This window comes from Planococcus citri, chromosome 2 (genome assembly GCF_950023065.1).
Source record: "Planococcus citri chromosome 2, ihPlaCitr1.1, whole genome shotgun sequence".
NCBI classification, from domain to species: Eukaryota; Metazoa; Arthropoda; class Insecta; order Hemiptera; family Pseudococcidae; genus Planococcus; species Planococcus citri.
The window spans coordinates 76,486,289-76,557,429 of record NC_088678.1 but is presented as its reverse complement, the minus strand read 5'-3'; the positions used below and the strand labels follow the sequence as shown (position 1 = coordinate 76,557,429).

At 35.0% G+C, this 71,141-nt stretch overlaps 6 protein-coding genes and 1 long non-coding RNA gene across 8 annotated transcripts; 2 read left to right on the top strand and 5 right to left on the bottom strand.

Annotated features, from left to right (window-relative positions):
* Positions 1 to 12,961: 12,961 nt before the first annotated feature.
* Positions 12,962 to 16,282, top strand: LOC135837793 (E3 SUMO-protein ligase ZBED1-like). The gene is made up of 5 exons (XM_065353181.1): positions 12,962 to 13,250; positions 13,348 to 13,868; positions 13,981 to 14,756; positions 14,912 to 15,104; positions 15,185 to 16,282. Exons 1-5 carry the CDS (start codon positions 13,138 to 13,140, stop codon positions 15,850 to 15,852), a joined length of 2,271 nt encoding a protein of 756 aa, XP_065209253.1. The 5' UTR covers positions 12,962 to 13,137; the 3' UTR covers positions 15,853 to 16,282.
* Positions 16,283 to 25,025: 8,743 nt separating this feature from the next.
* LOC135834189 (fibroblast growth factor receptor 2-like) lies at positions 25,026 to 32,959 on the top strand. The gene is made up of 8 exons (XM_065348028.1): positions 25,026 to 25,673; positions 25,738 to 25,843; positions 25,926 to 26,160; positions 31,626 to 31,891; positions 31,973 to 32,166; positions 32,409 to 32,549; positions 32,642 to 32,741; positions 32,840 to 32,959. The coding sequence occupies exons 1-8, from the start codon at positions 25,549 to 25,551 to the stop codon at positions 32,957 to 32,959; spliced, it is 1,287 nt and encodes a 428-aa protein (XP_065204100.1). The 5' UTR covers positions 25,026 to 25,548.
* Positions 32,960 to 35,202: 2,243 nt separating this feature from the next.
* LOC135837792 (G-protein coupled receptor dmsr-1-like) lies at positions 35,203 to 41,076 on the bottom strand. 2 transcript variants are annotated; one of them, XM_065353179.1, is made up of 3 exons: positions 40,765 to 41,076; positions 39,357 to 40,076; positions 35,203 to 35,976 (listed from the first exon to the last, which is right to left on the bottom strand). In XM_065353179.1, exons 2-3 carry the CDS (start codon positions 40,055 to 40,057, stop codon positions 35,532 to 35,534), a joined length of 1,146 nt encoding a protein of 381 aa, XP_065209251.1. In that variant the 5' UTR covers positions 40,058 to 40,076; positions 40,765 to 41,076; the 3' UTR covers positions 35,203 to 35,531. The 2 variants fall into 2 exon arrangements, with proteins under 2 accessions (XP_065209251.1, XP_065209250.1); XM_065353178.1 differs by having other exon boundaries at positions 39,357 to 40,080; positions 40,765 to 41,075.
* Positions 41,077 to 44,771: 3,695 nt separating this feature from the next.
* LOC135837791 (sex peptide receptor-like) lies at positions 44,772 to 48,437 on the bottom strand. Its single transcript, XM_065353177.1, has 3 exons — positions 48,068 to 48,437; positions 45,678 to 46,417; positions 44,772 to 45,590 (listed from the first exon to the last, which is right to left on the bottom strand). Exons 1-3 carry the CDS (start codon positions 48,203 to 48,205, stop codon positions 45,122 to 45,124), a joined length of 1,347 nt encoding a protein of 448 aa, XP_065209249.1. The 5' UTR covers positions 48,206 to 48,437; the 3' UTR covers positions 44,772 to 45,121.
* A 5,675-nt stretch (positions 48,438 to 54,112) lies between these two features.
* LOC135834188 (uncharacterized) lies at positions 54,113 to 54,823 on the bottom strand. Its single transcript, XM_065348027.1, has one exon. The coding sequence runs from the start codon at positions 54,821 to 54,823 to the stop codon at positions 54,113 to 54,115; it is 711 nt and encodes a 236-aa protein (XP_065204099.1).
* A 7,791-nt stretch (positions 54,824 to 62,614) lies between these two features.
* Positions 62,615 to 64,915, bottom strand: LOC135837789 (uncharacterized). The gene is made up of 3 exons (XR_010557253.1): positions 64,689 to 64,915; positions 63,317 to 64,054; positions 62,615 to 63,184 (listed from the first exon to the last, which is right to left on the bottom strand). It is a non-coding gene; the product is annotated as an uncharacterized LOC135837789 (long non-coding RNA).
* Positions 64,916 to 68,270: 3,355 nt separating this feature from the next.
* LOC135834536 (sex peptide receptor-like) lies at positions 68,271 to 70,107 on the bottom strand. Its single transcript, XM_065348462.1, has 3 exons — positions 69,890 to 70,107; positions 68,966 to 69,622; positions 68,271 to 68,853 (listed from the first exon to the last, which is right to left on the bottom strand). Exons 1-3 carry the CDS (start codon positions 69,961 to 69,963, stop codon positions 68,523 to 68,525), a joined length of 1,062 nt encoding a protein of 353 aa, XP_065204534.1. The 5' UTR covers positions 69,964 to 70,107; the 3' UTR covers positions 68,271 to 68,522.
* Positions 70,108 to 71,141: the final 1,034 nt, after the last annotated feature.

Below are 71,141 nucleotides of genomic sequence, written 5' to 3'. Positions count from 1 at the left end.
AAAAAAGTTCACAACATAGTACATACAATATTAACCCTAACTAAAAAACCGAGAAAGAATTGAAATCAACTTCAAAGAACATTAAGAACATTAAAAAATACCTAATGAAATTTCAACAAAATTTGGAATTATGCGTTTTTCTATCCTTCTGCTTTTTAGAATAATTATCTACTGTGCAAGTTTATTTATTTTTGTTGCGATTGGTTTGTTTTATAGTTCCCACTTTACAACTGGTAACTACAGTCTTCTATTCACAGCTGTCTTTGCTTATATGTACTTACGTTTAGAGTAGAGCTTTGAAGTTCATCCCAATATCAATCGCACTACTTACGTGATAAAAGGCACGTTGTAAATTCGCGTAAAAATTTGATTCGAATCATGAATGAATTTAATTTAGTTTTTGGAAACCAATCTTTGACATACCGCGTTTAAAATGAAGCAAATTCGATTTTGCAAATGGAACATTATACGTTATAGTCTCCAACCTACATTTTTAGAATTCCTTGGTGAGTTTTTATGCATTTTTTGTTGGTTTTCAGCATCAAACTGGTACAATGTACATGTCACAAGTGAATCCGCCCAATATTGATAATCACTGTCCAGTTTTCAAGGGATCACCACTGAAAAACATGAAGACATATGGTCGTTGTATTGATAAAGAAGTCCGCTGTCTTATGCATCAATTGCGTGATTACTCAGTATTTATTAATTCATTGCTCCAAAGATTAGAATGCATCAAAATTGCGTTTTAAATCACTTTTTTCGGGCTTGTTAGCCGAAAAAAAATCCGTTCAAAGTTATGATTAAAAATTTTACAATAATAAGTTTATGGTTGTGGTTACTTATTTTTTAAGTTTACTTACAATTAAGAAAATTTCTAAAATGATATCAAATACATTCAACTTAGTAAAGATTAAAACACTAGTAAAATTTAATTTCAAAATTTAACGATATTTTCAAGAAACAATTTTTATGGTATTACGTATTGTCATTATAATATCCAGCTCTGATAGTTTAATTAGTACTATGCAGTTACCTACCTGTTACCTAATGAATACCTACTTTTTGGCTTAAAAATTACCACGTGATATTGTACGCGTATAACTCAATTCTAGTCCACAATTTTTCAATCCCATGGTGCCGAATAGTATTTTTATTCTTATACATATCTACCTAGTTCAAAAATTTGTTCCCAAATTTCGGTGCCAAATTACTACCTGTATTAGATTCGTTATTGTAGGTAGCTAGGTACTCGTACTTGTACCTTACATATTTTTATTTTTTACATAGTTTTAAGTGCAACTCTTGCGATAGCTGCTCGACTAACCAAAATTAAAAATTTAGTTTAAACTTTTTTGTACAACCCTTACTCATACTAACATTTAGTTAAAGGTGGTGGACATGGCTTACAAAATTGAATAAATAATATTGAATAAAATTTGTTCCAAAATTCAAGTGCGAAATTATAAATTTGTTATGCCTTGATGTTACTTTGTATTTTTATTTATCATAGCTTAAATTTGTTCCTTTCAGGTGCTGACTGCTGAGTTTCAAACGAGCTGAGTCGTTTCAAAAGGGGGGGGAGGCACACCTTCTACAGTCGTTTCTCAGTCGGCATTATTTCGGCGAAATTTCACCCTAGTCGGCTAAGTTTTGGAGGAGTAATTGTTGAGTTCTGCCGATTTTTTCCAACAAAGCTGTGTAATACTTAATTCAAAACTGTAAATGAAATTCCGACTAAATTTTAAAAATAAGTTACCGACTGGAAAATGTTAAGAATTTCTCACAAAATTTTCACCCTCGCCTCGCTTAGGCAGGACCAGATACGTATTTATTTTGTTTTCTTTTTCAAATAATTTCTCTAAAGATGTTCGTTTTTTTCAAAGTAGGTATTATAATATAGGCACGTGGAGAAATACATATGTACCATAAGTAAACAGGTTTGTTTAAAATTCCAACGTCATACGAGACATTTTTGATTTTTTTTTTTTATGAATCACCTGTAATAATCTGTATATTTATTCAAAAGTTTTTCAGAAGCGTCTCAGATAGCCAATTTGACGTTTTATTGTGAAAAAAGTTTTCAGTCGGTATTTTTACCATCTATGTACATGCTACATGCACTCCCTCTTATGAATCAGTTCGATCATCTCTGTTTATTTTTGGTGTCTTGGGTTTTTTCACCTAATCATGGAATATGGAGCTATAAGTAAAATCAATTATATAATAGTGTAAAGATGAGTACCTATACTTGAGAATGTGATTCGAAATTTGAATTCCTGCATAATTAGTGGTTAACGATTCATTGTAGATTCAGAGCGAAAAGTGTTGTCGCGCGAGCTGTAGACTACTACATACCTATATTACGTAAAATGAGATCTCCGAATGAAAATCACATTGAAAATCATTATAAAAAAAATATTCATAGAGGAACACGTTTTTTATTTGATGACATGAGAATATGACGCAATTTGTGGGGAAAAAAATCAAACACACGTTCGTATTTATTGTAGGTAAAAATGTTCAGTTTTCTTTTGCCGAAAATTTTGCAAATCTGGCAATTTTTCAAAAATTAGACCGGTTTAACATAGTATGTTTATTGCTTTGCCTTTTGCATTTATAATTTTGAAAAAAAATCATTTCCCATATAATAGAAATTTTAATGCTGAAATTTTAGCAATTTTGAAGATTTTGAACAAGATTCCGCGCTTTTTCATGACAATTACGAATTGTGAATCAGTCGAAAATTGAAAAAAAAAAAACAATTTCAAAAATTGATAGGTAACTACCTACAATTACAAAGTTATGCTTAAATTTCAGAGATCTGAACTGGAAAAAAAAATCGGAGAAAAATTTCACTCTCAAGGAAGAAGTAGGTATCTTTACTGACAGAGAAATTTTACATCTGGACAGAGAAAAATAGAAAGAGCATTTAAAAATACATCACCAGGTAAATTTAAGTAGAAGAGCCAGGGTCGTTGTGATCCGGATCATGATCCGGATCACATTTGAGTGATCCGTATCCGTGATCCGGATCATTTTCTGCAGTAGGAATCGTGATCCGTGATCCGGATCATTATACCACAACGATTCGTGATCTATGATCCGATTCAAAATTTTCCGCAGATCATTTTTTCACGGATCATTTTTTTCACCAGTAATGCTGCATTGCTGCATGTTTTTCCTTTGAAAATTCGATTTTATTAAAAATTAATGGAGTTGAACTCAATTTAATGATAACGAATAATTGGGTTTTCGCTAGGATGCTTAGTTTTTGATTTTTTAACAAAAAACTAAAACTTTTTGAAATTATTTTTTGAAAAATTTGCAAACTGTGTTTCATAAAAATCGATCTGGAGGCGAAAGGAAGCGTCCTATGAAAAAATTACGTATGACCAAAATTGTTGAGAATTAAATTTCCAATCGACATAATGTCATTAGTTTTTTTCTAGGATGCTTAGTTTTTGATCTATTGACAAAAAACTATAACTTTTTGAAATGTGAAAATTTCATCTTTCAATTTCTGAAATTTGCAAAATGAGGCTGACTTTTTCCACCCCTGTATAATGTGTTATTGCAATTTTTTGAAAATAAAATGGAGACTACTTTGTTTTTCACATTTTTGTTCAATCTTTAATTTTAAAAAAACAATTTAGTACCTTATAAGTACCTATAATACAATTTCCTTGAAATGATCCGAAAAATGATCCGTAAAACTTGATCCGGATCATTTTTTTCTGGAGTTATTCGTGATTCGTGATCCGGATCACAATTTCCCGGGAGATCTTTGATTCGTGATCCGTGAATCGGGTCAAATTTTCGTGATCCGTGAATCGGGTCAAATTTTCGTGATCCGCAACAACCCTGAGAAGAGCTCAGTATCATTACCCCATTTGTAACCTATTAAGTACGTAATCGATTTGTGGTGTCTTTGGGTAGTACTGGAGCTACCAAAGCTTTCTGAGATTCTCCAGTTTTGGAGAAATTGCCTAAAATGGATCAAAATGAAATTCATTGCCGATGAGTTTGGACTTAATAATTAATGCCTTTGTGACTTTTTCGATCAATTTGGTGGCGAAATAGAAAAACATTGTTTCTGCCCATTCAGGTCCATGTGAGCATTTCAATCGTTTTGTTTTTTTTTTTTCGAGAAATGAAAACTGCAAACATCTGCAGTTTATTTCTGAAAATCTCAAAAGGCCATGTAAATGTTCGAATTCACTTTACGTGTAAAAGAAGCATGGAAATGGGAGGAAATCGGATTTGAAGAAGTAGGTATTCTTACATAGATACTTGTACACGAAACAAAGGCTATAGGTGGTAGTCCAAGAGCTATACCCACTGCGATTGCCCTGAAATAACTGAAAGCTGGGACCGGTCTCAAAAGTTAGTATACATACCCCTATTTTAAAAGCACTTGGTCTGCCAATCCGCAGCTGCTGCTTTAAAGCTCAGCGAAAGCTCAAAAGTTCACAATTTTTCTGAACTTTTGCCCGAGAAAACTGGTGGCTCAAATTGGTGCCAAATTATAGCATTTTTCGCGCTAAATCCGAATATGTAGGTCTGCCGGCCCTAAAGTGCTGCCAAAGCCCCGCCAGACTGGTTCAAAGGGGGGTCAAATTTCGAAAATTTCATCTTTTTGGGCTAAATTCGCATAAAAAGCTATAAAATCGTTTCAAAAATGATTTTCAAGCAGTATAACTAAATGCTCTGAGGGTAAGATGATTTTTAGGTGCCAAAAATTTTCAAAATTTTCATTTTTTGGGGGGTGGGGCATAAGGGGGGTATCGAAAAAATTCATCAAATATGGCCTTGTGATACATCAAAATGTATGTTTTTTGTGCCGTAGAATTCGATTATGGCAATATTTTTCACATCACTCGGTCCCCCGACCCGCAGCCGCTTCTTTAAAGTTCAGTGAAAGTTCAAAAGTTCACAATTTTTCTGAACTTTTGCTCGAGAAAACTGATGGCTCAAATTGGTGCCAAATTATAGCATTTTTCACACTGAATACGAATATATAGGTCTGCCGACCCCAAAGTGCTGCCAAAGCCCCGCCAGACTGGTTTAAAGGGGGGTCAAATTTAGCTTCATAAGGAGAAATTTAAAAAAAAAAAACTGAACTATAGCAGCAGCAGCAGCTTACCACCATGCCAGCGAAGTTTGCCTCCTCTGAAATAAGTCACCATACATGAAGTTGAAGATGAAGAAGAAGAATCCGATGAACACGACACCAGCAGTGACGATTCTGATTTTGACTATTAAGCGTTATTTTATTTTTATTTTTTTATATGATTTTCTTTATTTAACTTTAATTTTCAAATGATGTCCATGTCCTTTAATTAATTTTAATACAAATGATATGTTTTTTGTATAACAGTAATTTGCACGCATATTTCACGATGTATAGGTACTAGACCCCCTCCCCTCCCCCATAAACTTCCAATGGGAAAAATATTGCCATAATCGAATTCTACGACCCAAAAAACATATATTTTGATGTATCACAAGGCCATATTTGGTGAATTTTTCGACACCCCCCGTATGCTCCACCCCCCCCCCAATGAAAATTTTGAAAAATTACGGCTCTTAAAAATCATCTTACTCTTAAAGCATTTAGTTAAACTGCTTGAAAATCATTTTTAAACCGATTTCATGGCTTTTTATGCGAATTTAGCCCAAAAAGATGAAGCTAAATTTGACCCCCCTTTAAACCAGTCTGGCGGGGCTTTGGCAGCACTTTGGGGTCGGCAGACCTATATATTCGTATTCAGCGTGAAAAATGCTATAATTTGGCACCAATTTGAGCCATCAGTTTTCTCGTGCAAAAGTTCAGAAAAATTGTGAACTTTTGAACTTTCACTGAACTTTAAAGAAGCGGCTGCGGGTCGGGGGACCGAGTGATGTGAAAAATATTGCCATAATCGAATTCTACGGCACAAAAAACATACATTTTGATGTATCACAAGGCCATATTTGATGAATTTTTTCGATACCCCCCTTATGCCCCACCCCCCAAAAAATGAAAATTTTGAAAATTTTTGGCACCTAAAAATCATCTTACCCTCAGAGCATTTAGTTATACTGCTTGAAAATCATTTTTGAAACGATTTTATAGCTTTTTATGCGAATTTAGCCCAAAAAGATGAAATTTTCGAAATTTGACCCCCCTTTGAACCAGTCTGGCGGGGCTTTGGCAGCACTTTAGGGCCGGCAGACCTACATATTCGGATTTAGCGCGAAAAATGCTATAATTTGGCACCAATTTGAGCCATCAGTTTTCTCGGGCAAAAGTTCAGAAAAATTGTGAACTTTTGAGCTTTCGCTGAGCTTTAAAGCAGCAGCTGCGGATTGGCAGACCAAGTGCTTTTAAAATAGGGGTATGTATACTAACTTTTGAGACCGGTCCCAGCTTTCAGTTATTTCAGGGCAATCGCAGTGGGTATAGCTCTTCTACTATGGATAAGTATGGCGAATTTGCCCTCGAGAGTTTCAGGGTTGATATTTGCATGGAAGGTGGGTACTGGGTACCCTTGAGCACCTTCCGTCACGAAAGTTTCAGACAAACAGACCCCCCCCCCCGTTTTTGAGAAACCGCCCCTTTTCTGAAATTACAATAGCAATTTTTTTCTCAGCCCCGTGTGAACCGATTTTTTTAATTTTTTGGTATGTTGTGAATCTGTAAGAGGTATCCCCTCAAAAATTTTATCCCCCTCCCAATATATTTCCCCCTCAAAATGGCGTTTTTTTAGCTTTGTTTGCCTGTTTTAGCGATGACCATGATTCGGCACAAAAATGCGAACAGCATTTCTATACCTATATTTTTTTCCAAAAAAAATTTTTGGTGGGTCGTGCTGAAAAATTGAAAAGACTTACAGAGGGAGTAAAAATGGTCTGGTGTAAATGATTGTTTTTGGTAGGTACTCGTAAACGAGGTGTCGTTTCCATATGAATTGAACCCCCCGAACACGAATGTGACGTCCAATTTTATGCTACCCTCCACCACACCCCTCCGGTGCCTCTGCCCCCATCTCAATTTTTACTGTATTAAAAGTTGAGCTATTTTCATAATATTGGTGTCGTTTTCATATGAATCAAACACCCCGAACACGATATGACGTCCAATTCAGCTCTACCCTCATCAACCCCCTCCAATGCCTCTGCCCCCACTTCAATTGATACTATTTTAAAAGTTTTGATATTTTCATAATGCTGGTGTCGTTTCCATATGAATCGAACCCTCCGAACACGAATAAGACATCCAATTTTACCCTACCCTCAACCACACCCCTCCGGTGCCTCTGCCCCCACCTAAACAATAAGATTTTTAGCTAACTCATCCGATCAATCTTCGACCAATAATTACTTCAAATCAAATCAATTACTATTAAAAGTATGTTTCGCGAAGGTTGAAAACTCGACGACATACAAAAATTACTACAATGAAGTAAAAAAATGACCATCGCAAGGTTCAAACTTTAGCATTCAAGTTTCGAGGTTTCCATTCGTACCAAAACGTCACCATATGAACATAGTTTTACGCGTTTTAAATAGTAAAAATTGAGGAGCTGGTTGTAGCCCGGAAACAGATAGATCCGGGTAGACCTAAATTATTGGACTTCATATTCGTGTTATAGGGGTGTTTGATTTATATGAAAACGACACCAATACAATGAAAATAGCTCAAACTTTGATACAGTAAAAATTGAGGTGGTGCAGAGGCACCGAAGGGGTGTGGATGAGGGTAGAGCTAAATTGGACAAAGTATCGTTTTCGGGGTGTTTGATTCATACGAAAACGACACCAATATTATGAAAATAGCTCAACTTTTAATACAGTAAAAATTGAGGTGGGAGCACAGGCACCGGAGGGGTGTGGATGAGGGTAGCATAAAATTGGACGTCACATTCGTGCTCGCGGGATTCGATTCATATGGAAACGACAACTCGTTTACGAGTACCAAAAACATAATTTACACCAGAATCCATTTTTACCCCCCTGTAAAGTTTTTTTTTGTTGAAAAAAATATATGTTTTATATGGGTAAAAAACACTTAAAAATGCTATTCGCATTTTTGTGCCGAATCACGGTCATCGCTAAAACAGGGAAACAAAGCTAAAAAAACGCCATTTTAAGGGGAAAATATATAGGGGGAGGAGGATAAAATTTTTCGAGGGGATACCTCTTACAGATGTTCACAACATACCAAAAAATTAAAAAAATCGGTTCACATGGGGCTGAGAAAAAAATTGCTATTATAATTTCAGAAAGGGGGGGGTCTCAAAAACGAAGGGTCTGGGGGTCTGAAATATTCGTGACGAAAAGTGCTCAAGGGTACCCACCTTCCATGCAAATATCAACCCTGAAGCTCTCGCGGGCAAATTCGCCATACTTATCCACCTATTGCCTTTAATTTTTTTTTAAAGTTAGGTATACAAAGGTCCGATTAATCGATTATGGATAATTGTAAATCGGATACGTCGTAATCATTGCACTTCTGCAGAGGTGCAATGATTACGATGTATGGATAAAACCAGAGCTCTGGTTTTATCTATCATACCAATATGACGAAAGTTGAAAGTTTTCTTGCATCGTCCAATAAACATATCACATGCTTCTCGGAATACAACAAAGTCATCTACTTCTACACGTGCAGAACGAGTTGATTCATCGTGAAATCTCATTTTTCATAGTATTAAACTAAATCGATTGGCACTCAGCATCGCCGAAAAAATTGCTGGTCCAACGTTGTGAATCCATAACACTCCGATACTTCTACAATCGAATTTTTCAGGACTCCTTCAAAAAGAAGTCCCATGAACGCTCGCAGTTCTTCCCTTGTATGACTCTGACCTCGTAGGCTTGCATAGTCGGGCCAGAGCCTCGCTCTTTATATTTGTTTCGGTTATATGCTGTGGAATAAGATTGACGATCTCGTTCGACATAAATTGGGCAAAAATCGTTAATGGATCCATGATTTCTTGCAAATTTTTCGAGAAATGGTAATTGGTCAATTGCATTTTTTTTTTTTTTTGGTCCAATGGACAATTGATTTACCTGGTTCCAATACAATTTTGAAAAACATGGTGAAAGCTTCAAAATAAAAAAAAATTAAAATTAAAATTTCAATAAACTGATGTAAAGACGACATAAGTTGGATAAATTTATTGAAAATTTTCAAAATCTGTTGAAATTTGAGCAGAACATTCGTGAAATATCATGAAAGCATGTTGGAAACACCATCACCATAACAGTACCTACTTTCAAAAAACATTTAAATTATTGAAAATTACCAAAAAATGACAAAACTTAGCAGTAATACTGTCTTATTATATGTACCTACCTACGGGTAATTTATCAAATCATGTGATTTGAAAATATCGAAAATGACAAAAATTCTGTAACTGCAAAATTTTGCGGGGTTTCGTAAAACAGCGTTAAAATTTCCTGAAATCGGATCCTCGACAAAATTACGTGGAAATTGCGCAGGTAGGTGCATATATGCATCAGCATCATCAATTCACTTTGATTTCATTTTATCGAAGTGGAATAAAATTTCCCAAGAAATGCATGAACACGAGTAAGAACAAAGAAGGGCGTTGAAATGACTGAAAATTTCCAAAAATTGAATTCACAATCTAATAATTTTTACGATGCGGGCAGTGGCGATAACGTTTACTCTCCCCTACAATGACACATTGTCAACCAGTCAATCTGTGATATACTGGTCAACCTGCTATATAGTATTCGTCATCGCTGATATAATTATCACCATCGTGATGTACTCTTAAATTACTTAAAATCTAATTCGCGAAATACATACCTAGGCACTCAATGAGTAATAATAAAAATGCTGGCGACCTTGCGGTTTTTTTTTTTTTTTTTTTTAATAATCCGGAAAGTAAGACCTCTTATTCTCACGGGAGATGAAAACTGAGTACACTACAGAAAAAAATATCAAAATTGCGAAATGACGAATTTAAATTAGGTAATCGAATATTGCACCCAGTGAAACGTAGGTAGGTATACAGTAACCCGACCTGCAGTGTGGATTTGCGAATTATTGTACGTTGTCTGGCGGCGGACGGACGTTATGCGCTGCACAGCTGCGGTTCGTCACTGGATCTGTACCAAATTTGGACCAGTACTGGCCAAGGAGTTGAACTATCGATTTCTGCAAAGATATTGGTATTCAACCCTCCCAGGGGGTGAGGGGGGGTGCTTGATTTTTAAAGTAGCATTCAACTGAATCGTATACCTTTAAAAAACCAGTATGGACGTGTGATATATATCGAATGGTATGTTTTCGAGGACGCTGAATACTAATATGAACTCATTTTCTGGGCTCAACCCCTCAAAGCCTCTCTGTGCCCCAAAACGAGGTTCGAAATTTTGAAAAAACGTGAAAAGTCGTGTGATATATATCGAATGGTATGTTTTCGAGGACACTGAACCCGAATATGAACTTTTTTCTGCTTAAGATTCCTCAAACTCTAAATAGGATAAAATTTTGAAAAGTCGCCGATAATCGTGTAATATAAATATCAAATAGTATGTTTTCAAGATCGCTGAACAAAAAAAAAGGCGGACAAAAGCCCTTTCCTCACTTTAGTACATAGATAGAATTTTATCATTTTTTAAAAACAAATTGTAATAAAAAAATTCAAGGCTTCCTATACAGTCAAGTACGCATACAGATTTGTTACGTTTTCTGCGTGGAAAAAAAATCAAGGGTCCACCCCCCTCGAGGGGGAACCATGTGCTGTAGCTTATTCTACGAGAAATTTTATGTACAATAACAGGACCTCCGTTCACGAGGTACCGGGTTCAAACCCAGCTACAGAGGCAAGCTTGTGCGTGTAATTAAAAATCTTTCGTGCAATTATAATTATCAACATTACACGCCAAGTACTGGGGGACTACCAGTTATTAGCCGAGCTAACAGATAATGCACGCCATCTGTTAGCAGAATCAAAAAGCTGAAACTGGTTCGAGCATCTATAGAGGTCAACACTGAGGAGCTCAGGGTCTCTAAACTACCCGGCTAGCTCCAAGGTGCTTGTGTAGATGTCACTAGTAAGCAACGGGAAACTACTAGTGGAAGCTCAAAAATAAAATTCCCATGAGATACGTCATCAACGCGATAGAGGCAACACCAACATAAAGGATGTTAGCCCAAATACCCAATTCGGCATAAGGGTACGCGTTGATTTGTACGCGATACCACCACGAGCGGTTATACGACTCGATGATGATGATGAACAATGAACTTATGTAATTTTCCCATAGCAATGAAACCAACATCATCAAAATAACTTTTATTTCGAAAATCGTGAAAATTGAGGGGGGCTGAAGGGCTCTGGAGAGGGGTAGGTGAGTGTAGCAGAAAATATGAGGTCATATTCGTGCTCAGCGGTATCGAATCATATGAAAACGATATCCTACTCATTGATAGTTATTTTTTTCAAAATTGCAATTTCACCCCCACCCCCCTACGATACATTATTCCAAGTTTTCACCAGGGTGCACCAAAGCAAAAATTTCTAATATAGTATATGATGTTTGGGGGCCAAAAATACATCCAAAAAACGTGTTTACAAAATTGTACTTCGCAATCTTGATTGATAATAGGCATAAAAAAATGAAAAAACGCCATTTTGAGGGGTAAATATGAGGGGAGGGGGTTGAAAATTTTTGTGGGGATACCTATCAAGAATATACATAACCTCCAGAAAAATTTTCGAAATCGGTTGAAATGGGGCTGAGAAAAGTGTTACTGAAATTTCAAAAAAGGGGGTTCCGCAAAAAGGGGAGGTGGTGTGGATCTGAAATTTTTCACGGGGTAGTTTCTCGATGGTACCCACTTTCAATGCTGATATCAACCCGAACGCTCTCGGGGCACATTTCACCCCTCTTATGCGCCGATAGCCCTTTTGTGTTTTTTAGAAAACCCCTCACATTTGAATGATTCCTGCTCCACCCCTCTTGGGGGTAGAAGGAAAGTTGATATATCATTGGATCGGAAATTTGACGTAGATTCTTTTATCTAACCACATATTTTTCGCTAAAATGCAATGCGGGGGAGAAAATTGCAAAAAACTGGTTTTGGGGGGCTTAGATCCACAATAGGGGAGAACGCTCACCAGGGTCGACTGGGGACTCATCGGATTCGTGTTCAGCACAAAAAAATGGACCAGTATACCAAAATTCAGCTTTCTACCTCACTTTCCCCAATGACCCTTTTTTTTCATATAATTTTCCTGGACTATATATGGCGGGATTACACTCTTTTTATATTTTTTTCAGTTTTTTTAAAAATATTTTTTTTCAGATTATCTCCATTTTCATAATAGTTGAATGTTTCCAAAGTGGGTGGGCGGGGGGAGAAATTCTTTTTCAAAGATTTTTTTGTGGATGTTTGTAAGTATCAGCACAATAGCGATTTTTTATTTTTATGACATGGAACCAGTTCTAATGGGGTTCTCTTAGGACCTAGAATTGACCTCAGCAGTTTGATGGGTCAAAGTAGAAAATTACAGAGAGGTCACTTCTTTGGAGGGGCATAATATGGACCCAAATGATCAAAAAGGGTTCAAATTCATACCATTGGTCAGCACCTCCATCATGATCAATATATCCAAATTTCCTCTTCCTAGGTCATCCCCATCCCATTTAAAGTAGTGTTGCGCGATTAATAATCGATTAATCGAAACGGACGATTAATCGGCAAAAATAATCGAAAATAATCGATTATTCGATTATTTAGAAAATCGTCTGATTAATCGATTATTTCAAAAATAATCGATTAATCATTTTTTCACTTTTTTCTGCAAATTTTACTATAATTTTCAGGTACTTTGACATTTTTATGAAACAAAATATTGAAATGAATTCCCGTTCATACCGTGCATTTTAAATATTGCGGTAGCACCTACCTACAGTCCGCCAAAAATAAAACGTACCTCGTACCTCGTGTCTCGCTCTGCGCTCTCGTTCATCGTTCTCCATGGTGTTGAATAAATTCAATAATTTCGAATTTTTTTTAGCTAAATAATGTCAATATTTATTATTTTAACTTTATAATTCGTAATTTAATTTCGTGTTTAACGTACTCGACATTTGACTTTGTAATTGAGTATGTTTTCTGCCAAAAATAAAATAAAACGAACAAGATTGTACGATGACGATAAAAGCTCTCAGAAATCTCAAAAATCTGCTTCCTCCAACTCTACTCTGTCTTCTTTAAAGAGGTATGTAAATAGTAAATACATCGCAAGTAGAAGTACAATAATATGCATTAATCATTAAATTTGAACTTTAATCACACCACTGAATATGTTTGTGCAGATCGAAATTTCGTAGAATTTTCTGTTTATCCGGCGAGGAGGAGAATGATGCAGAAGTAGTTGATGATGTTCAAATTGTTGGACCTCAAAATGCAGGAAATGGTGAATCACTTGAATCGTCTGGCAATGAAAATTTAAAAGAAACAGGCTCTTCAGAACTTCAAAATACCTCATCTCAGTTGTGTCCTCAACCAACTGAATCGTTATCAAAGTCTTCAAAGAAATCAATAGCTGAAGCATTTTTCGATGACTATGATTTAACACACAAAAAGTGCAAGGACTGCGGAAAAAAAATAAAAAAATGTGGAAATACGACGAATTTTATCAGCCACGCAAAGAGCCAGCACCCAGTTCGTTATTATGCAGTTTCGATTAAGTTTGGTGTGGTTCCAGTGGTTGAATCTGATTCAACATCAACACGAGAAAACGAAGAGAATCCGGTTGCAATTGCAACAAACAATTCGGTTGTTGATGACGCAGAAAATTTTTATCAGACTAAAACAACTAATAAGAAAAGTTTGAGTAAGTTCACTGTGATATACGGTTACTTGGTTAGAAATTTAATTGGATGCGAACGAGAACGATGTAATTAATTATGTATCTTATAGTTATACTCTTTTTTTTTTTTTAAAAGGTTGGAGCAGTGTTGTGCAGCCAACAATTCGCGCAATCGTAAACAGAGCTATACCTTATCCCAAAGACTCCGAAAAACGACGCGAACTTGACAAGCTGTTGGCAATATTTATCACTAAAACCTACCAACCACTTCGTATTGTTGAGATGCCGGAATTTCGAAATTTTGTACTGAAGCTTAATGCACGGTATACATTAATGAGTCGTAAAACATTAACTGAATCACTTCTACCATCGTTTTACATTGCTGCAAAGAACAAACTCATGGATATGTTGAGTAAGGCTGACTCCATCGCGGTTACAACAGATTGTTGGACTTCATGTTCGAACGAAAGTTTCCTGGGAATCACAGTCCACTTCTGGGAAAAGAATCCTGATCATGAGCTTCCAACACTCCAATCTAGAGTGCTCGAAGTCGTGCCGATTCCGGTAGATGAAACTGCCGAAAGTTTGTCCAAATTACTTAAAGAAACGTTTGTAGCTTGGAATATCGAATCAAAAATTACGGCAATTGTGACGGATCATGCGCCGAATATGAAAGCTGCGGTCAATATACTAAAAATTCGGCACCTGGGATGTCTCGCGCACTCTTTAAATACAATCGTTAAAAATTGTATCACCCAGTGTACTGATAACGAAATAAAATCGGCAATACAAAAAGCTAAAGATATAGTCACCTACTTCCATCATAGCGCGAAAGGCACCAGGATATTGAAAGCAGTAAATGAGCTTAATTTGGAAGATGGCGAGTTGATGCCCTCGAAATTGAAGCAGTATGTAAGTATTTTAAAATCTCAGCTCTCGTTGAAATAGTGCTTCATAAATACCTCGGCTCGAACATATTTCTTTTACCACCTAACTGTGTATTTTGTTAGAATTTCCTCTAAATAATTATCTAATATAGTTTTTGTGTATATGTTGGTATCATATAGGTTGAAACACGTTGGAATACCTTATACGATATGATCACGAGCGTTATTGATAACATGGAAGGTATCAACAAAGTACTAATTCAAATCGACCTGAAAAACGTAGAGAAAATTCTGAATGATACTGAAATTGCTATTTTGAAAGATATTCGCGATATGATTAAGCCGTTTAAAACCGCTACTGAAAGTATCTCCGGTGAGTATTTCCTTCTTTTTTCAACCATACGTACTTGATAAAAAAAAATCGGCACTATAATATCTTGAATTTACTTTTAGGTGATAAATACATCACGATATCGTCGGTTATTCCTTGCATTAAGGGACTACGCATGAAGTTGGCCAAAATACAGACTCATAGCGAAGCAACGAAGAATTTATTATCTACTTTCATTTCGAAAACGGCGGAGAAATTATCGGAGTATGAGACCAGAACTATTACACGCATCGCGACTCTGCTTGACCCCAAGTACAAAAAAAGTGGTTTTTGTAAGCCAAGCAATATTGATGAAGCTGTAAAAGCTGCGAAGTCGTTCATCGGTGACGTTATAAAAGAAAAAGAAGCGTCTGTCTCAGCTCAAGTTGCGCCAACATCAACTAAACCAGCCAACGATGAAGATGATTTATATTCATTTCTAGATACTGATAACGATGAAATCCAGCGTACTCCAACAGTTGATGCAACAACCTTGCTAGATAGTTTCTTTTTGCTGGAAAAATTGGATAAGAAGTCGTCAGTAGAAACGTGCATCTCTAATTTGAAGCATAAACATCCAGAATTATACCAAGTGTTTATGTTATTTTCGATGATTCCCGGGTCTAGCGTTCCATGCGAACGTTTATTTTCTAATACCGGCTATACTATGTCCGATCGGAGGAATAGATTGGCATCCTTCACTTTGAATATGCTCGTTTTTTTAAACAAAAATTGTGATTTAATATGTTAAATCTTTTTTTGAATATTTTGACTAGTTTATAAGTTTACTTTAATGCGAACGTTTATTTTAATGCGAACGTTTATTTATAGATTAGTGTTGTTTACTTTGAATATGCTCTTATGCTCGTTTTTTTGAACAAGAATCGATATTTGGTCTTATTACGTATATTCGACTCGTTCACTTTAATAAAAAAAAAAATTGATTTGCATTTTTTTTTTGCTCTCCGATTGCTTGTTCTTGTGTTATCCATTACTCCGAATCCGAAAACTTACTTCAGTTACTTCTAGAGGTTGAATTTTTTCATTTTCCCATGAATTTACCGAATTTAGCGACTTATAGAAAATAATCGATTAATCGATTATTAATCGATTATTTTTGTCCATTTTTGACGATTAATCGATTGGGAAAATAATCGTAATCGAAATCATCGATTATCAAAATAATCGATTATTCCCAACACTAATTTAAAGTGCGAAAGCTCACATTTTACCTCTACTTTTGACTCCCTCACCCCTAAAACTGATCTAGGGGTCCAAATTTTCAGCATACAATGGGAGGGTGCCGCATGAGTACTTATTGCAGGTTTAAACCTTCCAACCCTACTTGACTTCTCCCTAAGGTCGAAGAAGTGGATTTTTGGTCTATTTTGTGTGTTTTTTGACTTTTAGGAAAGCCTATAGCCCCTCCAAATTGACAAGGAGGGTCCAAATTTTCATAGTACAATAGGAGGATGTACTCGAAGTGCCTTTTTCATGTTTCAATCCACCAACCCCATTTGACCCCCCTACAGGATCGAAAAAGTGGATTTTTGGGCTATTTTACATGTTTTTCAACTTTTTACCAACTTTTAGGAAAGCCTACAGCCCCTCTACCTTGACCGGGAGGGTCCAAATTTTAACAGTACATTGGGAGGATGTAGTCTAAGTGCCTTTTTCAGGTTTCAACCTTCCAACCATATTTATGTGTTTTTTGACGTTTAGGAAAGCGTACAGGCCCTCCAAATTGACCTAGAGGGTCCAAATGTTCACAGTATAATGGGAGGATGTAGCCTAAGTGCCTCTTGGCTTATAATCATCAATTTTGAAAACACTACAGCAATTTCATGTTTGAACATTGTTATTCTACCAAAAATTGCCTAACATAATCCTAAAATCCGCAAAAAAGTTTGAACATTCAAAAAAGTAGTTCTTAATACTTAGCTTCACACATAGAAACTAAATGTTCGTCAAATATACTCTTTGGATCGATGTACTTGAATTAATTAAAAACCCTTGCACAAATTTGACAAAAATGTACCCCGGTCCATAACTGGTAGTTTACCTAATCATAAAAGTGGATTTTTGGTCTATTTCATGTTCTCGACGTTTAGGGAAGCCTACAGCCCCTCCAAATTGACCAGGAGGGTCCAAATTTTCACAGTATAATGGGTGGATGTACCCGAAGTGCCTTTTGCAGGTTTCAACCTTCCAACCCTATTTGACCCTTTACATTTGTTAGCATATGTTTTTGAAAGGATATGGGTGCAGGGGGACGGAATCTTCCCGCCCCCGCGAATACGATAAGAAAATATCGGAAGGAGCGAGTTGGGCGAAGCCCAAGGGAGTGCAGGGGGACGGAGTCCCTCCGCGAATATAATATTGGAAGGTGCGAATTGGGCAAAGCTCAAGAGGGTGTAGGGGGCAAAGTCTCCCCCCCCCCAACACAGAAGAAGCACATGAGCCAAGGGAGGGTTCGAGTAGTTCAAGAAGAGAAGTGCAGGACATGAAAAAAATACTTGCAGGAGGTAGTTGGGCGGAGCCCAAGGGGGTGCAAGGGGGACGAAGTTCCCCCCCCCCCAAATACAGGCGAATTACATGAGCGAAGCGAGGGTGCCAGTAGTTCAAGAGCCCTTAAAGTTTCTGGCACAAAAATTTGTCTCTTACGTAGCGGCAGACTGCTACGACTTTTTTTTTACCTACTGTGAGCGCCAAAACGCACATAGGATTTTTGGCGTCGAATAATTGAAGGCATATGAATAAGGATGACTTTCACTTAAGAATTCGAGGTTATCCAAATTTATGAGAGGAGGTGAAGACGTAGTGTTTTACGTCAATGTCAAAATCATTTTGTTTTACAGATCAACTTTCACCGGGTACTTTATTCGTAGGTGGTGGAAATTACACGTAGAGATAACGAGAACGACAGAAAATTCTTGCGGAAATGCCAATTTATTCGATGCATTTCTGCAAAGGATGACCAAATAAGGTACTACACAAATTTCCATCGGATCTGTTTTCATCATATTTATCACTTGATAGGGCGTTGATACAATGTATTTACGTAGATAATAAAACTCGCGATTAAAATGAGGTGCAAATGGATAGGTACCAGGTATACGAATACATAAATCACATTCGCGATGTGAAAAGTCGATTTGGAAGTTTGTTAAATTAATTAAGTTAACCGCACATATACGAGTATTTTTATACTCATGTGACTTCTTCTCAATTTTGCATAGACCAAAAATGAGATCATCAGTATTTATATATTCTAACGGTGAGTATCACAAACATTTCTAATAATAGGTAGAGTATTACTATTTCGAGAACGTAGGGGAAAAAGAAGAGAAGTTAGCTAGGTAAAGTAAATAACATCTTTAATGGTTAAAAGAAAAATCAGCCCACATCACGTGATATAGTACATATAAGGTATCCAGAGATGTAGAGATGGAAAATTTAACCTGTCGACGAGTCATCTAGTTTAGATAACCAGTTGATAGATAGGGGGTTTGGATTTTCTAGAAAGATATACCTATGTTAATCTGTTCCATGCTTGCTGACTAGTGAAAGTGTATTTTTTTTTATTCGCGTAGATTTTTATTATTTCTCCGTAATGTGAGTGTGGATTTTCTAACAAATTTTATTTTTCCGGAGATGTTAAATTTTTTTAAACGTCATTTCGTAGATATTCGATCATAATGGCATATTAATTCTATGTGGTATCCCCTGTTCGAGGGCTTGGTGTGAGCCAAATAGGTTAATTTCGTGAGCTAGATAGGAGGTATATACTTAATTTTTTTTATCGTGTTCTAATAATTATTATTTTTCAGTTTCTTTCAAAACTGATTTTCTTTTTACTATTAGATAATAGTTGGGATGCATTTTTCCAAGTGGACAGGTGTACCTACCATGGTAGACAGGTACCTGTCTGAAATTTATTTCTTATCACTCCAACTCATACCTCTGGCTATCCGGAGTTGAAACCATATTTTGGTCTTTTTGGCTTGGACTAGATTTGGATACAAGGATACTACTACATATAAATATCAAAATTGTATTATAACTCATCAAATCGTCATTTTTTTTTTTTTTTTTTTTTTAAGAAAAAAACTAAAAATTGTTAATAATTTGGGTGGGTACCTATTTTTTTTTGATTTAAAAAAAAAAATTGAAAAATTGAAAAAGAACAGAATTTTGGAGACATTTTAGGTGAAGTTTGACTTCTCCAAGTTGACATGTCTGTTAACATGCAATTATATTTCAATTTTTCATTTCATCCTTTTGTGGATATCTTTTTACAGTGACCATTGCTTTCGGATTAGCAGTCATCATGGCAACTTTCTCTCATCAGACGATTGCTTTAAATTCATCAGGTAAAAACAACGTTTTTGGAAACAAAGACTTCAATTTTATCTAAAGGTGTACCTACTACAATAATTTTCTAGCCAACTGCAAAGAACTTACGAGAACTTGCAAAGAATCCGCATTTTTAACTTGTGGCATCGCAAAAAACAGAAATAGGTTGCATTGGTATCGTTTATCACCCGAAAAAATGATGACAGTGTTGGATAATTCATCTTACTTGTCCGATTATGAAGTATCAGTAAGCGTTTTTTGCTTATACATATGTACCTACCTATAGTACTTACCTTCGCCAGAAGTAAAGCACTAATTTCATTATTTTCATTAATTTACACATTTAGAAAACAAACGAAACATGGAGCCTGCAGTATCTATCCTTATATGATAGTGGATTATATTCTTGCTTAGATCGATCAAAACCGAGAAGGAAGCAAGTGATTTGCTGCATCAGGTTAAACGTCAGTTGCAATGGTAGGCCTATTTCAATATTTTCAACACACTTTTAGGGCATTTATTAGGTATACATGGGGAAATAAATTGCTTCTAAGTGATTAATAGGGTATCTATCCTGTCTAATTGGCCAAATCACCAAAAAAAATCATTTAGGAAAATGAAAGTTTTGAAAAAGCTCAAACCCTCTACAAATTGTAATTTTTTTTCAAAAATAATTCAACATCACAAGTAAAAAACATTCGTCAAATGTACTTCTTGAAAATGATTTTTAAAAAATTATTAAGAAGAAAAATTGTAATTTTGATAGTAAAGAAGGCCATACTTGGGGCAATTCTCAAGTTGAGCAACAATAAAAACGGTAAAAGAAATACATTATTTTTGTTTTTCGTGCATTTTTGAGAAATTCTCATCTCAAAATTGAGTCGTGATTTAGGGGATTCCTGGAAAAGGTGTTATACCTACGACCTATCAAAGTAGGCCAAAATTTCAATCAGGATTTTTTTGAGCGATTTTGAAAAATTTTGAGTCTAAAATTAAGTGTGCTGTGAATGTCAATGCAGTGGAGAGCAATCCGATGAAGGTAATACTTTGATCACCATTTTTTTTTTAAAATTAAGAAATACCTATTGCAAATTGTCTCATTTTTACTGGACAACTCAATCTCAAGCCTCTGAGTTTTAGGTATTGAAAACAATCATGACATAAAACAGCATTTGCAACACATTGAGAATGGCGAAGCGTCACCATACGTATTAATTGACAAAACCGTTTTATTTATTCTTCGAGAAACAAATATGTGGATTGCTTTAAGAAGTTTTATTAGAGGTAGATACACCTTTACATACTTACATATACCTTCACTCGTAGATATGGAGGAAATTTTGTACATTTTGTAACAAATTTGAACTACGTGAATTTTGTTTTCAAACAGGATATCCCAAACCAAATTATTCGACCTACAAAACAAATCATGGAGATTCATTTGAAGAATACCTTCTTCAACAAAATGATGAAAGCATTTTGTTTATACCACCGCGCGAATTGAAAATACCGACAACTATTACGTTTCACACATGCAATACGAATGGCTGTAATGATGATATTTTCCACTCTGTTCATCATACTGGTAATGCAGCCTAAGCCAGATTATAGAATCTTGATTTCTTTAAAAGTTTACTTCTTCGTCGTGATTTTAATGCAAAGGTATGTAATTTATAGGACATAATACAGTTGTGATAGAAGAAGTTAGAGGTGGATCTGTGATATTATGCTGCGATGCTGAGCTTAATTCTGCCTGGAGTGTGCGATGGTTCATATTAAAAAAGAATGAACCGAAACCTGAGCTTCTGGTAAGATATCTAGGCATTTAAATACCTATACCTATACCTATGTAAAAGAATTATATAGACGAAGGATAGGCATCTGTATGCTGTGTGCAGTTTAATCTTGTGGTGATTTGAAACATTTTCTGGAAGTCTTCAGCAATGTTCGGCTGGACTTATATAATGAACAGAGAAGCTCAGCCTCAACCGCTTCAATGGTTGTACGTAAGGTTGAAAATAAATACGTAATAAAATCATGAACGTCATAAAATAATTTTAATTAAGAAAAAAAGTTTGAATTTGAATAATATTTACCTAATAATTACATTCATTTAAAAATTGTTGCATAAAAAATGAATTACCTATAACAATTTTCATTTATTCAAGCGCATGTCTACGTCCTACTACCTAATAATAATTAATCTTCGAAAACATACCATTCAATATGCCACTCGATTTTTCAGAATTTTTCAAAATTTTGACCTTTTTTGGGGCTCAGAGGAGCTTTGAGGGGCTGGTCCCAGAAAATAAGTTCATTTTCGTATTCAGCAAATTTGAAAAAAAAATTTCGATGTATCACACGACTTTTCACAATTTTTCAAAAATTATGACCCGTTTTTGGGGCAGTCAGGAGCTTTGTGGGGTTGGGACCCCAAAAATAAGTTCATATTCGTACTCAGCGACTTCGAAAACATACCATTCAATATGCCACTCGACTTTTTACTATTTTTCAAAATTTGGGCCTTTTTTTGGGGCAGTCAGGAACTTTGCGGAGTAGGGCCCAAAAAATAAGGCTATATTCGTACTCAGCGACTTTGAAAACATATCACTCGACTTTTCGCGATTTTTCAAAATGTTGACCCTCTTTTTGGAGCACAAGGGGGCTTTGAGGGGTTGGACCCCAAAAATAAGCTCATATTTGTACTCAGCGACTTCGAAAACGTACCATTCGATGTATCACTCGAATTTTCACAATTTTTCAAAATTCTGACCCCTTTTTGGGACACGGAGGGGCTTTGAGGGGGTGAGTTCAGAAAATAAGTTCATATTTGTATTCAGCGAGCTCGAAAACATACTCCTTGATGTATCGCACTTGCAGATTCGTTTTTCGAATACATGATTCAGTTGTGAGTGGAAGGAGAGAGTTGGGCTTCCTTCCACCGTTTCCTTCTTATGTTAGTGGGGGGACTCGGCCCCCCTGCATCCCCTTGGGCTTCGCCCAACTCTCTCTGCCCACTGTTTCCTTCTTGTATTCGCGGGAGGGACTCCGTCCCGTCCCCCCTGCACCCTTCTTGGGCTTCGCCCAAATCTCTTCTTCCTCCTTTGAAAAATATGGTAACAAACCTGTCTTGACCCTGAAACGGATCAAATGGGGTTGGAAGGTTGAAACTGGCAAAAGGCACTTCGGGTACATCCTCCCATTGTACTGTGAAAATTTGAATCCTGTAGGTCAATTGGGAGGGGCTGTAGGCTTTCCTAAACGTCAAAAAACATAAAAAAGACCGAAAATCCACTTTTTGACCCTGGAGAGGGGTCAAATAGGGTTGGAAGGGTGAAACATGCAAAAGGCACTTCGGGAATATCCTCCAATTGTAATTGTACAGTGAAAATTTGGACCCTCTAGGTCAATTTGGAGGGGCTGTAGGCTTTCTTAAACATCGATCAAAAGCCGAAAAACTTGTAAAATAGCCCAAAAATTCACTTTTTTGACCCTGGAGAAGGGTCAAATGGGGTTGGAAGGTTGAAACATGCAAATGGCACTTCGGGTACATCCTCCCACTGTACTGTGAAAATTTGGACTATCTAGGTCAATTTGGAGGGGCTGTAGGCAGTGTAGGCTCTCCTAAATGTCAAAAAACATGTAAAATAGCCCAAAAATCCACTTTTTGACCCTGCAGAGAGGTCAAATAGGGTTGGAAAGTTGAAACCTTCAAAAATCACTCAAGAGGCATTTTCTCATCGTACGCTGAGAATTTGGACCCTCCAGGTCAATTTTAGGGATGAGGGGGCCAAAAATAGTGGTGAAAAAGTGATTTTTCCCATTTTAAATAGGGTGGGGATGACCTAGGAAGCTGAAATTCGGATATATTGATCACAATGGAGGTACTGACCAATGGTGTGATTTTGGACTCTTTTTGTTCATTTGGGGCCATATTATGCCCCTCCAGAGAAATGACCTTTTTGTAATTTTCAACTTTGACCCTCCCCACTCCAAGAGTCAAATATACTTTTTGAGAAAACCCCATTTCCCAAATTTGACTGTATATGTATTTGATCAATTAGAACAGGTTCCAGGTCATAAAATGTTGGCTGAAACTTATAAACCTATATCTACCTATCTACCTATATATATATATAAAATCTGACACACGGGGAATCGTCTAGTTTGAGCTCAAAACGTCAAGAACTATCAAAATTTTCGACCCCTCACCTTTTTATCCAAAGTCGGGCCTACCGCAATAGCCAGCATTTTTTACAAAAATTTGGCTAAAAAAATCATGCTAAAACCATTGAGAAATTTGCTGTGGACACAAAATTTACCACTTTTTGAGAATTACCCTCCTACACTTTGCAATTGTGTTGAATGTAGGCCTAGGCCATTTTGTAAGTCGAGTCGGACTCTATATTGCGGACTTCCGACTTTTACCTTTCAAAAAAACTTTGCGGATCGCCGCAAGATTATACTGCACGCTAATGCCTGTGTGGTAGTATGGTCAATTGGTCATGAATGAAAAAGTGTGCGATAATCTTTCGATTATGAGAATGCCGAACGCGCCTGTCTATAATGTGTATAAATTACTTACACGGATCGAACTGTATAAGTAGGTATAGAAAGACGTTAATGAAATGGTGACACACCCACAATCTCTCCTATAGCAACTTCAAAGATCAGCTGCTCCGTGATTCGTCGGAATCTTACGAATGTTTATATTATGTACATTACCTACTTGTTCGAGGTCATCTACTTGAACAAATTTTCATTATATTATCTACATTTCAAAACATCGTATCTATGGTAATATTTAGTTGAAATATTGTCGCCAATCACAGGCTTTTGGATCGTTAATAACCAAAACAGCTCCAAATTATGAAACATGTTTGACAAAAGAGCACAAACGAAGCACAAACGATTTACATCACATCACCTCCCTAGTGCAAAGTGATCGACCAAAATGTTTTTTTAAAAATTGAGGGGAGGGAGGAGCACAAAAAAATAGTACGTGCACAAAAGAACCCAAACGAAGCACAAACGATTGACACAACTTTCACCCTCCCCCCCCCCACCTGAAAGTGGTCGTCCTGGAGAAATGAACCTCGGTCCATATACGAAGCATATGTTATATTATATGGTATAGTACTTATGTTCGATACACACCTTTACATTACATGTCATATTAACTTTGGAACCCACCTATGTAAAAATTCACTAAAAAAACATTTTGGATTAACAGGAAATAATACAGGTAATTCCAGAAGAAGTGCCTTGCTATAAAATAAATAATGTATCGGATGCGAATACCGGTACATATCAGTGTGAAAGGCATAATTCAGCATTGGAAATGAGTTGTGCTTTTGAATTGAAAATCTTCGATGGTAAGTAGCTAAGTATATATAAACTCACTGAAAAAAAATCGATGAAGCATGATTTGCTAATCAATTCAGCCGAATAATATGTGGGTAATTTTGCAGACTGTACTGTTGGTACTACAGTTGAATCAATTACGATCTCTGACAATCCTTCCACCAACAGAAATGGTGACTGACAATTTAAATATTATTTTTTTCTTTAAAAAAAAAAAAAAACAAAAAAAAACAATAGGTAATAGTAAGTAATACTTGAGCGAATTTTAGAAAAACTGAAAATGAGGCCTAAGAATTATTGATCAAAAACACTGAAAAGAAAAAGAACCTCAAAGCTGTAATTGAATTTTTATTTACATATTTTACATTAAGTAATGCTATTTCTCAAAAAAAAAAAAAAAAAAAAAAAAACAGATTGATTTTATCGACAATTTGTAGCACATTTGGGTAGTTGGGCACCTTTAGAAACCTGTGGTGCCTCTGCCCACTTCCTCACTCTAACGATCCCAGTTTAGGGGCTGATAGCTTTTCATTGCTTTGAGTTCAAAGGCGCCGATTTTTATGGAGTTCAAGTTTTTGTTTTGGCTTTAAAAGTTGATTCAGCACCTCGCCACCATACTTACTCATCTACCACGCTTACTCATAGTAATAATTCGTCAGGTTAGATAAAGTACTCTAAGGTAGTGTTGCACTTGAGAGCTAATCCGATTTTTCAACATGATTTCATAATGAAAATCACCTGGTGTTGGGTTTGGAAAGACGGCTTGATTTACATCATAATAATCACAATTTTGATAACGGCGTTAGTCTTCACAATAATATGCTGTGCCTATTGTTTCTGCAAATACGAAAAGTAAGTACCTATTTCAACTGAATCATGCCCAACTTCAATTTTGATATACGTGACAATTATACAGGAAAATAAGAAAAAGAGACGATGAGTTTGCAAAAATGACGAACGTGGTCAAGAAAATCGTCGTCCAAAAACAAATCAGCTTTAATAACGATTCGCCAGATGTCTTGGTACGAACCACTGATTAGCATATTAACAGTATGATTTCAAGAAACAAAATATATGTACAGTTACTGTGTTTTTCACCAACAGAATATGCCTATCGTTGCTATTCAATGTTTGAGATCTGGTAAAGCCAGAAATGGTATGATTTCCGACGGAGTATACCAAATGCCTTTGGATGAACGCTGGGAAATTCCTCGACATAATTTACGTATTGGTAGAACTGTGGGTGAAGGCGAATTCGGTACAGTTGCCAAAGCCGAAGCGAAGAATATTTCAGTGCGAGAAAATGAAACAACAATCGTAGCTGTGAAAATGCTCAAAGGTTAGTCTTTTCGACTAATTAATATTAAAATGCGTTAAGGGTAAAGTTGCTTAATATCGATCGACCTCTCGTCATATTTCGTCGAAAGATAATTAATTATTGTGAGAAATGAAATAGGGGAAAAATTTTAGATTCTTTTCTCAACTCACTGTGGTTACATTCATTTCTATAAAAAATTACTTCATTTTTTCATTTGCTTTTCATTTTTTTCTTTTGTTGTTCAAAGTGCACTACCGGCCCCCATGGCAAAAATTGGACTTTGGTTCGTAGATTTTGAAAACGTATTTTTCCACTTCGATTTTCAAAATAGGCAGCTCTTTTACCTTACATTTTTTTACTCCTACCAGGTTGTATCCAAATCTGAAGTGTGCAACAGAACCGACCCTTTAGAGGGTCTCTAGTCTAGGTTTCCATGATGAGGAAACAAAGTGCTTTGAAGAGTGTAATAGGGTTTAAGTAATAATAAGATCGACGAATCGATAATTAAAATTAAATCAAAATAGATTATTATACCTAGACCTACATAAAGGGCATAATTATTCTTAGCAAAGAAAATGTTATTACCAGATAGCTCGCTTCCTATATCATTAGCTTGGATTGTGGTTGCCAAATGACCGAAATCCCGCCGACATCCTTATGCTGGATATTTAGATCATCATTGTTATCGAAGATCACGAACTGAATATCGAATGTAATTAATTAAGGTTCAAATCAATAAAATCACGAAAATTCATACGTCTATGTATCAAATCACCTACACTTCGGAAATTCAACAAATTCAAAAATTAACATAAAGTAATACAGAACAAGCGGAAAACGAAACGTCTATACTGTACAATGTAACTCTTGATAGTAACTCAGCAAAGTTAAAATTGTGAATAGGTACCTACATACATATCGTACCAGATAACTTTATTTCCAAACGTCGCCATTTCTCTCAGTGAATGTGAAAACATAATATTATGTATTCAAATGACTTGGTAATCACCACGGTTTGTGTTTGGAGAGACGTAAAAGACTTGTTTTTTTTTTTTGTAAGAAATTCATTTTTTGCTTTTGGCTCTAAAACTTGATTTTTTTTCTTAAGAATTTCTAAGTTTTCGAAAATTTGTGTTTTGAGAAGTGAGAAATGATATTTTTTTTCTCATCGTCGGCCCTTATTTTGAACTTTTTCCAAATTTTACTCAATGTGCAAAATTACGGAATGGAAATTCGGCAGGAGGGAGGGAGGTGTACACGATGTCATCTGCGCATACTTATCTAGTTGCCTACATCAATAACTGCCTCATTTGCAAGGTTGTTGCTTTGCTTTAAAAAAATTAGATTAATAGGAAATTAATACATATGTATTATGTAAATGTACTCGTATGTTGAAGTATAGAATACAGTAGGTATTCTTATATCAAACACCGCGAACAGGATTTTAGTTGGTTTGCAAAAAAAAAAAAAAAATCAGATTAAAACACTGATGTGGGTACAATTTGCATTCGAGCGAGTTTATTAATCTAAACGTTGGCAACTTTTTTCTGGAGTGTATGTTGCATTGAACATTTTCAACTTCAAGTGCGCTGTTTGCGCTGTTGTTTTATAGACTCGTTGAGATTCTTTATATTATCTCTGGGTTTCTATGTTGGGGAAAGAAATTTGGTCATTCCACGTCAATTGGGCCAAGAAGTGGTAGGTGGGTTCGGCGATTTTTTTGAAATTTTTCCTGTGTAAAGACCTTCCGAAGGGATGACCAATGGCGCAAATCGCAGCCCTCTAGCTCATTTTTAAAGGCTGCTAGGGGGTGTCGAAATTTTCTGTGAACTTTAGAAATCATCCATTTCAGCAGTGGATTACTCGATAACCGCGACACCTACCAAAATGGAACTTTTACCCATAGTTAGGAATTTTAAAAGGCTTTTCGATGATATCATAAAAATCAGTGTTGCCACTTTTTTTTGTACTAAAAATTAGCTCAAAAAGTTTCAAAACGTAATTTTTATATCGTTTTGACTCTCAAAAATTCTGAAAAAAATATATTACGGACAACTTTTCATGCTGAACAACATATTAAAAAATTGGGATGGTACCATATGTCGCAAAGTCGATTTAAAAAAATTTTAAGTTTGCGAAAAAATGCGTTTTTTGATTTTAAAACATGAAAAAAAGTTTTGAATGGTGCAGTTGACCAATTTGACCCCCATTTTTACTTATCTGTTGAAAAAGTTGAAAAAATCTTTTCACTCGATGAAATGGTTTCATCACAAAAAAATCAAAAATCAAAAAATAAACGAATTTAATTTTTTTTGCTTTGAGTGTGATTTTTATCAACTTTTTCATGAAATACGTCAGAAAGAGGTGAAAATAAGGCGAATAAATTTGAACTTTTTTTGATGCTTGGAATTGATTTTTTTTTGTGATGAGTTCATTTCATCGAGTGAAAGAGTTTTTCAAACTTTTTCAACACATAGGTATGTAAAAATAAAGGCCAAATGGGTCAACTTCACCAATCAAAACTTTTTTCATGTTTTAAATTAAAAAATCGCATTTTTTCGCGAACTCAACATTTTTTTAAATCGATTTTGCGACATGTTACCATCTTAATTTTTTAATATGTTGTTCAGCATGAAAAGTTGTCTGGGTCATTCCTTGTCAACTCAACCAAAAAAAGGCGATTTTGAAAATCATGTCTTTCGATTTCGCTCAAATTTTTTACAATACATAGGATACCCATCCAGTAAGTAAGAACCCCGCAATTAGTTTGGTCCCAGCCCCCTCAGGGGGCGGGTAGTGGGGCTTCCATTATTTTCACATTGTTTCGAGGTACTCAACTTCAGCAGACCATCCCTCCAAAACTATGATACTTTGATCGAAACTGATTTCACAGTTCAAAAGGGTATTGCATTTAAAACCTTTTAAACATTTTGAAATTTTTAAAAGTTGAAAGTTGAACTTTCAAATTGAAAGTTCAAATTTCAAAATGGCGCTGTAAGTGGACCTTTTGATGTTTTTTCGAAATATTCAAGTTTCGAAATGAGATCTCTTAATGGAGGGGGAGCACCCCCACCCCCAATTTTGGGCCAAACTTTCGAAAAGAAATCTGGGGCATATGATACATTGAATTCTATGTTCTTGGTGCCGCTGAACACAAATATGACATCAGATTTTTGATAGGACCCCATCCATGGCCCCCAGCACCTCCCCAAAGGAGGTAAAAGTTCAAAAAAATGTTTTGTACGTGCGACACTTGCAATAATATGTTTTCGGTGACGCTGAACACGAATATGACGTCATATTTTTATGGGGCACCATCCACATACGCCAAATTTTTTTTTGGACTTTTACCTATTGGGGGAGGTTCTGGGGGCCATGAGTGAGGTCGGATTATAAAACTATGGCTATATTCGTGTTCAGCGATATCGCAACATACTATTTCGTGTGTCACTTGAATGTAATATTTTTTTTGGGTTACCCCCTTTGGGGAGGTGCTGGGGGCCGTGGACGGGTCCAATCAAAAATCTGACGTTATATTCGTGTTCAGCGTCACCGAAAACATACTAAGTATTCCATGTGTCGCACGTACAAAACATTTTTTGAACTTTTACCCCCTTTGGGGAGGTGATGGGGGCCATGGATGGGGTCCTATCAAAAATCTGATGTCATATTTGTGTTCAGCATCACCAAGAACATAGAATTCAATGTATCACATGCCACAGATTTCTTTTCGAAACTTTGGCCCAAAATTGGGGGTGGGGGTGCACCCGTCCATTAAGAGATCTCATCTCGAAACTTGAATATTTCGAAAAAACATCAAAAGGTACATATATGAACATTTTTTCAAAATTTTAAATGGTAGGTAGCTCCCACTTACAGCGCCATTTTGAAATTTGATTTTTCTATTTGAAAGTTCAACTTTTAACTTTTGAAAATTTCAAAATGTTTAAAAGGTTTTAAATGCAATACCCTTTTGAACTGTGAAATCAGTTTTGATCAAAGTATCATAGTTTTGGAGGAATGGTCTGCTGAAGTTCAGTACCTCGAGACAATGTGAAAATAATAGAAGCCCGCCTACCCGCCCTCTGAGGGGGCTGGGACCAAACGAATTGCGGGGTTCTTACTTACTGGATGGGTATACATTGTAAAACAAATTTGAGTGAAATCGAAAGACATGACTCAAAAAACGTTGGTTGACTTGACATGGAATGACCCGTCCTTATAATTATTTTTTTCAGAATTTTTGAGATTCGGAACGATATGAAAAGTACGTTTTGAAACTTTACGAGCTAATTTTTTGTATGAAAAAAGCGGCAACTCTGATTTTTATGATATCACCAAAAAGCCTTTCACACCCCCTAACTATGGGAAAAAGTTCCATTTTGGTGGGTATCACGGTTATGGAGTAATCTGCGGGGGTAATATTGTCCGCAGTCGTAGATAGGCCCAAACGTAGGTTGGGCATTCGTAAACGTAGTCGCAAGCGCGAGAGAAATAAAGAGCCGAGGCTAACGTTAAGAGCCTTTATTCACATATGTGTACACGTAGGCGAAAATATACAGACTAACTTACTACACTAAAATGTGTCGTGAACATTTGCATGCCCCTAGAGCAAGCAACGAGAGAGAGGAGCGTGAGAGCAAGCAACCAGAGAGAGGAGCATGAGGATGGCAACGGAAGGTGGCGGGGCAAGGCGCGTGACGAGAAAAAGGCAGGATAACGGGACTGGTTTGAAAAAGAAGCGAGCAGCAGCGTATGCGGCGGCGCGAGCATTGCTATAGCTGCGTAGGTATACGACAAACATCTATATGGCCTCTACAATGAGAACCAGGATGATGAGAAGGAGTGCAAGTGCGTCAACAGCGACCACGCGAGCATACGAGGATGCGAGAAGGATGACGATGACGATGAGGTATGGTATGCGATGACCAATGCAGTGGTCACCGCAAATCCACTGCTGAAATAGATGATATTTTAGGTTCACTGAAAACTTTGACACCCCCTGGCAGCCTTTAAAAATGAGCTAGAGGGCTGCGATTTGCGCCATTGGTCATCCCTTCAAAAGGTCTTTCCACAGAAAAAATTTCAAAAAAATCGCCGAACCCACCTACCACTTCTAGGTCCAATTGACGTGGAATGACCCTTTTGTTTAAAGCCCTATAAAAAAGTAATAAAAATGTAAGAATAAAAACAAAAAAAGAGCTATCAAATTCTACGGAGCTTTTTATCAAAATGGTCTCTTCAAATCCAGTATGACACCCCCCCCCTTGAATATTTATAACCTGTACAAAAATGAACTAAGGGAAAAAAACGAAAAAAAATTGAAAATTCAAATAGGTACTTATGAAAACTGAAACTTTTATTTTACAGTTTTTCCAGCTCTTTTTTTTTAAAATATATGACATACCTATATATGTACTTATATATTTTTTAAAATACCTAAATTTTAAATGGTATATTAACAAACGAAAAAAAATTGAATTTAGATGAGCACACAGACACAGACATGGTTGATTTAGTATCTGAAATGGAAATATTGAAATTACTTGGAAACCACCCAAACATCCTCCAGCTCATAGGTTGCTGCAGTCAGAGAGGACCCTTGCTGGTAATCACAGAATATGCTGAAAACGGAAATCTTCAGAAGTTTCTTCGTACGCATCTTCAACAATCCATTGAACTCCCAGAAACTACTCTCATGTCTTATGCTCGTCAAATTGCGCTGGGGATGGAGTATTTGGTCTCATTAAAGGTGCAACCAATCACTCAATAATGCATCGATGAGCTCTAATCTTTCGATATGTAATACCTGAATTTAATTTTAATTTTTTAGTGCATCCATCGAGATTTGGCGGCTCGCAATATCCTCGTAACAGCTAACTACACGATGAAAATAGCAGATTTTGGTCTTGCCAGAAATGTAAAGAATTCAGAGTACTATAGAAAAACTTCGAACGGAAGACTTCCGATTAAATGGATGGCACCTGAAGCTTTGCTTCATCACAAATACACACTTCAGTCAGATGTGTAAGTTGTGAATTGTTGCTGTGAGAGTGGGTGGACAATTTGTACAGAATGTTTTTGCCTTTACAAAAATACTTTTAGCTGTTATATTGTGATTTTCGACGATTTTGGATTATTTTCCCTCCGAAAATCATTTTTTCTTCGTTGTTGAATATGAACTATATCCAAACTGTCCGCCTACTCCCTCTCCCCCTTCCTCGATGATGCTAAAAAAAAACGATATTTCAATGTCAATTTTTTGTAAGGTGGTCATACGGTGTGTTATTATGGGAAATTGCAACAATGGGTGGTATTCCATATCCTGCGATTATTAATCTTGCCGGACTACTTCACGCTCTAAACCAAAATTATAGAATGGAAAAGCCTCCAAACACATCTACAAATGTGTAAGTCCAATAACACGGATTTCTTTTAAAATTTCAAAATTTCCTACTATTCGTTGTGTAACGTAATTTACTTGCGCAATCACGCGTTGCAGGTATAATTTAATGCTGGATTGTTGGGAAAATGAACCTGAACTTCGTCCAAATTTCTCGACCATTGTAGAATTACTGACAGAATTATTGACAAATACCGAGGTATGGGTTTGAGTAAAAACATGCCAGGCTTGATGAAATATTTGTACGAATCTTTTGCTCGGTTGCGATTTATATTGCATCAGTTTTTACAATTTCAGGTAATCGATGGGTCTAGCCATTTAAAAAATCCTGATACTGATGGATCTGAGATGGGAAGTAGTGTTTTCAGTTCGAAATCCTTTGAAAATGAAAATGCAAGTGAAGCTGCTTTGCTGTAATTATGTTTCAGTAAGATGAGTTTGATAAACACATTTTTGTTGATGATATTCTGGAAGTTCTTAAGAATGGAGAACAGGAAAAAAAACATACTATTTTTATCATAAATACATAAGTACTTGAAGCTGATGGTTTCACGTTTGAAATTCTTTTACTTTAAAAAAAAAAAAAAAAAAAAATGCATTGAAAATATTAAAATTACTCAAGTAGGTACCTAGCATAGTTTATTTGAGCTTTTTCAATAATATTGGGGTAATTCAATAAGTAACAAAAGTAATCTCTGTTTTACTTAATTATGTGTATTATTAGATATTTGAAAATATTATTAAGTAAGGTTCATAAGTAATTATGTAAGTAGGTACATGCATAATAATTTTTTATTATTTTATTTTATGAGCTTAAAAAATGATTTAGTACATTCAAATCCTCGATATTTGGGCTCTTTGATTATTCTTTCATAGTATTTTGTAAATAAAATATTGCTTCTTATACTTCAAAATGAATTCTGTGATTTTTTTTGAATTTGAAAGTAAAAACAAGATGCTCGCATTTTCATTTGAATACAAGTGTCTAATTATTATTCTATGCTCATTTTTAAAAGAGAATGGTGGTGTCAAAGATTATAAATTCATAAATTGTAAACATTTATGTAGATTTTAAAAAATGAATTTGAATATTTTTTAAATTTATTCAACTAACAAGGGAAGTATCCCAACCAGCACAAAATTTTTTGAACTAGATAAATGGAAATCGAAAGAGGACCCCAAAATAAACCACCAGTCAAAATTTAGGTGCTGAAATTCATTTTTAGATTTTTGATAAATTTTTAAATTTTTAAAAATTCAAATTTGAGCAAAATTTTTTTAAAAAATCAAAATTTTAGCAAATGTATGTTTAGAAAGCTGGAAATTTGGTTTATACCCGATTTTCGAGCTCCCGAGTCGATTGGTGGCGGTTTTGAAGTGTCCTGGAGCCTCCATGCAAATTTTTGATTTCTCCAGTTTTTGAAAATACGACGTTATAAATACTTACAGTGAAAATAAAATTGAAGGGTGATTTGATTTTCCAAAACTCATTAAGTGCATGAAATAAGATTATTCAGAAATAAGAAAAAAACTGCTGATACGGAGTACTATGACTATTTCATCGCCAATGATGATGAAGTTGCATACTTGAAATATTCAGGCATCAGTCTCTATTAAAATTCCAGAGTATCGAATTTTTCAAACATACGAGTATTTCGGAGGTATGTAGTTGCGAAGTATTAAGTGGATTTTTGAAAATAAATTTAGCAGATGGTTCATTTTTTTTTTTTTTTTGAGTTTTCAAGTTACAGTTGAGAAATTTGACAAGCTTTAATTGAGACAAAAAACCGAACAGAATGTACTTTTCTTTGATTTTTTTTTGCGAAATCGAACTGGTCGCCTACAATTCAAATAGGAGCTAATGATACACAAAATGATCCAGGAGAGGAATAATTGAAAAAATTAATAATATGTCTGGGTTCCTCCATCATATCTATGATCAAAGTTCACATTTTGTTGGCAAAAATGCGTTCCTAACCCCATCTACGAACATAGCAAACTTGTCATGCCAGAAGAATTTGTCCACTTCTTAAAAATGTATTTCGAATAGACTTTATTGCATCAAAATTACACTAAGATAATGAGATAATTTATTTTGGTGTCGAATTTCTCTTACCAAGTTTAATTTATAAAGTTTCAAAGTTTTCTACATATGACTTATCTCGATTATTTTATGGCGAATGAAGATTCAGGATGTAAAAATACAAATTTGTAGTACCTAGTTTTATTCGTCGTTCACAGCCCTTTAACCCTTGTGAGAAAAAATTGAGATCATTTAACCCAAAACTTTTTTTCATCTACGTTGAGGTATTGTTTTTAGTTAAGTGAGAATGAAATAATTGGAGCGAGAGTAAAAAAGACCTTCGACTCTCACAAGAGCTTTTGATGGATGACCTCAAAAGTTCACGATTTTTTGTCAAATTATTAAAATCAAGATTTGAGTCGAAAATGAATTTTCAAAAAAATGTTGTTGAGGTTTGTTCAGTTCTTGATTTTGATTTACCACGATGAGGAATTTGTAAATTCACTTACCTACACAGTAAGTAGATTCACCAAAATTATGTACATATATGTAAATGTGATATAGAAACATCTGTACTTCTGTAGTGACGTCAACTGGTAAAAATGGTTGAGTGAAAATTCGAAAAAAAGCAAATAAATAAACATGTAAAAATTTGAATAATTGTAATTGGTTTAAGAATTATAATTAGATGGCAATTTAATTGAATCTGTTGTTCAGCAGTTGAATGAAAATCGTACTTGTTAATGAGTTTGAGACGTTATGAGTTATGACTGAGTATATTATATGTACATAGGAGGGTTTAGATTATAGTTGTTTTTTTGCCAGTGTATTTTTCAGAGTTTGTTCGTTATACCTACTCGTATTATTTTGATTGTGCCCGAATTTATTTATTTATTTATTTATTTATTCTTTTGGTCATTCGGAATTCTGAGCAATGTGAAGTGTTTTTTGTGTTTTAAAACATAGTTAACTGCTTTGTAAATTAATAATTTCTGTTGTCGTAGTTGTCGTCGTCGTCGTCGTCTCCTCATCTAAATCGGCATTTCTACCAGTCACCATTTCCATACACTTGAGTGAACACACCAAAGATTTAAAAGTAGTTCGAAACTGTCCACTCATGATATAGTAGATGGCGAAAGTAATGGACGAATAAATCAACGTCAGTATATCAAAAATCTCCACCAATTGCAGATAGCAATCTTTGTAAAATTTTTTACCATAAATCATGCTGAAGAAACCGAATATTCCGGCTGGAACTTCCGTTATCAGGAATAGAATCAGTACTGCCAATAGCATTCTGGTCGTTCTGTTCATCTGCTTTTCTTTTTCCATGTTTCTGGCGTATTCTTGAGTTGAAGCGGAAATTAGGTTTTGGCGTCGTTTTCTTGATTCGACGAGAGCCCAGATTAGTCTGTAAATTGAAATGAAATTCAATGTGATCACAATGTTTTGTATAGGTAAGTAGGTACATTATAGTGGGTTGATTTTGGATTTTTTTTCAAGTTTCTGAAAGCATACGGAGTAAAGTTATAAGTACCTAAATTATCTCTATGTAGAAAGCTAGTGAAAATTTAAAATTTTGTTATACTTGATCAAACAAAGCGTTGAAAAACATAATTGGACTGTTTTTAATAGAAAAATGTACGTCTGAACAGTCCTACTGAATCTTGTTCGCTAAAATGTACACCAATTAAAATCACATTTCACCTTTTTTTTCAGAATAAATTTCATATTTTATTTTTCATCAAAATTGCCAGAAACTCGTGCCTTATGAAAATCTTGAAAATTCTCATTTTTTTTATTTTTTCCTTCATTTTACAAAAAATGTTGATCTAGAAAAAATTTAGCACGGACAAATTCCTCCCCCCTCTCAGATTCTCCATATTTGAACATTTGAAAAAATGACCTGCCAAAATTCCCAATTTTCGGAAAAATTTTCCAGGTTATCTCATTTTGTCGATCAATCTTGAAAATTTTTTATTTTTTCTCGTTTTCTTTGAAAGTTTTTTCGAATTTTTCGAACTTTTTTTTGATAAAAATCAAACCCTTCTTTGAAAAATCTCAACATGAATAACCCCTCTTCTCTTTCTCTTTTTCTCTAAATTGGAGATCATTTGAAAAAATACCCTTCCAAAAGTCCTGTCTTTTGCCAAAAATGTCAACGAAATCAAATCTCTTTTTTTCTTGAATTCTTGATCAAAATGGCCAAAAATTCGTACTTTTTTGGTCGAAATTATACAAAGATGATTTTTTCTCGTCTTCAATCAAATTTTGAAATTTTCCATTCATTCTCTTTTCCTCTCGGAGCTTGGGATTTTTTCAGTTGTCAGTTTTTTGAAAAATGTTTTTTTTTGAATTTTTTAAAATAAACTTAGAAATTTTGTAATGATTCTCTTCTTTTTTCAAAAGTTTTAATTTTTCTTAATTTCTCTCTCTTTTGAAAAAAAATTCACTATGTATTGGAAAAATTGGACTTGGAAACTCCTTCTCCCTCTGTCTCTTATTCAGTTGAAAAATTTGAAAAAATATCCCTGCTTTTTTGCTGGAGTTGAAAATGAGATAGTACTTTTCGTCAAAATTAAGAAAAAAGTCATAAAATTTGAAAAAGCTGTTGGTTTTAGAAATTTTTATTTTTACTTCATTTCAAAATCGTCTTGCTTCTTGTGAAATTACCATTTTTTTAAAATAGTTCTTTCTGCTTCCTTTGAAAAAAAAGAACAACAACACTTCAATATTTTACACTTTAGCATTTTTTTTCAAACTTTTGGTTTTTGCTCTTTTTTTTAGTTTTTGAAAAATTTTATCTATCTTGGATTAATTTCAACCTGAAACCCCCATTTTATCTCCCTCTTTTGAATTATAACATTAAAAAAAAACCGCTGAAAGTTCTGCTTTCTGCTAAAAATAGTCAACAAAATGGTATTTTTCCTGCTCGGCCAAAATTGCTGAAAATGTCTCATTTTTTGGCTAAAATTGTCCAGAATTCCTGCTTTTTGGAACTGCTAAAAATCCTACTTTTTGGCCAGAATTGCACAAAAATGCCCCATTTGAAAAAGTTGTCATTTTCGAACCAAATTTTATGTTTTTCCATCTTCAGCTTTGTGAACTTTTCAATTATTTTTCTTTTTTTTTCAACTTTTTTTCATTGCCCAAATGAAAACATTGAGATTTGTGAAATTTTGTTTTGAAAAAGTCTCTCTTATTTCTCAAATTGAAATAAGCGAAAAAAAGCCAGGTTTAAAGTTTTGTGTTTTCTTAAGATTGCCAAGATTCCTTGATTCTTTGTTAAAATTTTGAAGAGTTCTGCTTTGAAATATCCTTTTTCTCCTCCTCTTGCAGAATTTTGATTTTTTTCCATTTTTTTTTTAGTTTCATTCGAAAACGAAAACGTATTGTTCTGTACAATTTTTACTTCTTAAATTGAAACATTTGAAGAATTGTTGAGCTAAATCTTGCTCTTTTTTATAAATTGTGACGCGACCAGCGATACCATACCATAAGTCGGAAAACTTTTTTTTGAGATAATCGCGTTTTCATGGAAAAAGTCAGAAAATATCAAAAAATTTTTTTTTGTCGATTCATATACTATGAAGTCTATACTTTGGAATGGGTGTACCCACCGATCTCAAACACGTCGTTTTAGTGGTGAAAAACCGGTTTTACAAAATAAAAAATGTCAAAAAAAAAAAATATTATGATGTAAAACCATTAAAAGATGAAGAAAATCAAAAAAAAAAAAAAATACTGTTCACTGGTTTTTAAAAATGTTATAAAAATAACCCAAACTTTCAAAAACGTTTTTCTCAGAATTTTGGTTTTTGAATTTCAAAAAATACGCAACTTTGAAATTTTGCAAATTTGTCAGATTTTAATATTTTGAAAATCTGTTTGCACCATTGAAAAGAGGAAGAAAAACACTACCAGAAACCACAATAAAACGAAAAAAAATTTTGCCGACATATGGTATGGTATCGCTGGTCGCGTCACAATTTGAGAATTTTTGCTTTTTTAGTGAAATTTTTTTTTTAAAATACTAAATTTTCAGTACAGATTTGTGCTCTTTTGCCCTTTAATTCAAAAATGTCTTATTTCGCAATCTTTTCGGTAAATCTTTAAAATTTTTCTTCTTTCAGAATTTTGAATTAAAAATTTTTTTTTTAGTTTTCATGAAAAATGAAAAAAATTATCTTTTTTTTTCAGAATTTTGATTTTTCGAAGAATTCTGTAGGTAGTTCTCTTGGAAAATTAAAAATTTTACCTGTTCTTCTTTCTGAATTTTGTGTGTTTTTTTTTCATTTTTCCAGTTCTTTTGGAAAAACGAAAACTATTTTTGAGAAATTGCAGCATTGAAATTGCTTTGAAGTGGATTAATTTCTTCTCATCCCCTCTCAAATTGAAACATTTGAAAGAATGCCAAGACCTTCTATTTTTCCAAAATTCTGGACATTTTTGTTTGTCAAGATTGTCGAGAAATCCTACTTACATTTTTCCAAAACTTACTAAAAGATGTCCTAATTTTTTAAAATGGCCCATTTTTCCTTTTTTTAATCAAACTTGGAAATTTTTTCATTTTTTCTCTTCATTCGGAATTTTAATTTTTTTTTTAAACCACAAAAATGCAGGCTTGGGCAAAGTAGATGAAGAGATGTGGTCACGAAATTGAGTCACAATTCACAATCAGCATCCGAGAAATTGGTAGAATCAAAAGGGTGTAGTATGTGATCTGAAATATATTTTCGAGTTCAATTTTCATCCATAATTTTTTTGAGATTTGTATAAAAGGTCACTTACCGAAGACTGAACGCAGTCAAAACAACAGACGGCGTAAGTCTGAACAATATGCTATACATCAAGAAATTAACCCCTTTCAGGAACCCTTTCTCCGCAACATAACTCAATCTGATCTTATAAACAGTCGTATTCCTGCACCCAGCACTACAGTCATCCGTTTCAAATCCATCTTCATCGAGCAGCTCAACAACGGGTGTTACAGCAAAGGTCAAATAAAGCGGTATATGAAGAAAGGGATAAACCAAATATCCCGCAGCTATAGCCCAATAAGTGTTCTTCATACTGCACCAGATCCGCTCCTTCAACGGATACGCCACAGCGATATACCTCCAGATAGCCAGCATAATCGTATGCCAGGTTGATATACCATGGAAAACTCTCTGCAGATTTATACAACAAAGTGAGAACAACGTCCACCCGTACGTGTACAGATCTCGATAAGGGAACGTCTCTGGTCTGAGGTACTGGTGCAGTGTGTAAGGTATATTGACCAGCAATACGACCAAATCAGCTGCTGTTAATCCGATGAGTAAAACGTTCATGGAAGAGAGCATGTTTTTTCGAGTGAACACCCAGACGTTTAACAAATTGCCCACTGACCCGAGTAAACAGATTGTTAAGCTTAGATAACCGTAGATCTCTTCGAAATCGCGTTGAAATGTGTAAACGCCGGTGCCACAAAGCGGATCTGACTCGATCATTGTGTGGGTTTTTGAGTACCTATCTGAAAGTGAAGATGATACGAAAATTTAATTATTATACAAGCAACTTGATTTGTTTTAACGGTTTTATTAGAGAAAAGCGAAAGAAGAAAGTTTATAGAACATGATACGAAGTATTGAGAGTGAATTAGGCGTATTAGAATTTTATTTGGTAATTTTTTTTGCCTAGATAATAAGTTTGCAAATTCACGTGCCATATGTAATATGTATGATTAGTCTAGGCTGTTGTCTTTGCCCCAGGCTCGAGTAAAGTTACGATAAAGAAAACCGGATTCACGACGTTTTGTAATCTGTATTCTGTACTGGCCGTTTTTATATAGTATGTTTATTTTTATTTCGATTACCTACAGTAAATACAAGTACGTAGCTATATAGTGCAAGGTGGGGAGAGAGAGGGGGTATGCCGTACCGAGTAATTAGTCGTGTTTAAAGCGATGAAATACCTACTGTATTTCTAGTTGGAGATGTTCGAGTGATATGACGAGCTCAAATGAATTGCTATTTCCACGAAGCATGATTTAAATTTATCGTGAAGCGATAACGTTATGAAATCTAATCTGTTTACAATTTTTTTTCTGTAATTTTATCTCATTTTTTTTCGGTTTTGTGCGATAAATTCACTCATTTGGTGTTCCCTTTCCCCAAATTTAAATAATTTTATATTTTATATTTTTGAAGCAACTTACTGCGAATATATTTCAGTGGATTATCACGTTCAGTGGAGTGGTTAACGATGTGATCTTGTGATGTTGATGTGTTTTTAAAGCTGCACTTGCACCATGTGACTATTTGTGTTATTTTACGCGCACTTTAGGGCACTTGAAAAGACACATTGGATGAATCACTTTTCATCACAATCGAACGCGAGAACATAGATATAAATTTATAAATGAATCACGTGTATGTACCTAGATGCGAACCAATGTCAAGAATTAAATAAACGGATTCTGTGTGTAAAATGTTACCCAACGAGTGGTTCGGATTAGAAATAAAGATACAGCTCGTACAAGTTGCTCGGTGGCTGTTCGGTTTTTGTCAAGTCCAGTCCTGTGTTATTATTATGGGCGGATTTCATTCATGTATTTTACGTTCCTGTAGGTGAAGTAGAAGCTTGAAGTATGTTGATTGTTGATGTTGTTATAGGTAGTAATTAAGTAGGTATTCGATCAGGTCAATGTGATAACAATGTTTAAGTGTTATTGAAATTTGGTGATAGGGTTCCCTATGAATATTATGGCTGCGAGTTGTGAATTATTATGGAAAGCGTGAAAAGCAGCAGATTCTGGAGGCGATGAAGAGAGAAAGTCCAAAGCTCGTATTTGGTTACTTTTCAAGTATTCAAGTTACTGAATTTAGATATGTAGGTACCTACTTTTTTTTATAAATTGTTACTTTCCCCAAAAAACTTTTAAAAAGTCACAATTTCTTCTCCTGTAACCCAAAAGTCTCATTTTCTAATTGAAAAGTTGGAATCAAGTATCGCCTTCTGGACAAAAATTACGAAAAAGTATTATTTTTTTGACAATTGAAAAGACCTGCTTTTACTTGCCTAAATCGTCAAAGTCTTACTTTGTGAAAGACTCCCTTTTTTCTTCTTTTTTTTTCAAAAATTATACCTGGTCAATAAGCATGGATTTTTTCTCGCCAATTATTCCCAAAAAATTCTAATGTTTTCTTAAACAGTCAAAGTTTCTCTTTTTTCCAAAAATTTGGTAGGTACAAGTTTTGCGTTTTGGAAAAATGGCCAAAGTTGCAAAACATTCCACGAATTCCTATACTTACGTTTCCATCAAAACTGTCCAAGTTCTGCATTTTGCTGCAATTGTCGAGGTCCTTATCGAGGTCTTGTTTTTTGTAAATAATCGACAAAATCTCTCTTTTCCTGGTAAAATTGTTAAAAAGTTTATTTTTTTGCTAAAAATTAGCAAAAATTCTCAGTTTTTCAAAAACGAGTGAGATTTGGTACAGAATTTTTTATTGAACATTTAAAATTAACAATTTATACCTAGTATATACCTACAGTACAAATTTTAGAAATCCATGCATTCATACCTATAGAAATCAACCTATTAGTATTTCAAAATCTCAAGTTTATTAATTTATAAGGGAACCCATCAACTGACAACCTCAGATTTGACTGAAAATTTTCTCACTGAAAATTCATGTCACCAACAGCTTAGAACCAAATTTTCAGCTGTCGAAGACAATTACAGTGCCTTCGGGAGCGATTCCAAAGTTCTGGAGAAAAGCTGCAGATTCAAGCCAAATCAAAAATCGAAAAATGCGCTTGAGGACTTGAAATGTTGACTGGTGTTTGCATGCTTTTTCGATCCAACTTCGTCCAATTTCTAAAATGTATACAGTTTTAACTATTAGTCGGGAAGTCCGCTTAAGGATCTACTCTAAAAAAAAGTTGCCCTACTTACAAAATGGCGGCCATTTTCATTGACAGGTCAGCCGAAATCGCCAATTTTGCGTTCCAACATAGGACTTGCACAAAATTTTTCAAACTGTACAAAGGTAGATCGAAAGATCCAGCAAAATTTATCACCTGTCAAAATTTCAAGTGTTGAAGTGCGTTTTTCGATTTTTGGTGAATTTTTGAAAATCAAATTTACGAGTAGGCCAAAAATGAAGGAAAAAATCAAAATTTTACCAAATTGACCAAGAAAGCTTAAATTTGGGATACACCCTATTTTCGACATGCCAAATCGATTGGAAACAGTTTCAACCCGTTTTGAGCAGTTCTGGAGCCTCCAGCAGATTTTTGAAAGTCGAAATTTCTACAAAATTTTATCAAATGGAGTTGGATAGCGGAAATTTACTCCGCAAACTAATTTCAATACGCTAGGAAGTCAACTGCTGGGAGATTCTAAGTCATTTTGGAGCATCCAGCGATTTTATGAAAATTACTGGAGCCTCCAGTAGATTTTTGAAACTTTAAATTTCCTAAACATTTCATCAAATGGAGATGGAAAGTCAAAATTCATTCTGTAAACTAATTTCAATACGCTACGAAGTCGTCTGCTGGTGGATTTCAAGTCGTTTTGGAGCCTCCAGCGACTTTTTGAGAGGTCGTATGGTGTTTTTTGGAAAATTGAAATTTCCAAAAAGTAGCTGTAAAGCTTCAAAATCATTTAAAACCATTTGAAACCACCATATAGTCGACTTTATAGGGTACCATTTGTTTCGCCGCGGACGTTTCGCCGCGGACGTTTCGCCGCCGCCGAAAAAAGGTAATTTTTGAAAAAGCGTTCATTTCGCCGCCACGGTGATGTATTACAAAATACACAGCTGTTCATACATGAAATGAACTGAATAAGAAGTAGATAAGTACGTGCTGAATGAGAGATGTTCTTTGATGAAGGCAGTAGTCCAGGTCTTTCAGGGTCCAGGGCTTGAATGAAGTGTTCAGGGCTTTCCGGGGCTTTTTAGGGCTTGAAATTGAGGGGTTCCATGGAAAAGGAGCCTTGGTCAATTTTTTATTTTTTTCACTGATTTTTATAAGTTCAAATGGACTTGCAAAATTTTATTACAAGCAAACATTTTCCAATTCGTTTTACGTTTTTTTCTCATGGAAGACAGTTCAATATATCACTGAATTATAGTGAAGTAAATATAAAAAATAATTTTTCATGCATTCAAAATTGTAAATGAAAAAAAAATAAATACCTAGGTAAAAAAAAATAACTAAGGCTCCTTTTCCAAGGAACCACTTAATTTCAAGCCCTGAAAACTGCGGAATAGCCCTGAACACTTCATTCAAGCCCTGGACACTGAGCCCTGAAACCCAAACCCAAAGTTTCCTGGGCCCCAATTCAAGCCCAAGACCTAATAAATTTTTGATTGAAAGCCCAAGCTCCGAAACCCAGAACCTGAAAAAAATCGTTTGGGGGCTCATCCCCGAATGTCATAAATTTGAATAATTTTCTAATTACATAATTATCTACTTATAATTTTATCAAACATAATTTCATTTTTTATCATTACGTAATGTTTCACCGTGGCGGCGAAATGAACGCTTTTTCAAAAATGACCTTTTTTCGGCGGCGGCGAAACGTCCGCGGCGAAACAAACAGTTCCCGACTTTATATCGTATTAAAATTAGTTTGCGAAGTAAATTTTTTCAGCTTGCCAACTCCATTTGATGAAATGTTGCGGGAATTTCAAGTTTCAAAAATGTACTGGAGGCTCCTGTAATTTTCAAAAAGTGGCAGGAGGCTCCAAAACAATTTGAACCCACTTGAAGACGTCCTCAGAGGGTGTTAAAATTGTAGTGTAGAGTCAATTTCAGCTTTCCATCTCAATTTGATGAAATTTTGTGAAAATTTAAAGTCTCAAAAATCTGATGGAGGCTCCAGGAATTTTCAAAAGTCGCCGGAGGCTCCAAAACGACTTGAAATTCACCTGCAGTACTTCATTTTTGCGCATTGAAATTAGTTTGCAGAATAAATTTCAGGTTTCCAACTCCATTTCAGTGAAATTTTGTGGGAATTTTGAGTTTCAAAAATCTATTGGAGGCTCCAGAACTGCTCAAAACGGTTTGAAACAGTTTCCAATCGATTTGGCATGTCGAAAATAGGGTGTATCCCAAATTTCAGCTTTCTTGGTCAATTTGGTAAAATTTTGATTTTTCCCTTCATTTTCGGCCTAAATTTGACTTTCAAAAATTCACCAAAAATCGAAAAATGCACTTTAGCACTTGATGATAAATTTTGCTTGATCTTTTGATCTACCCATACAGTTTGAAAAATTTTGTGCAAGTCCGATGTTGGAACGTAAAATCTGGGATTTTGGCTGACCTGTCAATCAAAATGGTCACCATTTTGTAAGTGGGGCCATTTTTTTTAGAGTACAAGGGCTAGAAATGTTCCTTAGGACTCCCCCTATAGGAAAAAAGTTGTCCCGGAAGATCGACCGGGGGGGGGGGGTGCAATAGATCCTTAAGCGGGCTCCCCGATTATATTGTTGGGATAGCCCCCTTGTAAAATTTCATGTCGTAGCTATAGGTTATAATACTTTATCGATTGAAGCATTCAATTCTCATGCGCCTTCAGAATGATTCATCTTCAATCGTTGTCCAATTGCTACGGTACTCGATAACAGGTTATGAGCACTCGACGAAGAAGATATGTTTTTTGAAATTGATGCTGTGTGAGTACTAACCAGCTGACTATTATTTTTATCGAACAGTTGCCTGAAGTTTTTCCTAAATTGTTGACTCATTGCGTAATAAATCACAAAATTGAAAGACTCAGAAATCTGAATAAATAGGTTCATTACTTCCTGCGCATAGTAATAATAATCCCAAAAAAATTTCGGGCCGTACAATGCGAATAACACAAGATGCACTCCGTGAGGAACTTCCGCTGTCACAAACAAACCCAAAATTATCATCAGAATTTTTGTAGTTCTAGTAGTATGTTGATCTTCGTTCGAGTTGATTGTGCCATTTCGGCTTACGAGTAAGTTTTTTCGACGTTTTTTCGCCTCAGTTAGAGCCAGGATCACCCTAGAAACAATTAACATATTTAAGGTACTTTCTATAGGTAGGTGAGTATGTAAAAAGACCTGTTCGATTTTTTTTTTTTTTACTCACTTGTAACTCATTACAGCGAACGCAATCGATGGCAGTATTTTAATTCCGCTGTAAAATGCAGTTGATGTGATAACGATAACTGGGTTATCTTCGACTGGAATTTTAAACTCGTAGATTGTCGTTGTGTTTGTGCCATTGACGTAATTCCTCATTATGCATCCTTTTTCATCGAGTAATTTTTCAGCTGGTCCAAAACCCCAAGCGAAAAACGGTGGGACTGAGAGCACCAGGCCAAATATGTACCCGGCTATTATAAGTTTACGTGTGATTTGCATATTGCACCAGTCACGTTCCCTGAGCGGATGCACTACTGCAATGTATCTCCATACAGTCATCATTACAGCCAACCAAACTGCTATGTGCCGAAACATGAACGCAATTTTGTAAGTGTACAATGAAACCATTTCCCAAATGTATGTCCTGTGCAGAGCTATTGCACATTCCGTCACTCGGAAGTATTCGTGCCATACGCGAACCAAGGAAATAATCGTGGTGAGGGATTCCATGATGGCCATGTGAGTAAATATCGTGTTCCCCGGTGTGATGTTACTTTTCATTTTGAATATGGCGATTATGAAAGCGTTTGATATCAGAGTAATGACGCAAAATACCAAATCTATGTGGCCGACTATTCTCATGTGGTAAAATGATCGATATTCCGTTGGCATTTTCCAATAATCGGATGACATTTTTTTTGAACCGAGATCCATTTCGTATATGTTGCGTTCATTTTCACTCATCTGGAAAAAATTGAACAAAATTTGATTGATTTCAAATTTTTTAGGTGTATGGTTTTAGATTACATAAATGCTGAATGTAAAAAAGTTACTAGAATAAATTCTGAAGTTGGAATTTTTGAAAAAAATCAGTCAATTTTGAGAACCTTCCTAAAAATTGAATCATTTTTAAGGGCTGATAAATTGATCAGTTTTGAAGACCTGAAAATTCGTAGGTGTTCAATTAATGTATTTTGCGAACCAAAAAATAAATTTATTGTCAATTCCGAGAACATTACAATTTTCTAATTTTTAGAATAGAAAAATTTACCAATTTCGAGGACTGGATATAAAAATTTATAAATTATTGTGAGGATCCAAAACTTGATCATGTGATGACTTGAAAATTATAGTCAACTTCAGGGACCTGAAGATTACATAATTTTGAACACCAAAAAATTTATCAGTTCTGAGGACCAAATGTTGAGCAATTGCAGACGCCCAAAAGTCGAATCGTTTTGTCTACTCAACAATTGTGTTTTGAGAACCTTGAAATGATCCAATTTTGAGGATAAAAAACAATCATTTCCGAAGATCAAAAAATTTAACAATTTTGTGAAAAATCAGCAATGCAAATTTCGAGTACTTATAAATTTAATCATTTCAGAGTCTCATTTGATCTGTTTTGAGAATCTAAAAATTCACGCATTTTTAGAAGCAAGAATTTCGTCAAATGTGGGGTACAAAACTTGATCAGTTGTGAGGACTAAAAAGTTGATCAATGGCAACGACCTGAAAATAATCTAATAATTTTAAGGATGGAAAAAATAAAGTTGACCAATTTTGAGAACTGCAGAAATTTGTAAATCATTGTGAGGTCCCAAAAATGCGAGCAGTCTAAAATGGGGCTCTAAGGATTTAAAAATATCTACTTAGCGTGATTTTGAAGACCAAAAGATTAATCAGTCATGTGTGAGAACCCATAAATTTACCAATTGCGGAGGTCCAAGAATTGAATCGTTTATTAAAGACCAGAAAATTGATCAGTCTAAGTTTAGAGGACCTTAAAAATGGTCCAATTTTAAGGGCGAAAATATTGTGAGGAACTATAATTGACTAATTTTGAGTGCTTGAAAATTGAATCATTTCAATGAATTGTGAATTTTGATCACTCTTGAAGACCTAAAAATAGACAAATTTTGAGAACCAAAAAATTCAATATTATTGTGAGGTACCTATAGAAATAGATCAGTTTTGAGGACTCAGTAATCAATGAATTTTGAGCACTACAGAATCGTCCAATACTGAGGAGGTAAAAATAATCCAATTTTTCATTTTTAAAACGGAAAATTTTACCAGTTCTGAGGACCATGAAAATTGATCGAATTTGAAGACTTGAAAATTTGCTATCTTCGAGGGCTTGAAAATATTAGGCCAAAAAAAATTGACCAATTGTGAAGGTCTGAAAATAGAATCTTTTCGAGGATTCCAAACTTGATTAGTTTTGAAGACATTGAATTGGTCCAACTTTGGAACCAAAAAAATATCAACAATATTGTGAAGAACAAAAAATGGTTATTTTTGAACCCTCAAAATTGGTCAAGGTACCAGTAGTCTTAAATATCTTTCTGTAATAATTTGTAATAGGTATACATAAATTGTGTATTATCTTACCTTGGGTAAAAATGAGGTTTTGCCAACAATGAGTAGATTATTTATGGCTAACAATTGAGTTTGAATTGAACCACTCCTTTGCACTGATATCAAATACTTGCAACCAGTAACTGATTTTTTCAGAGGATCCCAAATCATATTTGTGATAAACTAAACTTTTATCATAATGAGATGCGGTATTTCCTGCTATCTTTGTCAGTGGATATTGTTGCGCTGATTTGAATTTGTTCATGGTAAATCTGAACTGAAAGAAATGAGCTCATAGAAGGTACTTTGAATTTTCTGTCATCGATCTGTCATAGTGTATTTACCCAACCACCTTTTCTCTTTGGATAAGTAAGTATATTACTTCGATATAACGCCATCACAGCTAACATTATCAAAATGCAAAGCACTAATTGTTGAAATATAAAAGCAGTACCACTAGAGTGCAGCGAAATCATTTCCATGTGCACATCCTGTACACCTTTATCGCACATTGAGTCACTCGACAGAAATTCGAACCATAAACGTTGCAAATAACTGATTACGGTTAGTGATTATGTGATGGCTGAGTGAGTGAAAATGCGATTTATGTGTAATAGTAGGGTATAGATTGGAATTATTGATTATAGGTGAAATTATGGTAAATACATCTTGGAAACCATGGTAAGAATTATTCCTTAGAGAAGGAGAAATTTCCTCTTCCGAGCTAGCTCATTTTCACGGAGAGTAGCCACCTTACCTATCTACACTATTCATTTAAATAATAAAGAATGTCAATGAAAACACTCGAGTGAACATTTCATGTCCCAAAAGTTGATGTATTCATGAAATATTACAGTTCTACAAATACTTTAGAAGTTACGAAGGTAAAACTAGTGCGACTAGCATAGGCAAAACACATACCTCTATGCTAGAATAGTAGTATAAACATAAGTTACGAATTATACATTCGTCAACGAAATAGAAAGTAGTATTAAAATTAGTAGGAACGCCTGATGAGATTGCGCCCTTCGTCGTTCTACCTACGTCCATGGTTCACGCTAAATCCCCATGTCCGCAGGCAGGCATTTTGATTAACATAATAATAATAAAGAAGTTAATCTAAAGGAGATAAATGATCGGGGTAAAATCCCATTATAAAATGTACGCATTAATCTACTCACCTGTGGGTCCCCTAATACATACTAGGCCTGAGTGTAGATTCTAGTTTTAGAAACACTTTTGTAGGGTTGCCACTTCTCCCAGTCCGGATTCTGGTGAAGGGTCCAAGAAATAGAGGGATAATTAAAGGATCCCCATCTGGGGTTACATTAAGCTTTTGAAATAAATTTGTATTAACCACCAAAGGTGGATTGAAACAATAAAAGAACTAGCACGACACATTCTATATTAAAGTGGGTAAAATCGAAGACAAGACCTTGCCACCGCGAATAGCAGGAATCAAGTAAGGAGGCGAGCTCGATGTTCTCAGAGAGATACCTCGAGTTCGTGAATCGTCTGTGACGTCAATAGTTCACACATTGTCATTTACTGTTAGGGTAGAGAGATGCCCAGGGGGATCGTATGATCGAATGATCTAGAAGAACCAAAATAAGATGACCTTCACGAGGTACATCTTCGAAATATTGCTTATGCAATATGTACGACATAGACTACCTATGGCAGTCAGGGCATATTTCCCCATTACATATGGATGAAACCATATTTTTTCTTGGTAGTAAGGTGCACCGGGGCAAGTCAGAATGATTTTTTGCAATTTCAACTTTGACCAGCTGTTACTCCCCTTCTAATGAACCAAAATGGATCAAATTTATTATGTAGGTTCCCATAAGGGTTCTTAACCTATGGTAAAAATTTGAGCGCGATTGACACAGTAGCTTTCGCTCAGTGGAATAAAATATAAACTGTCCTGACTTACCCCAATTGGGGGAAGTCAGAACAGGCTAAACTTTGCAGAGGCGTAGATCACAAACCGAGCGTCCTAGAAAAATTGTGTTGAAGCAAAATTGTAGAGAATTTAATTCTCTTTGAGATCACTCTCATCAGATTTTCACTAGGACGCACGGTTCGTCCGCTATATGCGAAAAACTAAGAAATAGAAAGTCTGTATTTTAGACCAAATTCAAAATAAGTTCAAAACAACAACAAAATACAATTGAACCAAAGACATCTAAAATGAAACTGAATCGCGAAAATTTATATGCCGTGATGAAGTAGGGGTAGTACCCTCAAGTCACCTTTAGTGGCACTTCGCCAGATATAAACCTCTAGGCGCTAGATCAAGTTTTCTAACTTACCCCGAATTCCAACTTCCCCTGGTGCACCTTATAATAAATTAGTAAAGTATTTGAAATCAGCGTAATTATGGGACATGTCAAGTTGATGCGACCTAGAATATTTCTTGTATCTTGATATGGTTGATTAGTAGGCATTAAGAACCTATCATTTTTCGAATGATTTCTTCCAAATTCTGCTCAACTGGTGAGTGCAGTCTCGTTTTCCAATACATCGTTGAAAAGCTCTTGAAATTTCCTTTCTAGACAGTTAATTCATATTGAATTTCGTGAATTTACAAATTTTCGGTCCTTTATAAAAAGAATTTCAATTTGGAAAATTTGAGTTTATTTTTCAGAGGGTTCCCTTAATGTCGAACATTTTGAATGAATCTTTTTTGTCCTACTTGTACATGAAAATATAAAAAATAATTTATACACTTTACAAAATGTGAGATTGGTGCAGAATTTTTTATTGAACATTTCAAATTGACAATTTACTTGGTAGTTACAGTACAAATTTTTGGGATCAACCTATTTCAAAATCTCAAGTTTATTAATTTACACGGGAAACTCATCAACTGATTACCTCAGATTTGACTGAAATTCGACACTCTGTAAGTTCATGTCGTCACCAACACCTCAGAACCAAATTTTCAGCTGGCGAAAATAATTGCAGGGCCTTCTGGAGCGATTCCAAAGTGCTGGAGAAAATTTCCAGATTGTCTCGAAAATGGTCGTAATCGATTCAGGAGGTTGACTTTCCATATCCAAAGCAAATTTCAGATTTTCATCTCGTGCTTTACCATTTTTATGAAAACCTTTTCAATAGAAATGGGCTATTTCAGTGATTTTCCAAAATCCGCCAAAATTTGAAAAAATCGTCTTCAGCAGCTGAAAATTTGGTTCTGAGGTGTGGATGAGACATGAACTTTCAGCTAGCCAAGTTTCGGTCAAATTAAGGAACTAAATACCAGGTATGGAAATACGCCATTTTCGGTTATAGATTTCGTAGTTTTGACGGTGATGTGATTTTTTCATTTCACTCTAGATGAATGTGAACAAATAGTCCACAATCTCATCGACGCGTCTGATTTAGACCATAATGAATCTGACCAACTACAAAGGCTCGTATCCTTTGTGATGCACAATAACTTCTGTAAATTTAAAGAAATCTTTTACCAATTTCCCAATGGTTTTCAAATGGGATCGCCCATTGCTCCTCACATGGCCGAAATCTTCATGGCCCATGTTGAATCCATAATTATGACCCACCCCCTCTCCTCCTCTCTAGTCTTCTGGTATCATTACATAGATGATACTCTGGGTTTATGGACAGGCACCATATCACAGTTGAACGAATTCCACGCCTATATAAACTCTATCTTCACCCCAATAAAGTTTACTTTGGAAATAGGTGGTCTCAGTATCAATTTTCTAGACATCAGTATTTCCATAGATCACAATAAATTAAATTTTGACGTGTTTAGAAAGCCTACATATTCGGACATTCTCATCAACAATACTTCTGTCCACCATCCCAACCACAAACAAGCTGGCCTACGTTACCTAGTTGATTGCCTTCTCAGTGTACCCCTATCTCAGCAAAATTTCCAAAAAGAACTAGATACTATCTGCGAAATTGCAAAAAACAATGGCTACCTTCCTGATACAGTCCCAAAGCTTCTACATAAGAGAAAAAATGCTCTCTTCAGGACTAAGGTGACGACTTTCCGTGATGATAACAATAACGTAATTTGGAAAAAATTCAACTATAATGGTGCTATTACCAATAAGCTTACTAACTCCTTAAGTAAAAAGCTCAAACACTTAAAACCTGATAAACTTGTAAAATTTGCCTTTAAATCTAAGAACACTATTTCTAGTTTGCTATGTAATAATAAAGATAAAATCCCAAATGACCAAAAAAGTGGTGTGTATAAATTGGAATGCAACACATGTAAAGGTATCTACATTGGGCAAACAGGCAGAGCTTTCAAAGTCCGAGTTAATGAACACCTCAGCGCTTGGAAAAATAAAAAACTTGGAGTCTCTACCTTTGCTGATCACCTACTCGCCAACAACCATTCCTCCAACTTCGAATTCAAAACCCTCCATGTTGAGAAAAAAGGAAAACGTCTGGATGCCCTGGAGGATTTCGAAATATTCAGACACGTAGAAAACAAATACAACGTTCTCAATGAGGTCATAAAAGCTCCATCAAACATACAATGTAATGTACTACGCAGCTTTCCATCTATGCAACCAACAACGCACCTACCCCTTCCCTAAATTTTAAGTACATTGTACAGTTCAATTTCAACATATTTCACCTATTCTGTTTCATGTATGCACTTTCTGCAAATCACTTGTGTTTTAATCTTTGTCTGATGATTGTATGTTGTATACCAAAACGGCCGTCGCAATTACAACAATATATCCAGTGTTTCTTGTAAACATGATTTTTTATTTTTATTCAATTATGTCAAGCACTGAAAGTGAAAAACTCCTTTCCTTACCTTATCAGTCATAGGCTATAATGAGATGGAATCAAAAAAATTGTGGGAAAATGTCTATTTTGCATATTAAGATGAATATGAGGTAAAAAAAATAACGTAAATTGGCGGTATTATTAATAAATTGGGAACTTGAAACTTTTTTTCTATAACCAAAGATGGCGGTATTTCCATACCTGGTATTTAGTTCCTTGGGTCAAATCAGAGGTGACGAGGTGACGAGTTGACGAGGTTCTCTTGTTAGTTCAATGACAGTGTTCCTGTCAAGTAGGTACCAATTGAATTTACCATTATTCATTTCCTTTCTTGAACGAAGACTAGTTCTGTTGATTTGAATTCTCATCAAGTTACCTGGAAATGCAATAGGTAAATATATGTACATAGTATGCCCCTTTTTGAACATCTTGGTGGAAATCAAAATCTCATTACAGGATGGTGGAGGTACTGGGCATGGCCTCCGGTTAATACAAAAAAATTCATTAATTTTTTCAAAATCAGCAATTTGCTCAAACAATTTTCAAAAGGTTCAAAAATCCCAGGATTTTTGCCATCGAGCCTATTTCAGTGTGGAAATTTTGAGATTGCGATCAGATAATTTGTATGATTGGGCCAGAATAGCATTTGCTGCAGGTTCACTTTTGGGTCCCAGTGGCTTTTATCGATACCTATTACGGCTATTACGTAATATGGGTTCATAACTACCTCATTGGCAATGAAAGAATCCAACTCGACGATTGCCTTTCCATTGTCAGATTGCTCGATGACTGGTTGGAGATTTGTAGTTGTGCAGATTGGTTGAATTCTTGAGCAAATTGTGATGTTATTGATTGACTTCTGAGTGTTCCTCCGAAACAGTTCTCTGAAGTTTTTCCTGAATTGATTACTCATCGTGTAATAAATGAGTAAATTAAGAGACTCGGTGATGTGCGCCAGACACGTACATATCTCCTGCCAATAATAGTAATATTTCCAGTAAAATATCGAACCCTGCCATGCGCAAATGAAACAGAATAATCCATGAGGTACTTCTTGTATGATGAATAAGGTCAAAATAACCACCAAAATTTTAGTAGTTTGATCTCTTTGTTGATGATATTTGCTCGAGTTTATTGTAAAGTCAGTTTTCGAAGCACGAATCATGTTATCGCGACGTCCTTTCGCTTTTTTCAAGGCAACGATCAATCTGAAAATTCACTATTTTTAGAACAGTTTTACTTTCCACTTACTATATGTAAATGTATTAACTTATTATTCATTTCTTCAAAACTTTTTTACCTGCAACTGATGATTGCCATAACAACGGACGGCAATGTTTTCATAACACTGAGATAAGCCGCAACAGCACTGTAAAGTATGGGATTATTCTCAAGCGGAATCTGCAACTCGTAAATGGTCGTGTTTGTGCCATTCGTGCCATCCCATCTCATACATCCTTCTGCATCGAGATATCTCACAGTTGGCTGCACTTCTAAACCTATTGGCAACGATACTACAGTCAGCAAGCCAAACACGTATCCAGCAATGATGAATTTCCTTGTGATTTGCATATTGCACCAGTCTCGTTCACATAATGGATGCAATACTGCGATATAACGCCATACAGCCAACATGCCAGCCAACCAAACCCCCGTGTTTCGAAACATAATGTAAATCACGTAAGAACAGAAGGAACTCAGTTCCCAATGGTACGTTCTGTGTTGAGGGATCGCGCAGTATGTCCCTCGGAAAAACTCGTGCCATACTCGAGGCAAGTAGCTAATTTCTGCAATTGATTCGGTTACAGCCATGTGAGTGAATATGGAATTAGCTGATGAAGTTAAGTGTTTTTTCGTGAATATTGCTACTATTACTGCGTTTGAGATTACTGTTATCACGCAAAATGCCAAATCCACATATCCAACTATTTGCATGTCGTAAAGTGTTCGATAATCCGTTGGGTTTTTCCAGTAAAAAGGTTCCAGTCTGTCCAAGCCGAAAACCATCGTGCACTATGTGATTACCTACCTGAAAATTATAGCAAAATAAACCTACTGCTTTGAATATGAGCAAACATTAATGCACGGAATGAGCTAACCCCCCTCCTCCTCCCTCTTCTTCACGATTGGATGCTCAGATGAATTCAAAAAATTGTTTGAAAATGAACTAATTTTTCATTTCCATGAGGCAACTGTTACCTTGACCATGAAAAATAGTTGGCACGCGCATTCAGCTTATTTCTATGAAAAAAGTCATCGGTTTTGAACGAATGAATGATCGCTATCTATGATGAATAATGAGTATGTCAGGGAAATATGTGGGTAGATATAAGGGAATAGTTCAGTGTGTCAATTTCGACTCATTTTTTTATTATCACTTTCGTCCGTCGCGTCGTCTGCTTGGTGATTAATGATTATAATTCGATTTTTCAAATAAAATAATGTGGATCAATGGGTGTTTTTTCTTGTAAAAAATTCTTTCTGGAGATGACGTTCTTATTATAGGTAGAGGGCATGCTTTATGGAATTACGTCAAATATAGTCCGCAGTCCAACTGGAAAATCTACCTACCTATTGCAGAATTGTACAAAAGTGGCCTTTCAATATTTCATAATGAATTAAAAATTTTTCAAAAAATTCGAAGTTTTTCGACGAAAACGTTTTTTTAGCATTTTGGAAAAACGTGAGTCCGAAATTCGGGCATCCTTTTTTGGGATTTTTAAGAAAATGTTTTTAAAGGATTTTTGAAATAGTAGTTGTACGATTATTTTTAATGAGTTGAAAATTCGATAGAAAATCAAGAACTTCTGTAAAAAATTTTATTGAGCTATTGAATTAGTAGATTGAAAATTATACCTAGGAATTTTTATAAATGGCTTGGAATCTTTTAATTTAAAAGTGACTTGGTATGACAACTTTTTCATGAATTTGAAAAATCGTGATCTAATTTTGGACTCCGAATTTATTAAAATTCTCGGAACAAATTTTATTCCGTTTCAAGTTTAAATGTGTCACATGAGGGTCATTCCACGTCAATTCGACCGAGAAGTATTAAGGGGGGGAGGGTCGGCGATTTTTTTGACATTTTTCCCGTGGAAAGATCTTTTGAAGGGACGACCAAGAGCGCAAATCGCAGCCCTCCAGCCCTTTCTAATGGCTGCTAGGGGGTGTTAAATTTTTTTAGTGAACTTGAAATATCATCCATTATTCAGCAGTGGATTACTCGATAACCACGATACCTACGAAAATGGAACTTTTCCCAATAGTAAGGGGTTTTGAAATGCTTTTTGATGATATTATAAAAATCAGAGTTGCCACTTTTTTTCGTACGAAAAATTAGCTCGGAAAGTTTCAAAACGTAGTTTTCATATCGTTCCCACTCTCGAAAATTTTGAAAAAAATATACTCGTATTATGGACAACTTTTTCATACTGAACAACATATTAAAAAATTAGAATTGCATTATTTCGTAAACGCAATTTTAAAAAATTGAAAGTTTGCGAAAAAATGCGATTTTTTGATTTAAAACATGAAAAAAAGTTTTGACTGGTTAAGTTGACGCATTTGACTTCTATTTTTACGTATTCGTTTAAAAAAAAGGTGAAAACCCCCCTTCACTCGATGAAATGAACCCATCACAAAAAATCAAAATTCGAAAAAATTCAATTTTCAATTCCAAACATCAAAAAAAGTTGAAATTTATTCAGTTGTCTTATGTTGACCTCTTTCTGACGTACATCATGAAAAAGTTGATAAAAATCACGCTCATAGAAAAAAATCAAAATTCTTTTATTTTTTGAATTTTGATTTTTTGTGATAAATTTATTTCATCGGGTGAAAGGGGTTTTTCAAATTTTTCAACAGATACGTAAAATAGGGGTCAAAAGGGTCAACTTTACCAATCGAAACTTTTTTCATGTTTTAAATCAAAAAATCGCATGTTTTCGCAAACTTTCAATTTTTTAAAATTAACTTTACGAAATAATGCCATTCCAATTTTTTAATATGTTGTTCAACATAAAAAATTGTCCATAATATTTTTTTTTCAGAATTTTCGAGAGTCAGAACGATATGAAAACTACTTTTTGAAACTTTTCGAGCTAATTTCTGCTGAAATATAGACGATATTTCAAGTTCCCTGAAAACTTTAACTCCCTCTAGCAACAATTAAAAAGGGCTGGAGGGCTTCGATTTGCGCTATTGGTCATCTCTTCAAAAGGTCTTTCCATTAGAAAAATTTCAAAAAAATCGCTGGACCCCCTTACCACTTCTTGGTTGAATTGGCGTGGAATGACCCATGACACTCTGTCGAATACTCATTTCAAAAACCATGACCCAATTTTTGGCTCAAAATTTTTCAAAAAACTTTTAAAAATATTTTCGTCAAAATACCTATCAGAATTTTTCGCAAAATGTTGCTGAGCCATTTTGATAGGTCGTACGACATTTTTTAGAAAATACCCAAAATCGTGACTGAATTTTTGTCTAAACGTTCTTCGAAAAAGGCGCATAAAGCATTTTCGTCGAAATTTTGGATTTTCTCGGGAAATTTCGAAACAATTTCAAGGTATTGCGCGATCGCTTTTGAACAATTTTATGATTCATGTTTATTCGAAATTAGAGGGGAGTGGACCTCAACTTAAGGTTCCTTTCACATGTTTCGCTCTACACGCCTGAATAAAAATTGCGAGCTTCGAGTTATCGTTCATGTACTGATATTATGGTGTCTTACCTTTGATGACGAGTGAATTTGGTGATTACAGCGAACTGCAGGTGCAATCAGGAACCAATTATGAAAATTAACTGCAATCATTAATAGAACACCTATAATAGAGACACTTTGACGTATGATATAATACAATGATGTAAAGTTGATTTCTATTATGCATGGTGTATATAAACGTTAGTGTTCGTTTGAATTTTCTGTAGGTCGCTGCAGAAATCGGAAATGAGATCACGACAGAATTGATTAGGGTGAAAATCTATGTCGTGCAAATAGGAGATTTCGGAAACTGTTTCCATCGATGTTTTCAGTTCTCGGTTTTGTTGATTACGTGTTTGACAAATTTCGTTCATTGTTCAAACATGAATACCTTATCAACATCATCTGTTCTTTTTCTGGATGGTGACATTGGTGACTCATTTTTTTTTGCAATTTTATGCAATTTTAGTTACACGAATAGAAAAATTTGCCTGTGGGTTGAAGCTGTTGGAAATTGGTTCATGTCAGATTTTTTAAATCAATGATTTTTTTCGATGTTCGTGTTCGTTACCATAAAAAAATCAGATAAAGAATCACAAAAATCGTAATATTATCATAGAAATGACTTGTAACTTACCAAAAATTGATATATGTATTTTCAGTGAAAACAGTGTCATCAGCTCTGGAAATGTGAAAAAATCCTGATCTAATAAAATTCATTTATATTTTTTCGGTGATCATCGCGAAATTTTTTTGATAAAAATCACTCATCAAGGTTAAATTTGAAACTCACGTAATTTAAAGAAAAAGGTCGTAGTCCAAAAGTGAAAATTTTGTCGTCTAAAGGTCATCAAAAGGTCGTCCTTTTTCATTTTTTTTTTTTTTTGATTTAGTATATATAGACACCTAATAGTCTTCATTTTTGAATTTTTGGAGATTTTTTGAAGATTTGAAAATTCAAAAAAATTCAAAAAAGCTAATTCAAGGGTGATTTTAATCTTTTTCGTGAAATCTAAGTTCTCTGGAGTAAAGTAAACCATTGTGAATAATTCCTACAATCTAACTTCTCACACTTCAACAAATAATAAGTATATGAAGTTTTAGGTCATTCTGGAGCCTCCAGCGATTTTTTCAATTTTCTTCAAATATTTCCATAATATAGGCTATGGAAAGACCACAAATAAACCATCGCATCCGTAACCTAGATTAGTGCTTTTTGAGCACCCTCTAGCCCGTTTTTGTTCGTCGTCGTCGTAGTCGCGCTCCTTTACAGGAGATAGCGTATATGTGAGGGCGCATACGGAAAGGGACTTTACAACCAAAAGTAAAATTTCACAAGAGGAGGATTTAAAGTTTTGCGTTATTTCCCTTGTTTTGAGGTACGATTACATATGGCTATTCCAACATCGAAGGTCCTATACATTATCACACATTCACACACGCCCCCCAACGACCTGTACTGGCCAAATTAGGCACTACAAAGATATTATCAAGAATTTTAGGGTATTACTTTTGATAAAAATCGTTTGCTGCGGGGTTTGTTATTCTCACATACAGTTAGCAACCTTATCGCTTATCAATGCTCAAACTCGTTCCTTTTTTCCAAACAAACATCAATCCAAAATTCCAAATGCAAAATCGTATTAATAATCAATGGATAAACTTAATGGAATGTTTTTAGAATGAAATTTGATGTAATAATTTTATTTTAATAGTAATTATTACTAGTTGCAATTCGCAGCTATGGATTTTATTCAATTTTTGATGGGAAACAGGACCTGGAAGGGGATTTAACGGGATAATAAAGATCAACATCAATCATCATATTCACATATTGTCATAGTCATATGTATAATTCCGCATACTTTCTGATTTCCGATTCTAAATTTCTAAATTAAATTTTTCAAATTTCATCGAGGATTATTAAAATAATACTACAGCATTTCATTTTTAACTCTACGTTTTCTACTCGTCAGTCCGTCAGTCATCATTCAACTTGTGGACTTGATCTACTACTACTCGATATTGTTCAAGTTGAAAGATCAGAGCCATCAGAGAGAGGTAAATGCTTTTAGCCCTTTTACCCTACAATATTCCAATTATTCCACTTTGGTTCGAACTCTATTCCTGATCCCAATCATCTAAAACAAAAATTCTGAAATTATACTTAGACATATCATACACCCAGATTCTCAATCTCAACTGTAGTTCCTTTTTCCTTTGATTTTTCATTTCTCAGACATTCCTCCGTAAATTTCTTGTGTCTATACTGGTCTATACTGAATGCAAAATGATAAAAACACGATGACATATACACACGATTATAAGAATAAACCTTGCGAATTGAAACTAGCGATTAGAGTGAATACTCAATCAGAAGTATGGGATCATAAAACTTCAAACACATCATCTTCAAATAGTTTTAATTATGTACGTCGTCTTGTTTCAGTCGCAAAATTATTAAATTTCAATAACTTGATATTAATACTTAATTCTTTCTCCAATCTCCAACGAAATAGCGATTCATGTTCATCAGAAAATGATAACTGATAAGTGAGTGAACAGTGAACGTTTCATTCTTGATTCGTTCGCGTAGGTTGCTAACTGTATGTGAGAATAACAAATCCCGTTTGCTGCTGATTGTGGCAGTGTTTTTCGGTTCAACTTGTGTTTTTTATATAGTTTCACATTGAAGTTAGTTATATATTGTTAAAAAATACATTTCGTAAATCGATACTGGTGGTTAGGTGTATGTACCTTGCCGAAAGTCTTTGATTCGAGTTCCGCTATCGGAAAATTGTTTTAATGATTTTTTCCACTCATGTCTTATTAAAGTCACGAGTTTTTGTAAAATTTTCATTTTTTACGCGTTTTTACGTCTTTTTTCAAATTTTTTGCGTCATTTTTCAACTTTTATGAATGATAAATCTATGCATGCTTCGCTTAAAAGTAAAAAAAAATCGATGAAATAATAAAAATTGGGGCCTATGGAGGGTTCCACTCGATTTTTAAAGAGTCCCTACAAAAATTTGGCGAAAAAATAGAAAATTGATTTTTTGGTCATAAGGTCCCTTTCCGTATGCGCCCTCACATATGTCCATCTATATTAGCCGGTATCTAGCATATCTAATTGTTTCTTTCAAGGTCTTGCAGGGGGAGTTGGCCGGTGAGTTTGTTGTTAACAGTTCCGATCATTTCCTCCCTCTCGTCGATCTTCCTTGGATTTTCCCCTGTACCACTAGCATGAAAATACCGTTTTCTCGTATTTTATGAGCTAAATACTTTATCTTTCTGTTTTTGATGTCTTCAACTACGACTTTCCGCTCCTCTCCTATTCTTGCTAGTACTTCCTTGTTGGTAATGAAGTCCTTCCATGAGATCCGTAGTAGCCTTCGATAGCACCACATCTCAAAAGCGGATACTTTCTTCTCGCATTCTGCACTCATGGTCCATGTTTTGCAGGAATACTTCAGAACGGTCCATACGTAGCATCGCATAATTCTCTTCCTCAGATCAATACTCATCGTTTGATTTCCCAGCACATTGGCAAGGTTGTTGAAAGCGGTCTCTGCCATTCCAATCCGTGATTTAATTTCTTTATGATCTCTACCATCGTTGTTTATCAGTGCTCCAAGGTACCTGAATTGCTTTACATTTTCAATTTCTTGTGATCCGATGTTGATTTTGACCTCTTTATCATCTCCTTTCGTAAATCTCATCACCTTGGTCTTGCCTGCATTTATTTTCATTCCATATTTTAATCCAGCACTGTTGATTTGGTTGATCATTTTCTGCATCTGCGCCTCTGTCTCAGCAAGGATCACTTTGTCGTCTGCATAACTTATTTCATTTATTCTCTTGCCGTTGATCTTGAATCCCATTCGTTCGATTCGCGCTTCTCTCATTATTTCTTCTGCATACACGTTGAACAACCTGGTTGAGAGGGGGCATCCTTGCCTCACACCTCTCTTTATTCCACATCCGTTCTCCGAGTACTCAGTTCCAATCTTGATGTTAGCGCTTTGCTCCCAGTACAGGTTCTTGATTATTTGCAGGTCTTTGTTATCGATATTGTATTTCTCCAGGATCTCCAACATCTTCTCATGGTTGACACGATCAAATGCTTTTTCATAATCGACGAAGCAAGCAATGATTTCCGTTTTTGTTACTCACCTTTGATTTTTTTCACTTTTTTTGGAATTTAAAAATTGGTCAGAAATTCACCATTGGACTCACACTCCTGAAATATCGCAAAAACCATCTGCCACGGTCCAGCGGATGCCCAATGTGCATCGATCAGTGTTATACGGGCTCAAGTTAATTTTTGGACCCTTTCAGAGCGATTTGAAATATCTGGAGAAGATTAAAAACTCGCTGGAAGCTCTAGAATGTCTCATCAGCACTACAAGTTGTTCATTTGTGAGAGTAAGATGTGTCAAAAAAATCATAAATGAGCTCCTGCTCTTGAAATTTTGGTTATGGGCTTTTAGGACTCGCTTTTTCGATCTAGATTAGTCAAAAGGTTTCCTTATGAGTAATTTCGAAGAGCAAGATTGCATTTTAAAAAAAGTATGAAAAAAAAACGAAAATTCTCCAAAAATGTTATGCCCTGCTGAGCTTTTGGCTGGAAACATGCTCTGTTCTCTTTTTCAAAAATAATTATCAAAGAATTATTTTCATTTCTCATGGAACAAATATACTTACCTACTACGTTGAAAAAATAATCTACATAAATCCTGAAAATTTCTATTAAGTATGTAAACACCAAATAATAAATACATAAATTGAAATGCTCGAAAGAAGTTCATAAATTTTAAATACCAAAAAATTATAATGGATAACGTATTATTGACCCCCCTCCCATTCGCAAATATTTTGGAATATTCGAGAACATTAAATAAGCTGAAAATTGATTTAATATTTTCCCCTCCTCCTCTCCTTCGAATAAGAAAAGAAGTCGTGGCTGTTTGCAAAATATCCTACCAGCAAAAAATCGAATATCGAGGCTCAAAAATATCTTATAATAATGTCCGATGACGTTGAAAAAACGAAAAAATTGGCTTGTAAAATTGTGCCGCTTTTTAAAAAAAATCGTCAAATGTTTGAAAATTTATTGCTGACAGTTCTCCTAAAATTCTGCGTTATCATTTTGAAATTTTTTCAATCACACCTCTTTTCCTGACAATACAATGTGTGATGAACTCTCCTGGAGTTCGTTCACCAGACTCGGCGATTGAACTGGATTTTCACGTGGACTTTGAACACCAGACTCGGAGGATATGACTTTTTGAGCAGACGTGACATTGCTGACTGGTTCCTTGTATTTTCGTCGAAACAACTCGTCGCAAGTTTTCCTAAACTGGTGACTCATTGCATAATAAATCAAAAAATTGAAGCACTCGGATAACTGAATGAAGACATTGAATATCTCCTGCCCATAATAGTGATACCTCCAGAAAAATTTCGCACCATAAAACGCAGCCAGCAGACAATAAATTCCATGGGGTATTTCAGCTGTTGCAAATAGTGCTAAAATTATCACCAAAATTATCGAGAGTCGGTCCGTTTGTTGTTTTACCTTTGTATGAAATGCATCAACGTCTTGTTTCAGTGCGAGAGTCATTTTTTGGCGACGTTTCCTCGCCTCAGTCAGAGCTTTTATCAATCTGAAAAATACAGGATTTACTTTAAAAATATAATTTAAGTTTTTAAAAGTAGGTACTTAGTGTTTTGAAACAATAAACGAGTAATGAATGAACATTTTAAAATACAGAATTGGGATTTTGTCACTTACTTACCTATAGCTGATGACAGCGAAGGCGATCGATGGCACTAATTTAATCAAACCATATAGGAGCGCTCCGATCGCAAATAGAATGGGGTAATTCTCCATAGGAACCTGAAATTCGTATATTGTCGTCGTTCTCGTCTCATTGGTAATGTTCGACAATCGCATCAAGCATCCTTCCTCATCTAGGTATTTTTCAGCTGGACCACAATCCAAAGCAAAGTACAAAGGTAATACTTGCACAAATCCGAAGGCATATCCACATACAACGAATTTCTGAGTAATCTCCTTATTGCACCAGTCACGTTCCTTCAGCGGATGGATTACCGCGATGTAACGCCACACAGCCAGCATCATCGTCATCCAAACCCCTATATGCTTGGATGCAAATGCGAGTATGCAAGAATAAAATGCAACCAGTTCCCATCTGTATGTTCTATGCTGTGCAATGGCACATTCTGTAACTCGAAAAAACTCGTGCCATAAACGAGGCAGGTAGCAAATTGTAGACAGAGATTCTGCGATGACTACGTGAGTGAATATGATGTTTGCGGATGTTATCATGTTTTTCCTTGTGAGTATCAGGATTACAAATGTATTTGAAATTAGGGTGATTATGGAACATACCAAGTACAGGTATCCCATTAGTCTGATGTCGTAATGGGATCGGTATTCAGTTGGTTTTTTCCAAAAGAAAGGGTCCAGGTCGTCTAGGCTCAAGTCCATCGTAGTCATGGTGTCGTTTGAGCTGAAGGAAATGAAATGAAATAAGTAAGTAATTAATATTTCATGATGACTGATATCATTCCTGAGTCTGGGGAAATAGTTTGGAACGCAGTGGTGCCAATTTTTTAACCATTTTCACAAACTTCAAAAAAATGAAAAAATTTTATTGTGTATCAATTTTTGATTATTTTTCTTTCAGTATTTTGGCCTAATAAATGCGAAATATTTGCCCAGAGAAAATTTCCAAAACACGAATTTATCTTAAAATAAACAATTTACAAATTTTCAACTGTTTAGTAGAACCCTAAAAGTGGTTTGGATTTTGACGGCAATGGCACAGATCGACACAGTATCTCAAATACTGTCATTTGATACTGGGCCATTTTTCCCAAAACAGGTTATGAGGCGAGAGGAGCGAAAAAAACACGATTTTTTCAAAAATACCTTACTCCATTTTTGAGAGCCCAAATCTTCCTTCGAGGGGCATTTCTGGAGCTAAAATTGTTTGTGGATAATGTTCAACTCAAAACGAAAGTTTCTGCTGAATTTGGTCAAAATCTGTCAACTTTTTTTGGTGGGGGGGGGAGGGCGATCCAACCTGATATTTATGCTTATTAAATAGAAGCTATACGTAATATACACGAGTAAAATTTTACCTTCAGTCAAATTGAGGTTTTGTCAAAATTGAGTATACTATATGGCCAGCAATTGAGTTAGAATTGAACCACTCCTTTGCACTGATGTCATCAAGTACTTGCAACTGGTAGGTAACTGATTTTTTCAAAAGATATACCATATCATACTCGTGAGAAATTTGAACTTTATCAGAATGAGACGCGATATTTTCTGCTATCTTTGTCATTGAATATGTTGCTGATTTGAATTTGCTCGTGTCGTATCTGAACTGAGGAAATGAGCTCATGAGCTCATGGAATGAAAATTCCATAGGTATTTGAAATTTCTGTCATCGATTTTTCCCAATATCCGCATTGCCTATCTCATTTGCATGTATCGGGAAAATATTATCAGCTATTCAGATATCTCTTTACGAATTCCTCAGAATCGACGACACAGGATTATTGTAGAATACCTTCTAAATGACGTAGTGAAAATATGACATTTTTTACTCGAGAATGTTGGGTGGATCGCGAAAAATAATTCGACAGATTTTGACCAAATTCAGCGGAGACTTTCATTTTGATTCGAAAGTTACTCAAAAAAAAATTTAGCTCCAGGGATATGCCCTTGATAAAGGGAAGAAATGTGTTCTCAAAAAGGATCCATTTTCAAAAAAATCGCGGTTTTTTTGTTCCTGTCGTTGCCCATCCTGTTTTGGGTAAAGTAGCCCCAGCCAAAATGAAATAATTTGAGATTTTGTGTCGATCTATGCTACTCTTGCCAAAATCCAAGACAAACTTTATGGTTCTATGTACTTAGCCGTTGAAAATTTGTAGATCGCTTATTTTTGGATACCTAAATTTGCGTTTTGAAAAATTTCCGTTCTCAAATATTTCGCATTAATTTGGCAGAAATATTGAAAGATATCATTCCTGAAACTGAAGAAATATTTTTAAACGCAGTGATGCCAATTTTTTGGTCACTACGGCCAATTCCAAAAAAATTGAGAAAAATAGCCAAAAATGCACAAAATTTTCATCAATTTTTTTCTTACAAAGGAAGCCAACTGGCACAAAAGTTTTTGTACCAGTGAAAGGGGAATCAAAAAAGGGCCCAAAAATAAACTATGTACTAGCCAACATTTTAGGTGCTGAAATTCATTTTTCGATTATTGGCGAATTTTTAAAAATTCAAATTGGTTAAAAAATTTGTAAAAATCGAAATTCTAGAAAATTGACTTAGAAAGCTAAAATTTGGTTTTCCTATACCCTATTTTCCATCTTCTGGAATCGATTAGTAACTGTTTTGAACCGTTCTGAGTACGCCAGCAGGTTTTAGGATTTCCTATTTTCCAAAAAAAAAAAAAACGCTGCAAGTATCATCTTTGCGACTCTTTTGATCGATTTAGGGGTCACAAAAATGGTAAATATGTGCTTCCAGTGCTGAATAACGCCGTTTCATCGAATACTGGAGAACATCAAAATCTGCTGGAGGTTCCAGATAGATTCGAAACCATCAACAATTCATTTATTAGACCACCACAAATAAGATAACACAAACCAAATCTTAGCCTTTTGTTCAATTGTTCACGTGTTTGCAAACAATGTTTTTTTTAAAATTTTTTTTTCATTTTTCACTTTATTGATAGGCCTAAATATTGCGAAAAAGGATCTATCTTTGTCTAAATTACTCGTTTCCTCAAAAACTGACAAAAATCTTCGTTTTTTGCAAAAAAATTCAGTCTTACTTTTTTTAAAAATTTGTCTGAGAGTCGCTTTTCTGCCAGAAATGGTCAGAATGCATGAATTTCTTGTTAATGATTCCCACAATCCCTGCTTTTTGCCAGAATGGTCAAAGCCTTGCGTTTTTTCCCAAAATTGAAGATGTAAAACCGTTATTTATGCCGCTGTAAACCTTCCAAAATGAATGATCCAGTCAAAATTGAGATGATTAAAAGTAAGATGGAATATGGAATTGCCCCCTTACATGCATGGATCAATTCTTTTGAATTTTTCCTCCATTTGTCATACCAGTAAGCATGTTTATCATCAATTATGACAATTTTTTAAAAAATCAACTGATTATATAGACTTTCTCAGTTATAATAATTTACTCAATAGCTTGACTTTACCCGACAATAAAAAAAAAATACACCAGACATATCAATGATGAAGAAATGATTGAAAACAGAAAAAAAGATATCCAGGCAAAGTTTAGGAGTGAAATGAGCTAGCCTGATAGTCGATGCTCCAAAAGCTGGTAAGCAATTTTTACAAATCTCTTTGTAGGTATACTCAATTACTCAAGTAAGTATAGGTACATACATATAATAATTCACTGATCTTTAATCTTATGTCTAGGTTTTGGAAATTCAAATGATGGCAATACTTCCAGGAGACTTTTTGCAGATCCCAGCAAAACTGCTGAAATCAGTGGCTTCCATAAAGAATTATTAACTAAGTTTCGTGATAATTTCCATGTACATATTTTCAGTCGCCTTTTTTGCACATTTTGAATAAAAGGTGTTTTTTCTCAATAGGTTTTGTATGTATCTTGATTGCCATTAATGGAAAAGATGATATCAATTTAGAAAAATTTCGAGCCTATGCTGAAGCAACTGATGAAAAATATATGTTGGAAATTACATATACTACCAAATGTCCCCAACTATTCACAAAATTTTTAGACATGGAGCGGATATAATAGAAACTTGCACTCTTCCCCTAGGTGGTACTTAGTTATGGTGTTTATTATTATCATTTTACTTCAATGTTCAATAGTACTTGATGATTTTTCAAATTTTTGTAGGTCTACTTGAAGAAGAAAGTCAAGAAGGTAGCCATAAATTGTTTTAAGCATTTCCTAGGCAGGTATGCAATAAAAACCAATCCTACCCGTACCATGAGATATATAATGAACTGTTTCCTAGTGTTTTCCGATCCATTTATACGAAGTGTGATGGAACTTGTTGTTGATCAAAAAGCAAAAAAAAGATTCCAGAAGATGTCATAACCCTGAAAAAAGAAGACAACAAGGAAGAAGACAGAAGTGAGGTCGAGTTAGAAAGTGAGGTTGAGTCAGAGTCAGAAGAAGATTAAAACATTGAATATTATTAATTTATTAAGCAATTACAAATTTTTTCGAATTACCTACTTTTGTATGATTAATTTACTTGCTTCATGACTCGAAAGTCACAAATTTTGAAAGCAAACCAGAAGTTGCAATTTTTGCAAGTATGTACTCGTACATAGCCTATAAATTTATGTAGTTTAACCGTGTTCATCATTTCTGAGATTTGAATGTCAAAAACAATTTCAAATTCATATTTCTCAGCCTACAGTACAGTACTAGGATTTCAACACTATACTCAATGTTTTCACATTTTTCCCAAATCTTGATTTGGTGCCACCCCCAAGGGCAAAATTGACTCAAAAATTTGAATTCTGCAAATCAACTCGCTGACATACGTAATATCGATGATGCTGTTACCTAGACCCCGTTTTGTTGTCCTGAGGGAAAGACTGGGTTTTCACCCTAATTTAAAAATAAATGATTGAAGTTGTATAGTTCTAGCCTATAGTCTTAATTGAAACGGTATAGTTCACAAATTAAGGAAAGTGTTGAAAATAAAATGAATCACTTTATTGAAACAATTTTCATTTTACATGTAAATTACCATAGTCGAACTGAACCAGTTGTATGTTTTATTCTTGAAGCCAATTATGTCGAAAATGTTGCTTTGTACTTTTGATGAAACGCTAATTCATTCTGTCTCCTTTCTCGCTTCTATTCTTACATGTAAAATGTAACATGCCGTTTTGTACATTTTCATTATGGAATACCTACATAATTTTAATTCGCTTCATCTTGTTTTATTTTGATAACAAAGACTTGAAATTGTCACGAAATTGTTGATTACTAACATAATATACAACAAAAGGAATTACAGTATAAATTAAAACTAGGATACTATTAATGCATACGATCGCCGGGAAGCAATCTTTTTTGAATTTCGGACCAAAAATCAATATCAAAATCCTACCCATGGCCAAAGCAGTATTATTAGTCAAGAAAAAAATCGTCATTCCGAGTACCATTCTTGTGGTTCGATTCATTTGTTTCTCCTTCTCTTCCAGTCTCTTGTTGAAGTTTGATATCATTTCTCTACGTCTGGCTTTCCATTCTCGTAGAACTCGAAAAAATCTGCAAAACGATTTCAATTCCAGTATATTTTAGAGTTATATGTATTCCCATTTTTAATCAAAAATTATCTACACATTTTTGGAAATTTTATAGGCCATTTGTGGTTGCTTACTTCATAGTACAAACTGTGACAATTGTGCATGGTATCAGTTTCAGTACAATTATGTAGATCAGATCGTAAAATAAAGTCGAACCGCCAAATTGATCATTTCCAGGCTTTGTTTCTGGAGGAATTTGTAATAAATCTGGCACAAAGTAAAAGAAGCATAACATATAAACAGTGAGTATTCCAGCCAGCGTCATCCTAACATTGCAAAATATTCGTTCCTTTAAAGGAAGAGTAATGGCTATATATCGCCATATAGCCATCATCATCGTATGATATAACGATATATTGTAGAATATTTTTGCACCAATATCCATATAGTAATCTGCGATCTTCTCGATCTCTGTGTAGGATCCTTTATCTGGCTTATAATCGCCGATGATATAATGCCAAATACTGATCCATATTCGAGGAATTCCTAAGAGTGATACAATCAAATCGGATATGGCTAAGCTCGTGAATAGGATATTTGATGGTGAGAATACGTTCTTAGCGAATATTATCACCGTTAAGATGCTAAAAGGGATTCCGATCGAAACCAGTACCAGCATCACCCAACGGTATATGTGATTTATTATGAAAATTTGCGTTTCGTTCCATGCTGTGCCACAGAACAGCTCTGACGAGTGATTCATTCCAACTTTCGTGGTCTTTATCGCGAATCTGAAATGCAAACGAAACAGGAAGTTCTCGTTTAAAATTGAAAAGATGTCATTTAAGAGTAATAGGTACTGAAGTGATTCGAGTTTTGAAAATGTTTCGAAAAAAATTTCTTTTTAAGGAGCACTTCTGGAGCTAAAATTTTTTGTGGATCACTGAATTTGCATTTGGTCAAAATCCATCAACTTGTTTAGGAGGGGGGGGGGGTGCAATCTTAATGTTTATGCTTATTAAATAGAAGTTACGAAATATGTACGAGTAATATCTTACCTTGGGTGAAATAAAGTTTTGCCAAAAATTATTGGTTCAGTTTGAATTGAACCACTGTTTTGCACTGAGGTCATCAAGTACAGGCAACTGGTAGGTAACTGATTTTTTCAAAAGATACCACATCATATTTGTGAGAATTGAACTTTATCAGAATGAGGTGCGACATTTCCTGCTATCTTTGTCAGTGGAAATTGCTGCTGATTTGAATTTGCTCGTGTCGTATCTGAACTGAAGGAAATGAACTCATGGAATTGGAATGAAAATTCCATAGAATACTTGCATTTTGAATTCTCTGTTATCGATTTTTTCCAATATCCGCATTACCCATCTCATTTGCGTGAATCGGGAAAACATTAACACTATTATCAGTTATTTAGAAATCTCTTTATGAATCCCTCGGTATCGAGTGCACGATTGTTGTAGAATATTCTTCTCGTTTTTTGAGAATATTTTATTCTTAAATACATATTTCGCATTATTTAAGCCAATTCATAAAAATATATCATTTCTGAAGCTGTAGAGATATTTGGGAACGCAGTGGTGCCTGCCAATTAAAAACGAAACAACTTCCCAAGTTTTTGACAATTTTATCAATTTTTTGAAATTGGCAATAATGACCAAAAAATTGGCAATAATGATTTCCTAAATATTTTTCCTGTTTCAAAAATGATATTGAGAGAGAAAAAGCTATGATTTTTTCAAAAATCTCACCTCTGGACCCATATTTTTCCTGCTGGGACACCTCTGAAGCTGAAAATTTTTCTGAATGATTTTCAATGGCAAATGAAAGTCTTTACTTGACAAAATCTTTCGACATTTTTATTTTTTTCAAATTAATAAATAAACAGAGTTAGTTTGTTATATTTTGAATGTACTTACTCTTTATTTATTTATTTACTTTTGCTCATTCTGAATTATTTGCAATGTGAAGTGTTTTTTGTATGCAAAATAATATTTCATTTTATGATTTGATTGAAAATCAGTGCCATAATTGCAAAATCAGAGAGGATACTACTCGTGAGATTGAAGTTCAAGCCAAAATCAATCGTGATAATTCATGTTTATGCACCATCAGCGGAAAGCAGTGAAGCGGAAATCAACAACTTCAGCAACCTAGAAGAAGTGATAAGCTGCTCAAAAACTACAATGTTGCAGTTTTGATGAGAGATTTCAATGCCAAAGACTGGAAGGATCATGGCAGCCCAGTTGCGGGGAGATACGCACTTGGAGAGCAGAACAAAAGAGGTGAAAT

Excerpts from the sequence above, each read along its gene's own strand:
- LOC135834189 (XM_065348028.1), top strand. The coding sequence starts at position 25,549 with ATGAAAATCACCTGGTGTTGGGTTTGGAAAGACGGCTTGATTTACATC. Across the intron at positions 25,844-25,925 it reads ACGATTCGCCAGATGTCTTG|AATATGCCTATCGTTGCTAT; the intron begins GTACGAACCACT and ends TTTCACCAACAG. Across the intron at positions 32,167-32,408 it reads TACACACTTCAGTCAGATGT|GTGGTCATACGGTGTGTTAT; the intron begins GTAAGTTGTGAA and ends ATTTTTTGTAAG.
- LOC135837791 (XM_065353177.1), bottom strand. The coding sequence starts at position 48,205 with ATGATTTGGGATCCTCTGAAAAAATCAGTTACTGGTTGCAAGTATTTG. Across the intron at positions 46,418-48,067 it reads AAACCTCATTTTTACCCAAG|ATGAGTGAAAATGAACGCAA; the intron begins GTAAGATAATAC and ends AATTTTTTCCAG. Across the intron at positions 45,591-45,677 it reads TTCGCTGTAATGAGTTACAA|GGTGATCCTGGCTCTAACTG; the intron begins GTGAGTAAAAAA and ends AATTGTTTCTAG.
- LOC135837793 (XM_065353181.1), top strand. The coding sequence starts at position 13,138 with ATGTTTTCTGCCAAAAATAAAATAAAACGAACAAGATTGTACGATGAC. Across the intron at positions 14,757-14,911 it reads CCTCGAAATTGAAGCAGTAT|GTTGAAACACGTTGGAATAC; the intron begins GTAAGTATTTTA and ends GGTATCATATAG. Across the intron at positions 15,105-15,184 it reads CGCTACTGAAAGTATCTCCG|GTGATAAATACATCACGATA; the intron begins GTGAGTATTTCC and ends ATTTACTTTTAG.
- LOC135834188 (XM_065348027.1), bottom strand. The coding sequence starts at position 54,823 with ATGGTTTTCGGCTTGGACAGACTGGAACCTTTTTACTGGAAAAACCCA.
- LOC135837792 (XM_065353179.1), bottom strand. The coding sequence starts at position 40,057 with ATGATCGAGTCAGATCCGCTTTGTGGCACCGGCGTTTACACATTTCAA. Across the intron at positions 35,977-39,356 it reads TTGACTGCGTTCAGTCTTCG|ACTAATCTGGGCTCTCGTCG; the intron begins GTAAGTGACCTT and ends TTCAATTTACAG.
- LOC135834536 (XM_065348462.1), bottom strand. The coding sequence starts at position 69,963 with ATGACCTCAGTGCAAAACAGTGGTTCAATTCAAACTGAACCAATAATT. Across the intron at positions 69,623-69,889 it reads AAAACTTTATTTCACCCAAG|ATTCGCGATAAAGACCACGA; the intron begins GTAAGATATTAC and ends TTTGCATTTCAG. Across the intron at positions 68,854-68,965 it reads GTCACAGTTTGTACTATGAA|ATTTTTTCGAGTTCTACGAG; the intron begins GTAAGCAACCAC and ends ATCGTTTTGCAG.